This window comes from Tamandua tetradactyla, chromosome 7, assembly GCF_023851605.1.
Source record: "Tamandua tetradactyla isolate mTamTet1 chromosome 7, mTamTet1.pri, whole genome shotgun sequence".
Lineage (NCBI taxonomy): Eukaryota > Metazoa > Chordata > Mammalia > Pilosa > Myrmecophagidae > Tamandua > Tamandua tetradactyla.
This window is the reverse complement of record NC_135333.1, coordinates 117,849,413-117,921,501: the sequence shown is the minus strand read 5'-3', so window position 1 is coordinate 117,921,501 and position 72,089 is coordinate 117,849,413. Positions and strand designations below refer to the sequence as shown.

The following is a 72,089-nucleotide window of genomic DNA, read 5'->3' as shown; positions in this document are numbered from 1 at the left end:
CCAAATCTGTGCTTTCTTTAACTTTCACAACAAATGCTGTACTTCAACTCTTCTCCACAGCTCTGAGGGAGTGTATTATCTTTAGCTCTTTTCAGCCATTTTTTCCCCTCAGGGATAGAAGAGGTTGGAACAATGGGCACAGTAATTCAATGTTGCTAGTCAGAAGTCATGCTCTGCAATTGGCAAGGCATGAGGAAGTAGATTTTTATGTCCCTTTCTGGCATCCCCCACTGCTACCTGTTGTGAAAGTGGGGATTGGGTACATTTAACCCTGGCATGGAGAGAGCAATTTACTAGTATTTACAAATCTCTTCTTCCAGGGATGCTGTACAGTGATTTACTAAATTTGAGGTTTTGAAATAGCTGATTCAGTCTCAATTCTTGCCGGTTTAATAGTTGTTCTGGTGGAGGGACTGATTCCTCAATTTTCTTATTTGGTCATCTTCACATATCCCTTTGGAATACAATCTTTGAAGCTCTAAAATACAAATTCAAAATAAGAAATCCACCCCCAGAGAAAATATTACTCCAATATGTAGTCAAAACTAAGATGGTTTCAGACTCTTTTTCTTATATATCTCATATATATATACTCATATAATACTAAAGGGATTTCTCCATACAGAAGAAAAATTTAAAAGAAGGAAACAGAAGTTCAGGAATTAATGAAGAGACTTTAAAATTTAAACAATAGTAAATGAATATTTTTCTGTTCCCAATAATAATAATATATTGTAGAGGTTAATAGGTAAAACATTAAAAAGCAAATTAATATTTTTAAGAAAAGTGGGAGGTATAAATGGATTTGAAGTATATTATTCTGCCATTATATGGGTGTGGCAAAATATTTGTATCCAAGTTCAAAAAGTAAATAAAAGATATGTTTTGATCAGTAAGATATACAATATAAGGTTAGCAATAGAATGATAATTAATAATTTGAGAGAACATATAACTAATAAATACTTAATAAGTCTAAATTAAGTGTTAATAAAAGGGATATTTAAAAAATCAAAGAAAACTGTTGGTAAATTTACTGTAAGATTATTGATAAAAGTCCAAAAACATCTTAACTTTCATTACATGACCAAAAAAATTGAAGAAATCTTTTTTTTTTTTTTAATTTTTGCATAGGCAGGCACCAGGAATCAAAGCTGGGTCTGTGGCATGGCAGGTGAGAACTCAGCCTCTGAGCCACTGTGGCCTGTCCTAAAGAAACCATTTTAAAGACCCAAATTCTCAGAATGAATAAAGATACAAGCAAAATTTTATACTGCTGTCAAGTATCACATATTAAATATGACAACATGGAAAACTCTGAAAATCAATATAAAGAAAAATATATATCATGCCTAACTTAACCAAAGAGAAACGGGTGAGACTAGATTAACATTACACAAGGCAGAATAAGTAGGAAACATTGCTAAAGGTAAAATAAGAACCTTTAAATTGTAAATCTGGCAGGAAGATACCACATTTTCAAAATGTTTGTGAATATAATAATTTAGACTCAAGATATATAAAGCAAATACTGACAAAACCAAAACATGTAATTCTCAGTGGATTTGAGCAACTGTGAACAAAACTAAGGATATTGAAATTCTGAAAACATGATTAACAAAATGGATCTCTCTTTATGTATATACATTTAATATTATATTAATAAATACAAATTTTCTCCTCAAGATGCACAAATACACAATGTTTTGTTTGCAAGAATACATGCAATATTTACTAAAGTGACCATGTGCCAAGTCATTAACCAAAGGTCAAAAATTTCAAAGAACTGACATAATTCCTAACACAAACATATTAAGTTAAAAATGAATATTATGGGTGGGCAACAGTGGCTCAGTGGCAGAGTTCTTGCCTGCCATGCCAAAGACCCAGGTTCAGTTTCCACGCCTGCCCATACCAAAAAAAAAAAAAAAAAAATCAATATTAGTTCTAAATAGCAAAGAGTTCAAAAGAAATCCAGTGAAGTTCTAGGGACTGTAATGTTCTGCATATCTGATAAAAATCTATTTTTTGTACAGTTGGTTGCATGTGTTTTCATGCTACCTTTTCATAATCCAGGGAGTTACACACTTATTCTCTGTGTAGTTTTCTTGGAGAAGAACCAGCTATTTCAAATCCAAAGCAAGAAGAGCTCTGAAATAGAGGAGTTTTAATCCTTGAGAGAGTACCATACTGTTTTGCATCAGAGTTTTTATTATAATGAGTCTTTTGATATCTACAAAATAATATAACAGAAAACAGTTAATCAACATTGACCTTGCCAGCTATTTTGCTGAGTGCTCTATGCATTTTAGCTTATCAAATGCCCACAGCTCTGTAATGCCTGAGAAATTTTTCCTTCTTTAAGGCCACAGATTTTATCCTAACAGCCAAGGTCCTTACACAAAAATAACCCATCTTTCTGAGCTAAGACACACTTGATGAGAGTGAAATGAGCATAATATTCACCCCATCCATCTTGATTCATTATTGAGTAGTAAATTACTTTGGTCTGTATCCAAGTAAATAGAGGAAACAAATTGTTTCAGTATACATTCAATTAGCTCTGTGCATTCCTCACTGTAAAAATTATTTTATTCAAATATTCCTTGGTAACTTGAGCCAGGACTACTTACCAGGGAGTATCCATCTGCCTGTCCAGGAAGGCAGTTTTCCAAGGTCCTGAAACCAAATGAGACCATTGACTTGTGTCAAAACCTAAGCCTTTCATTCTATAGACTTATCTGGCATGTGTTTCTTTTAAATAACATTTATTATTTTAAAAAAGTATTTTCCTCATATTTTAAAAATTATACTTTTTTTTTAATGTGGGCAGACACTGGGAAATGAACACAGGTCTGCAGCATGGCAAGCAAGAATTCTGCCACTGAGCCACTGTCACACTGCCTTATACTTTGTTTTTAAAATGAGGAGATAAATGTTTCAAAAGTTAGCATGCCTACTTTTCTTATGTTATTATTGATGGGGAAATGAAGCTCAAGTATAAAAACTTAAAAATTCAATAAGGAGTTCTCTAATCATTTTACCAGAGAAAAGCATGAGATTAAGTACTTATAATTCCTTAAACAATTATAGATAGGAATCCACCAAAATGAATCTGAGTATTTAGTTAGACTCCAAAATATATATTGTATAGAATAAGTTTTATATTTTGGTTTTGGTTAGAATTGCCCAGGCAACTCCTTCACTTAAGAAAAAGATTTCCATTTACTGAGCTTGATCAGAATTGCATTTTTGTTCTGGCATGCTAGTACAGTTTATAAGTATGAAGTCTAGTAATGTTATCTGTGTGAAGGCATTGATCAAATCATTTAGCAAATGACAAAATTACTAGATATGTCATAGGAATTTTGAAAGAAACTATTAAGTATATATATTTAGTACCATGCCTGACATTTTTATATAATAACTGTTTGTTGTTAGTGATATCTACTAACATGATGCTTTTCATTATTGTGTTTTTTTCTTTATCTGTTATCTCTATCATGCCTGTAATATTGGTACAAGAAATAGAAATAGGAAATATCTTTCTTGTTGATATTCTGATTTGTTAATTATGAATCATTTGGGCAAGCCTAATGTTGCTTAGACTCTGAATATATTCACAATATATTCTTCATTGAGATAGTATAGCACTATTCTGTACTAAAACTTCACTGTGGTCTTCCTTTTATATTTTTCTCTCTCATTAAATATGCATGAAGGCAACAATCATTCTTTGTCATTTCTGAATCATCTCCTTAGTACTCTCTGAAATTTATGAATAATGGAAAGACATGTGTGAGAGGTCTTAGAAGTATTTAAATCACATTGTTAACCTTTAAGATATCACCAAGATCCCTACAGATTTTAAATTTCACAGAGCTATGTCACCATGTTAATTTCTTATATTGAAATGTATTGTTTTCCAGATCTTAGCAGAAGATAAATAGATATATAAAGACTAACTATTATTTAAAATATACTAGAAATCTATACACAGGATTTTTCATTATTTTACATGTATTTAGATTCATTTTTTTAAATTTCATTTTTTAAGTTAAAGCAGTAGTCTTCAAATTTAAAATGAAGTGTGTTAAAGTTTTTTAATCCATATAATTTGGGAGAACAATAAAAAACTACTTAAATTTGAAGTTTTTCCTTAGTTTAGTTGTTAGTCATATATCACAGGCCATGGTATTTATTATCACATTGGGTTCATTTCTTTAAAATAATCATAGCACATTCTAACTTGATGATTGCATTTTGCAATTAAGAGCTTCATTAATTTACTGAGAAAATAAAAGTGATGTATGTTTTAGTTTGAGTATATTTATTTGGAATGTTATAGAAAATATATAAACATTTTCTAAAAGGGGATATAGAACATGGAAAGGTATAAAAGTTACTTAAAATCATAGCCAATATTTATCCTGAACATAAGTACTAAATTACACACACTCAAAAAATCCAAATTTAAAGTGCAATGTGGTAGTAAATATTAGTACTTGGAACTGATTTTAATTATTAATGGCACAAATAATGGTAATTCTAGAGTGTGATTTAAAACATTACTAATATTCATCTTGAAAATACACAAGAAATTACACAAAGCTTAAAATCTGAAGTTTTATGGTCTGAATTAATAAATAGAATTAAAATCATTTTGTTTCATTTTAAGATTGAGCACACCTTAAAGAAACACAAACAATTTTCATAAAATTCTTTAAGAAAAAAAGTTTATTAAACTTTTAAAGAAATCAATATACACAACATTAGTGATGTGGGCCTGGAAGTAGAAGAAAGGGATTGGAAACAGATCAAATTGACTGTAGTGTTATAAAGAATGAAAACATACAAGATCAAGCCTAAGAGTACATATATTTAGGAATTTCAAGTTTTAGTGAATTGCTCTTTACAGTGAGCTTTATTTTTTCCCCCTAAATATTTCATTTACTTGCATAAAATACTACTTTATGGATCATGTCCTTGAATGCTTGTTTTACTTGCTGGTTCCTGAGAGTATAAATAAAGGGATTCAACATGGGGGCAACGGAGGTATTGAGAATAGCTACTCCTTTTGTCAACGATGCCTTTTCTTTGGCAGAAGGAGTAGCATACATGAATATACAGCTTCCATAAGAGATGGAAATGACAATCATGTGAGAGGAACATGTGGAGAAAGCCTTCTTTCTCTGACTGGCAGATGGAAGTCTCAAAATGGTCCTGACAATGTACATATAGGACAATATCACAAAGGCCAAAGTGAACAGCAAAGCAACCAAAGCAAAATAAAAACCAAGTACTTCTAAGAACCATGTATCAGAGCAAGACAGCTGTAAAAGTGGAAAATAATCACATGCAAAATGATCAATAATGTTGGAATTACAGTAATCCAGCTGAAGGAGAAGCATAAGGGGTGGGAAAATGGTCATAAACCCTCCCAGCCATGCACAGAGCACAAGCAGGATGCAGACCTTTTTGTTCATGATGGTTGTATAGTGAAGGGGCTTGCAAATGGCCACATAGCGGTCATAGGACATGGCTGTTAGAATGTAGAATTCAGTAACTCCCAGGAAGATAAAGAAAAAGAGTTGGGCTGCACAATTGTTGTAGGAAATGGTCTTATCTCTGGTGATAATTGTCCCCAGAAATCTAGGAATACATACAGTTGTAAATGAGATTTCTAAAAAGGAGAAGTTCCGGAGGAAGAAATACATTGGAGTCTGGAGATGGGAGTCCACCAAGGTTAGGATGATGATAGTCAGGTTCCCAGTGATGCTTAATACATATGTGATGAATAAAAAGAGGAAAAGCACAATCTGAAGGTCTGGATCATCAGAAAGGCCCAAAAGGACAAACTCTGTGATCACTGTATGGTTGTTCATTTTTCTCTCTCTTTTTCTTTCTTTTGTCTTCTTTAAAGTTATTTAAAATATTAAAGGGAGGACATGAAAGATATAATGTATTAAGATGGGCATCATCATCTTCAGCACAGTTCTAAAATATCTATGCCATCCATGTCAATTTTATTTTACTTTGAATATCTTGCTGACATTATATTTCAGTACATTTTGGCAAGTATTTCTTTTTTACTTCTCACTTAATATAGTGTAAAAAGTTAGGAAATCTTCACTCAATGAAACATATTTTGAAGTGGTGAATTGAATCAATAGCACTCTGTGTCCAATTTATGCAAAATATCATTACTTTTTAAAAAAGTCTTAAGAAATGCATATTTCTCTCTTTTCAGTCATGCATTTATTAAGTCATACTATCTCCTCAAAACACAAATGGATTATCTCAATTCCATCAAAATATAAACATGAAATTTAGAAGACTGAAATAACAACTCATTATTTCCATGGTAGAAGAACTGAAGGAATGATTTCCTTGGTAAACAATATAAATGTATTTTAGTTTTAGTATAAACATTTATGAGTATAATTACCAAGAAATGAGAACATTTTATATAATATATAATTACTATAAGAAGATAGTATAAGTAAACTATTTAACAAATAGGGATAATAGTCACTTGTGCATGGCTTTGTCTTATTAGTCTACCAAAATCTTTAACGTTCAACATTTTCTACAGATTGCTATAAATGCATATATAAATATATATTTTGAGCTGAGAAAGACAGGAGACATGAGGTATTATCTATGTCATTTTGCAGCACAGCACAAATTGGAAAAGTGACTACTTGCCTGAGATCTCAGGAACAACTCTTTGTCACCCAAATTGTAGCCCAGTACATTTTCCATGTGAATATCTACCTTCTTGTGTTATTAAACTTTTGGAAAAATGATTTATTCCCTTGTGATTTTGTCCCACATTTGTCTTTTACAGGAGGCCACACATCCATGAGAGTATTACAGAAATATAAAGAAATAACTTCTCTCATTTGTCTTAGCAGATTCAGTTAGTTCCTAGCTATTTAAACACTAAACTGAATCATTGTTTTCTTGAATCTGTCTGTTAAAGTCCTGACATATGATTCCAGATTTTAGATAGTCAAATTCCTTCTGTGAAGGACAGAATGCAAAATCATTTGTTCCTACCAAAACTAGCGAAGTTCACATTAATATAATTTGATTTTAATTTTTCTCTATTTTATGATGAACTAAGGGAAATTTTTCAAGAAATAAAAATGAATTATCCTAAAGTTTCAGAAGATGTGGAAGTATGCAACAATTTCATCCACTAATGTAGATTTAGAAGTTCAAGAACTAAACTAATATTTGAAGAGAGAACTAAGATATGACATTATATAATACATGTATGGATTTTTAAATTAGGATATGGCTTCCTTCTGGTAGTGTATTTATTGCATAAATATATATATATCTCAAATTTCCCAAGCTATGTTTGTGTTAATCTTGACAGAGACTATGCAGTGAACTCCTGGGAACAAGGCAAAATTCAGGCCACACCTCTGCTATACTTAGACCATGTGGGATTTCAGGAAGACATCCTTGGATTTCTCAGAAGCCTGCTAATTCTTATGTATAGTGGACCTCCCTTGAGAAGAGTTATGATCACCTCTTGTTATCCACAGAGAACCTAAAATGATGATTTCCACATATATATTCACATCCATTAATCATTATGATTAATAGATGATAAGTGATAATAAATGTATTTCATGCTTAATATTCCAGTCATAAAATATTTACAAAATATACTTTCTTACAAAAGTAGAACACATCATTTAATTTATATTTAATTATCTTTATTAGAAATATAAACATTTTTCTACATAGGCCTTTTTTGTTGTTTGATGATTCTTATGCTTTGTTGGGTGCTGTGCCATCAAAAGATAAGAAGTTACTTCATAATCTAAGCTAAATCACAATTATTATAATGAACATATTGCTCTCACAATTTTTTTTTTTTTTACTTTTTTTTTGTCATGAGCAGGCACTGGGAATTGAAACCAAGTCTCCGCATGGCAGGCAAGAAGTCTGCCTGCCGAGCCACTGTGGTCCGCCATTTAAGAAAATTCTATTACATAAGTTAATGTATTTAATACTCTTTATAATTAATAATATTTAATTGCAGTATCAATTTTCCAAAGTTTTGCCCTTTATCTTTGCCTTTTAATTTATTCATCTCTTTTGAAATTCCAATGAGAATTACCACCAAACATTAAGCATATACTTACTTGAAATTCTGCTTAGAGAGATTGTTGTTTCCATTTTCAAATAGTTGAGTAATAAGCATGGATATAATATACAATCAGATGATAACAGCGAATAGTATATATAAACTAACACATAATCAATAAATTGCTTAATGTGAATAAGGTATTATATTGTTAATCATATACAGATGAGTATTTCATATATAAAGTTATATCATGAACTTATCATGCAAATAAATCATGGCTGGGATGTAAGGTTTTTGGGGAATTACCAAATGAAAGAGAAGAATGAGAAGAAAGTGGAGGAACTCAAATAAAAAGATAGGCATAATTCAAATCTGTGACATTGTATTTACGATGCCTATTTAACACCCAGTAAAGGAATATTTGGCAGATGTGGTGTTATATCATAGGGTATATCATTACTATACCTTTGTGTACTTGATTTTGGAAGATAATTTTTGTAGCAGTAGTGAAAATTAATATTTTTCTTTACCACAAAATCCCAATTAATGAGCAACAAAACTACATCATTATTCATGGAAGGTAAATGTGCAGTAGTGCCTCACTAACTGTAAAAGTTCTCAAATTAAAACCATGCATCATCTTGCTTATTGTTTTAGCTACCTGTGGCTGAATAACAAATCCAAAGCTTAATGGCTTAAAACAACAGTGATTTATTGTTTCTCTTGATTTTGGGGGTTTGATTGAGAGTACATCTGGAAAGTCTTGGTTATCCTTCACCTAGCTTCTCTTTGCAAATGATTTCTCATTTTCCAGTGACTCCACACAATGGCCTCTTCTCCAGGTAGTTTGTATAGACAATCTTATAGCTGGGGTGGTGGGGGTGGGCAGCATTACAAAAGGAGTAGTTCCAAATAATTAAGCCTAAATAACCATATACTTATCAAGTTTCTGCTTGTATGACATCAGCTTATGACACTTTGCCCAAATAAATCACATGGTCAAGCTCAATGTTAATTAGAATGGGAACTAAACAAGAAAATGAATAAATATGAGATGTGTGGTCCATTGGAGAGCATCACAGTTTTCTCAGTTCTGATATTCAACTTTCTTCCCACATGTGACTTACAACCCCTCCTCCTGAAGACCACTCGTGTTGTATTACATTACGGAATCAAGCCCAATCTCATCAAAATCAGGTCCATTTGTATGTAGATCAAATTTTATAAGTGAGTTCTTCCAGTGAAAATTTTTAAACTAAAAGTACAAGTTTTCTTCCTCCCAATGTAACCAACAACTCCCAATATAATGGAGTGACATGAACAGTATACTCATAATGCATTTCCCATTCAAGAAAAGGGAAATGGGGCATAGACACACAGCAGTAACTGATCATAGCAATTATGAAATCCAGCCAGGCACATTTTGCTACCTTCCCATGTTTTGAACGTAGGGAATGTTCCGATATTTGGTAATAGTTTGCTTTTTGGTAATGGTTCCTAAACCATTCCATGTAAAGGCTCTTGGATCCACTTTCTGGATGACTGACTACCTTCTGAGTCTTTCTTCTTTTGCCATAGGAAAGAACACCCCTCCCCTTTTTTAACAACTGAGTATTTTCTCAGTTTCCTGACTGTAGAAATTCATACCTTCTTTTTATTTTGAACTCTATCTTCTTAATATCAAATTATTGTACATGAACATCATTTTATAATCCACTCAATTTACAAAAGCAACATTCACAAATCTGTTCACCATAGGTCTTTCTATACCTCAGGCTGTAGTCAGTCAGGGTGCTGTAAAATAATTCATCTAAAATTCTTGGGAAGCCTTTATTTCATTCAAAGTATCTATGAGTTACTTTTAAAAATCTTTCTGGAGCCTTAACATAAGGTTTTACAGATGAATTCTTATACTGCTCTTTACATTTATGCTACATTTTGCTGACTGTCCAGAATTTGATATTTCTCCTGAGATGACTCACTTTTTGGGGAAGATTTTTTGTCATCAGGTGTCATCAGGTGAGACTGGAATTGAGAAACAGTTTTATTTTCAAACTCAGTAAATATGTCAGTACTGTTGAAAATACTTCCTCTAAAAATCTTCTTCCAAATTGGGCAATTTCCTCTTCAGTTTATGGTTTTAACCATAATCATTTTTACTTTATTATATGCTCTTAAAAGAAAACAATGGGCACCTTCAATGTTCTGGCTCAAATCTTCTTTGCCAGAATCACAGTTTTGTTAGGCACATTTTTTTATCTTCCATGTTACTGCAGGTGACAATCTCACCACATTTTTGCCTAATACATAAAGTAGATCTTTCTTCCTCCAGCTTCTAATAGCTAATCTCCTACACTAACAGTCTCCTGGATGCCCTTTCAGCCACCATTTTCTGCCTATTTCCAAAGCAGGTGTTTTTGCTTTTAGATTTTTTTGTTTTAGGATTCTTTTTATGGCAACAGCCCACTTCGAAGTGCACCTCAATTTGTTACCTATTGTTCTGTAATAAAAGACTCCCAAAATAAATGGTTTAAAACAACAATAAAATATTTCTCCTAATACTGTACATGGACTGAGTTCAACTGTACTCCTCTTTGCAACTACATTCACCTGAGGCTAAGTGGGGGTGCCTTGGTTCTTTTCCACTTGGCCTTTCTAATCAGGCCTTTTTTAATCTTTCAGAACTTTGCTTCATGACCCCTCTTTCCAGAGGGTAGTTGGGACTTCTGGCATCTCAGCTGGAGTCCAAAAGAGAAGACTCCAAAATGACAATCTCCAACATGAAATTTGATTATGGATGCATTAAAATTAAAGATTATGAAGAATAATTCACAATTGTCATTCTGAATATCCCTGTGATGGTTAGGTTCTGGTGTCAGCTTGGCCAAATGATTATGCTAAATTTTCTTGTCAAGCAAGCACTGGCCTGACCATTGCTGCAAGGATATATCATGGGCTCATTGATTAAATCATCAGTCTGTTGATTACATCTGTAGCTTATTACATCTGCAATCAATTCAGGCATGTCTCTCACAATTAGATAATACAATCATTGGAAGGTATTTAAAGGAGAAAAACTCTTCAGTGTTTCTTCAGTAGCAAGTCTCCCCTGTGAAATCCAACTAGACCTTTCAGTGGAGCCATAGCTTCACAGACTGCCCTATGGGTTTTGGACTCTTTAATTCCCATGGTTATTACACACTTATTGTAAATGGTTACAAATATGAGACCATTTGTAAATCTCATATTTACAGATCTCCTCTGTTGGTTCTGTTTCTCTAGAGAACCCTGACTGAAATTGATATCTGAAATTGATATCTCTTTTTAAATTAAATGCTCTTTAAACCTTTTCAATTGTGTTTTGCAATGCTCTACATTAAAGTCTTTCAATAGCCAGTTTTATAGATGTAATCTAGTAGCATTCTTTGAAATTATTGGAAAAGGTAACTTTTAACCTGTCATGATGGACTGATTTTTTTTATCATTATGCCCTATAAATTAAAAGTTAGCTATACATATTCTTTTGGCTGTATTCCATATTTGTAATACTATATAAATTAAATATATTTCCACAAATATGGAATTAAATATTTTTAGATGTTATCTTTATCTGACTCCTAGATTGTGGAGTTCTGAGTATTGTTTTCTCCATAATATTTTTTCTGCAATTCCAAATCATATGAATATGTACTTATTAATTTTATAATCAGAAAATGGTATTTTAATGTATAAAATGTTTTCACTAATTTTTCCTTCATTTGTTTTCTTAGAAAAACCAAAAATGAATATCCTAGTTAGTTTAACCACAGGCTTATTTAAATAAAGTACCCATATAATCATTGTAAAACCTGTGTTTGCACAGTAAGTTTCATAAACCAATTTAAAATTAAGGCAACAAGGAAAAAACCTACAAATACAGATAGCAAAGTTTAAAATTCTAAAATCAAATAGTAGCTTAAATAGCACTTGGTCAGCTGTCAAAACTGAATGTTCTCAAAATATCAATAAGAAGTTCTTACAAATATCTGCATCGCTATAGTAATGACCTATGTACTAAATGTTTTCCTGATTTCAGGAAAATATGAAGATACAAATATTTTTACAATAGCATAGGAAAATCCTAACATCTAAAATGTATATCTTATTTAGCTTATCCATAGGCATATTAAAAAAATATCATAAATCCTGTTTATATAAATACGTTTCATAAACCAATTTAAAATTAAAGCAAGAAAGAAAAAAATCTAAAGATATAGATATCAGAGTTTCTTAAATTATAAATATTGAACACTATCTTAAATACCATTTGATTAACTATTAAAACTGTGCATTCTCAAAACATCAAGTAAAAAAGTTATTATAAGCATCAACCTTGCTAAGCTAGTAAGCTATGTTACTAAATATTTTCAAATTCCTGATTTCAGGAATTTATTTTATCTAATATTATCATTGCTGCCTATAGTTTTTTTTACCATTTTTGCTATAAAATATTATATATATTACAATATATGAACTGTAAAATATTATATATTATAATATATAGATTATAATATATTAGAAAGAAATGCTAACATATTATATATATAAAGAAAAAGAAATATATATGAAGAAATATATATATTTATATAAAAGAAATATATATATTTATATATTTATATAAAAGAAATATACATAAAGAAATATATAAATACAGAAATATATATAAATATATATATTCTTTTATATATATATAAAGAAAAGAAATTAAAAAATCAATAATTTTCAAGCATCCTTCAACAAGCAGCTACAGGACAGGTTCCAAAGTTTGTTATAGGCTACCATGTTCTCCTCTCAGATTTTTCCTTCTAGCTGCTCCAAAGGAGCTCTGGAGGATTTACCAGAGTCATAATAATGGAATCATACAGTATCTGTCTTTTGTGTCAGACTTATTTCACTCAGGATTATGTACTCAATGTTCATCCACATTGTCATGTTTCAGGACATCATTTTGTCTAAATGCTGCATAATAACCTTCATAGGTATTTATCACATTTTGTTTACCCACTCATCTGTTGATGAGCACCTAGACTGCTTCTATCTCTTGGCAATTGTGTATAGTGCTGTTATGAACATCGGTGTGCAAATGTCTGGTCATGTCACTGCCCTAAACTCTTCTAGGTATTTACTGAGTATTGGTTTTGCCAGGTCATAGGGCAAGTCATTATTGAGTTTTCTGAAGAATTGCCAAACTGACTTCAACAGTGGCTGAACCATTTTACATCCCCACCAACAGTGAATAAGTGTTCCAATTTCTCTGCATCCTCTCCAACATTTATAGTTTACTATTTAATAACAGCCATTCGTATAGAGTGAGGTGATATGTAGGAGCAAGGGTTAATGGAAGACCTGTGGAATTTATTGGGTGCAATTGGCCTCAGAGTGGCATTGGCAGTAAACTGTGTTCTGCTTAATAGAGAACAGTCTGGGTGGGAGAGAATTTTTGGTTTTTCTTAATCCCAAGTTCTTTATGGCTATCTTTAGTATGTAGGGAGTGAACACTGAAAAGTAAGCACTCTGCTTTCTCACAAAATGCATGCATGCTTTTTGTCACATAAACCCTGCAGTATATAAGCAGGAACTAACTAAGAATAAAGTTGTCAGTAGTCTGTTGTCACTAAACTTCAGACCCCTGATCCCGTCTGTCTTTCTCATCATTCCATAATATCCTTCACGCTCCTGTCTCCTGGGAAGTAACAGTGATATCTCATTGTTGTCTTAATTTGCATTTCCCTTATAGCCAACGAAGATGAGCAACCCTTCATCTACTTTGTAGCCATCTGCATTTGTTTTTCAGAAAAGTGTATATTCATTTCCTCTGGGACAACAACTATTGTGTTATATCATTTATATGAAATAATTAGAATATGCAAATTCATAGTCAGAAACTAGAATACAATACCACGACAGGGTCAGGATAGGGAATGGGAGTTTATGCTTAATTGATATAGAGTTTCTGTTTTGGGTGATAGAAAATTTGGTGATAGTATCACAGTTTTGTTAACCCCACTAAATTGCATATTTTAAAGCAGTTAAAATGAGAAATTTTAAGTTATATATATAACAGAATAACAATTTAAATATGCAGCCATATATTTGGCTAGATTCACTATTGAATTTAACATAAATAGTTACTCTAATGTAAATTATAGAATAAATAGTATAATTGAAATAATATGCCATCAATTTTAGTAAAGTTACTATGCTAAATAATAGGGAAACTTCACGTGAAGAGCACTATATGGGGACTCTACTTTTTGCATGATTTTTCTGTAAACCTACAACAGCTCTAATAAAAACAATGGAGAAAAAAATCTTATTCCAAATCCAAAGTTATGAAGAATGACCCTTGTGGTTTCTTCTATGAGTTTTACTGTGGATTTTTTCTTTTCTTAATTTAGGTCTTTGGTCCATTTTTAGTTATTTTTTGTATATGGTTTTATATAAGGGTCCAACTTCATTTTTTGGCCTATGGCTATCCAGTTATTTCAGTTATATTGTTGAAGACATTATTTCCTCATTGAACGGTTTTGGAATGTTAGCTGTGTTTTTTTGGTAGATATCCCTTATTAAGTTGAGGATGTTCCTTTCTATTCCTAATTTCCTGAATGTATTTATCATGAAAGAGTATTGGATTTTGTCAAAATGGTTTTCTGCTTTCTTTGAGGTGATATTTTTTATTCTGTTGATCTATGTATTGCATTAGCTGATTTTAAACCAACCTCCCATCCTTGGGATAAATCCCAATTTTTCATGGTGTATAACTCTTTCTAGGTGTTGCTGGACTTAGTTTGCTGGTATTTTGCTGAGTATATTGGTATCCATACTTAAAATCAAAGAGATTTTGGTCTCTGGGTGTATTTTTTTGTGTGATTTTTTGTCTGGTTTTGGTATAATGGTAATACTGGCCTCATAGAATATACCCCCTTCTATTATTTAGAAGGTTTTGTGAAGAATTGATATGAATTCTGCTATGAATATTTAGTAGAATTCAGTGATAAAGATCTCTGGTTTGGCTTTACATGGAAATAGTGTTTTTTTTTAAATTACTGATTCAATCTCTTCACTTTTTATTGGTTCTTTTCAAACTATTTCTTCTTGAGTAAGTTTCAAGAGTTTGCATCATGGAAATTAGTTCATTTCTCCTAAATTTTGTAAACTTGTGATGTCATAGTATTCCTTTACAATTCTTTTGCTTCAGTAAGGTCAATAGTCATGTCACTTCTTTCATTTCTGTTTCTGATAATTAGAGTCTTTTCTGTTTTTTTTCTAAAATTTTCAAATCATGCGCTATTTAAAAGAAAAAAATTGAAAATTTTGTTGATCTTTTCAAAGAAATAATGAAATTGGTTTCATTAATTTCATCCACTGTTTTTCTATTTTATATTAATTTCAATTGTAATGTTAATTATTTCCTGTTTTCTTCTTGCTCTACTTAGCTTGCTCTTCTTTTCAGATATTTTAGATAGTAAATTGGGTTACTGATTTGAGATATTTCTTCTTTGTTAATAAAAATATTTATAGATATAAATTTCCATCACATACAGCTTTAGCTTCATCCCATATGTTTTGATATGTTGTGTCTTTGTTTGCATTCACCTAAATGTATTTTCTGATTTCCTTTTTGTACCTTGAATTAGTTAGGAATCTCTAGAGGAACAGAATCAACAGGGAACACTCACAAATATAAAATATAAAATTTATAAAAGTACATGACTGCAGGAATGCAGGTTCCAAAATCTGCAAGGCAGGCTGTGAAGCCAATGATTTCAATGGAGGGTCTGGACTGACTCCACAGGACAGGCTCACCAACCGAAGCAGGAAGAGAACCTGTCTCTTCTGAATCCTCCTTAAAAGGCTTTCAGTGATTAGATTAAGCATCGTTCATTGCAGAAGACATCCCTTCTGGCTGATTACAAATGAAATCAGCTGTGGATGAAACTGACATGATCATGATTTAATTCTATGAAATGTCCTCATCACAACTGACAAGTCTGTACTTGCCCAACCAAACAAACAGGTACCACCACTTGGCCAAGTTGACACATGAACCTGACCATGACAATCCACCCTTTGCCAACTTGATAGCTATGTTGTGGGGCGCATCAAAAGAGAGACCACATAATTCAAAACTGCAGGCCAGTTTGGAGTCTTTATTAGCTGACTGGCGACTGTCTCAGAAACTTCCAAGAAGGAAGATTAGACCCAAATAGGCGATCTCCAAGACATTACTAGTTAGAATGTCAGAGGTCAAAGAGAAAGAGAGGATCTTGAAAGCAGCAAGAGAAAAACAATCCATCACATACAAGGGAAACCCAATAAGACTATGTGTAGATTTCTCAGCAGAAACCATGGAAGCTAGAAGACAGTGGGATGATATATTTAAATTACTAAAAGAGAAAAACTGCCAACGAAGACTTCTATATCCAGTAAAATTGTCCTTCAAAAAGGAGGGAGAAATTAAAACATTTTCAGACCAAAAGTCACTGAGAGAATTTGTGACCAAGAGACCAGCTCTGCAAGAAATACTAAAGGGAACACTAGAGTCAGATATGAAAAGACAGAATAGAGAGGTGTGGAGAAGAGTGTAGAAAGAAGGAAAATCAGATATGATGTACATAACAAAAGGCAAAATGGTAGAGGAAAATATTATCCAAACAGAAATAACACTAAATGTTAATGGACTGAATTCCCCAATCAAAAGACATAGACTGGCAGAATGGATTAAAAAACAGGATCCTTCTATATGCTGTCAACAGGAAACACATCTTAGACCCAAAGATAAACATAGGTTGAAAGTGAAAGGTTGGGAAAAGATATTTCATGCAAATAACAACCAGAAAATAGCAGGAATAGCTATACTAATATCCAACAAATTAGACTTCAAATGTAAAACAGTTAAAAGAAACAAAGAAGGACACTATCTACTAATAAAGGAACAACTAAGCAAGAAGACATAACAATCATAAATATTTATGCAGTGAACCAGAATGCCCCTAAATACATGAGGAATACACTGCAAACACTGAAAAGGGAAATAGACACACTTACAATAATAGTTGGAAACTTCAATTCACAACTCTCATCAATGGACAGAACATCTAGACAGAGGATCAATAAAAAAATAGAGAATCTGAATATTACTATAAATGAGCTAGACTCAACAGACATTTATAGGACATTACATCCCACAACAGCAGGATACACCTTTTTCTCAAGTGCTCATGGATCATTCTCAAAGATAGACCATATGCTGGGTCACAAAGCAAGTCTTAACAAATTTAAGAAGATTGAAATCATACACAACACTTTCTCGGATCATAAAGGAATGAAGTTGGAAATCAATAATAGGCCGAGTGCCAGAAAATTCACAAATATGTGGAGGCTCAACAACACACTCTTAAACAACAAGTGGGTCAAAGAAGAAATTGCAAGAGAAATTAGTAAATACCTCGAGGCGAATGAAAATGAAAACACAACATAACAAAACTTATGGGATGCAGTAAAGGCAGTGCTAAGAGGGAAATTTATTGCCCTAAATGCCTATATCAGAAAAGAAGAAAAGGCAAAAATTCAGGAATTAACTGTTCACTTGGAAAAACTGGAGAAAGAACAGCAAACTAATCCCAAAGCAAGCAAAAGGAAAGAAATAACAAATATTAGAGCAGAATTAAATGAAATTGAAAACATGAAAACAATAGAGAAAATCAATAAGACCAGAAGTTGGTTCTATGAGAAAATCAACAAGATTGATGGGCCCTTAGCAAGATTGACAAAAAGAAGAAGAGAGAGGATGCAAATAAATAAGACCAGAAATGGAAGAGGAGACATAACTACTGACCTCACAGAAATAAAGGAGGTAATAACAGGATACTATGAACAACTTTACGCTAATAAATACAACAATTTAGAAGAAATGGACAGGTTCCTGGGAAGACATGAACAACCAACTTTGACTCAAGAAGAAATAGATGACCTCAACAAACCAATCACAAGTAAAGAAACTGAATTAGTCATTCAAAAGCTTCCTAAAAAGAAAAGTCCAGGACCAGATGGCTTCACATGTGAATTCTATCAAACATTCCAGAAAGAATTAGTACCAACCCTGCTCAAACTTTTCAAAGAAATTGAAGTGGAGGGAAAGTTACCTAATTCATTCTATGAAGCCAACATCACCCTCATACCAAAACCAGGCAAAGATATTACAAAAAAAGAAAACTACAGACCAATCTCTCTAATGAATATAGATGCAAAAATTCTCAATAAAATTCTAGCAAATCGTTTCCAAAAACAAATTAAAAGAATTATGCATCATGACCAAGTAGGATTCATTCCAGGTATGCAAGGATGGTTCAACATATGAAAATCAATTAATGTAATACACCATATCAACAAATCAAAGCAGAAAAATCACATGATCATCTCAATTGATGCAGAGAAGGCATTTGACAAGATTCAACATCCTTTCCTGTTGAAAACACTTCAAAAGATAGGAATACAAGGGAACTTCCTTAAAATGATAGAGGGAATATATGAAAAACCCACAGCTAATATCATCCTCAATGGGGAAAAATTGAAAACTTTCCCCCTAAGATCAGGAACAAGACAAGGATGTCCACTATCACCACTATTATTCAACATTGTGTTGGAGGTTCTAGCCAGAGCAATTAGACAAGAAAAAGAAATACAAGGCATCAAAATTGGAAAGGAAGAAGTAAAACTATCACTGTTTGCAGACGATATGATACTATACATCGAAAACCCAGAAAAATCCACAACAAAACTACTAGAGCTAATAAATGAGTACAGCAAAGTAGCAGGTTACAAGATCAACATTCAAAAATCTGTAACATTTCTATACACTAGTAATGAACAAGCTGAGGGGGAAATCAAGAAATGAATTCCATTTACAATTGCAACTAAAAGAATAAAATACCTAGGAATAAATTTAACTAAAGAGACAAAAAAAAACCTATATAAAGAAAACTACCAAAAACTCCTAAAAGAAATCACAGAAGACCTAAATAGATGGAAAGGCATACCGTGTTCATGGATTGGAAGACTAAATATAGTTAAGATGTCAATCCTACCTAAATTGATTTACAGATTCAATGCAATACCAATCAAAATCCCAACAACTTATTTTTCAGAAATAGAAAAACCAATAAGCAAATTTATCTGGAAGGGCAGGGTGCTCCAAATTGCTAAAAACACCTTGAGGATAAGAAACGAAGCTGGTGGTCTTGCGCTGCTTGACTTTAAGGCATATTATGAAGCCACAGTGGTCAAAACAGCATGGTATTGGCATAAAGATAGATATATCGACCAATGGAATAGAATAGAGTGCTCAGATATAGACCCTCTCATTTATGGACATTTGATCTTTGATAAGGCAGTCAAGCCAACTCACCTGGGACAAAACAGTCTCTTCAATAAATGATGCCTGGAGAACTGGATAACCATATGCAAAAGAATGTAAGAAGACCCGTATCTCACCCCCTATACAAAAGTTAACTCAAAATCGATCAAATATCTAAACATTAGGTCTAAAACCATAAAACAGTTAGAGAAAAATGTAGGGAGATATCTTATGAAACTTACAATTGGAGGCAGTTTTATGGACCTTAAACATAAAGCAAGAGCACTGAAGAAGGAAATAAATAAATGGGAACTCCTCAAAATTAAACACTTTTGTGCATCAAAGAACTTCATCAAGAAAGTAGAAAGACAGCCTACACAATGGGAGACAATATTTGGAAATGACATATCAGATAAAGGTCTAGTATCCAGAATTTATAAAGAGATTGTCCAACTCAACAACAAAAAGACAGCCAACCCAATTACAAAATGGGAAAAAGACTTGAACAGACACCTCTCAGAAGAGGAAATACAAATGGCCAAAAGGCACATGAAGAGATGCTCAATGTCCCTGGTCATTAGAGAAATGCAAATCAAAACCACAATGAGATATCATCTCACACCCACCAAAATGGCCATTATCAACAAAACAGAAAATGACAAGTGCTGGAGAGGATGCAGAGAAAGAGGCACACTTATCCACTGTTGGTGGGAATGTCAAATGATGCAACCACTGTGGAAGGCAGTTTGGTGGTTCCTCAAAAAGCTGAATATAGAATTGCCATACGACCCACAATATCATTGCTAGGTATCTACTCAAAGGACTTAAGGGCAAAGACACAAACGGACATTTGCACACCAATGTTTATAGCAGCGTTATTTACAATTGCAAAGAGATGGAAACAGCGAAAATGTACATCAACAGACGAGTGGCTAAACAAACTGGTATATACATGCGATGGAATATTATGCAGGTTTAAGACTGAATCTAGAGAACATTATGCTGAGTGAGTCTAGCCAAAACTAAAGGACGAATACTGTATGGTCCCACTGATGTGAACCGATATTCGAGAATAAACTTGGAATATGTCATTGGTAACAGAGTCCAGCAGGAGTTAGAAACAGGGTAAGATAATGGGTAATTGAAACTGAAGGGATAGAGACTGAACAACAGGACCAGATACAAAAACTCAAAAATGGACAGCACAATAATACCTAATTGTAAAGTAATCATGTTAAAACACTGAATGAAGCTGCATCTGAGCTATAGGTTATTTTTTTTGTCTGTCTGTTTGTTTGTCTTTTTTTTTTCTTTTTCTTTTTCTTTTTTTTTTTTACTATTATTATTTTTTTTATTTTTTTCTCTATATTAACATTCTATATATTTTTCTGTTGTTTTACTAGTTCTTTTCCTAAATCGATGCAAATGTACTAAGAAATGATGATCATGCATCTATGTGATGATGTTAAGAATTACAGATTGCATATGTAGAATGGAATGATTTTAAATGTTGTGTTAATTTCTTTTTTTTCTTTAATCAATAAGAAAAAATTGTTCTTTGGAGTTTATAAACCACAGATAGATCTGTGGTTCCCTCAGGAGGCCACCCAGAACCAAAAATTGGCCACTCCCATGAGCAGAATCTTTTCAAGCTGAAGACATTGAAAGGGGCTCTGTATTCTCTACCCTTCCACTGAAATTCCTGGAACTTTTTCAAAAAACATTGAAGGGAAGTATAGACAGATAAGGTTGACTGACCAATGGCAATTATGACAAGAACAACACAGAATGTGTCAGAATAACGTAGAATGCAATGAGATCAACAGATGAGAGAAAGGACCACAAAAACCTTACCCTTCCTTGATTCCTAACCAGAAGCCCTGGGTAATATCTTGCTCTGGGACATAACCTTGGAAGTAATGCTGTGTCCAGTCTTCCAGAGGTCCCTGACCTGGATCCAGTAACAGATATGTACTCGCCGGTGAGGTTCCCAGAAACATATGGCTCCACCAGATTTTGTATAATTTCAAAGGGTCCTGTAGAACTGGCCCAGTTCCTGGTCCTTGCCTGGGGTGGAGGAACGTCTCCCTGAGATCTTCCCCTAGGCTGGACCTCAGTTCTGGGGACGGTTCCCAGGACCTGTGCTCACCAGATGTCCCATTAGGAACTATCTCACTGGGGCCTCGAAATGTTGTGGGGCACACCAAAAGACAGACCACATAATTTAAAACTGCAAACCAATTTGGAGTCTTTATTAGTCAGCTGGCAACTGTCTCAGAAACTTCCAAGATGGAAGATTCAGAGAGCAGTCCCTAGAGGTTTTCAAGGTGTGCTTATAAGGGCTAAAATCATGTTGTGGTTTTGCAGTTGCTAGCAAGCAAGTTCATCATAGAAGCAGAAAAATGTTGTTTGCTGTTGCCAAAACACATCCCGTTCTCTCAGTTTCCTAACATTGGTTATTGTTTAACTCTTGGGGACATCCCGCCCCAATGTTGTGGGGACTTTCCCTACTTGGGCCTGATTAATTGCTCCTGCTTGGGCCTGATTGATAGCTCCTGGCCCTCCACAGCTATACATACCACCTTAAACCATACTTAGTTTCTAAATAAAAAAATAATAAAACATTTTTTCTTTCACCTAACAATATTCAACTGTCTTGCATTTAACTGGAAACACATTAAATCTCTCCAGAAACTGGTGTAAATAGCTGGGTAATATTCATTCTTAAACTTGATATCTTACAACTTAAATAGCATAACATGAACAGAATAGCATTACAGTTCTCATTTCTGTAACTGATCATGTGGTTGAAGTTCATATTTATAACTACCTTCTTCTGCTACCCATTCCATGTTCCCTTTACCCTCAGAAGCACTTCAGCTGGCCATGGTTTTTTGCCTGGTGGGGCGACCCAAACCTTCATTCCTAAAGTTTCAGAGCAATTGGTAGTTCTGTCTGGATTGGGTTGTTGCAGTTTTCCATTGATTTTAATCACAGGACATGGTAGTACTAAAAGACGCCCTAGGGGATCTTCTATATTCCAAGAAAACTCTTCTTTACCTCCTTTATATAGTTGCAGTCCTACTTACCCATGATAGTCAGGGTCAGTCACCCCAGACAATAATGTCATTCCCTTCTTGGCTTGTTGATTGAGTGGCATAAGTAACCCAAAGTGACCAGGTGGCAGTTTTAGATTCCAGCTCAATGGAATCATTGTTGTTTCTCCTGGTGGAAGCACTCCCCATTTTGGAACTAAAAACTGTAGGCCAACAGAGCTCAGGGTCAGAGGGACAGGTTGCAAAAATTTTCCTAGTGGATCACTAGGGGTAATAATGAGTGCTGCCACTCCCATTCCCACCCCTTGTTTCCTGGGCCCATGGATCCTGGCTATGGGGGAAACAGCACCATACAGCAGACACTGATTCAGAGCACATACAGCTTCCTGGAGAACATTACCCCAGCCTTTCAAGGTATTGCCACCTAGTTGGAACCATAACTGTGTTTTCAAAAGGCCATTTCAATGTTCTATCAATCTGGCTGCTTCTGGATGATGGGGTACATGGTAAGACCAGAGAATTCCATGAGCATGTGCCCATTCCCGCACTTCATTTGCTGTGAAGTATATTCCTTGATCAGAAGCAACACTATGTGAAATACCATGATGACAGATAAGGCATTCTGTAAGCCCATGGACAGTAGTTTTGGCAGAAGCATTGCATGCAGGGAAAGCGAACCAATATCCAGAATATGTGTTTATTCCAGTTAGAACAAATTGCTGTCCCTTCCATGAAGGGAGTGTTCCAATGTAATCAGCCTGCCACCATGTAGCTGGCTGATCACTTGGGGAATGATGCCATATTGGGGGCTGAGTGTGGGTCTCTGCTGCTGGCAGATTGGGCACTCAGCAGTGGCTGTAGCCAAGTCAACCTTGGTGAGTGGAAGTTCATGTTGCTGAGCCCATGCATAACCTCCATCCCTACCACCATGATCACTTTCCTCATGAGCCCGTCAGGCAATGATGGAAGTTGCTGGGGAAGGAGGCTGACTGGTATCCACAGAAAGGGTCATCTCATCCATTTGATTATTAAAAGCTTCCCGTGCTGAAGTCAGCCTCCGATGTGCATTCACATGGGACATAAATATGTTCATATATTTAGCCCACTCAGAAAGGTCTATCCACATACTTCTTTCCCAGGCCACTTTGTCACCAATTTTCCAATTATGGACTTTCCAAGTCCCTAATCATCCAGCTAAACTATTAGCAACAGCCCACGAGTCAGCATGCAAATGCACCTATGGCCAGTTTTTCTTCCAAGCAAAATGAACAACCAGGTACACTGCTTGAAGTTCTGTCCACTCCGAGGATTTCCTCTCATCACTGTCCTTCAAGTAGACTGCAAAAAGGGGTTGAAGTGCTGCAGTTGTCTGCTTTCAGGTGGTAACTGCTTGTCATGCTGAACTATCTGTAAACCAGGCTTGAGTTTTCTCTTCCTAAGTCAATTCACTGTAAGGAATTCCCCAGGAGGCCATAGCTTTGGCCTGGGAAAGAAAATGTAATGTGGCAGGAGTGTAGAACATGGGCATTTAGGCCACTTCTTCATGTAACTTACTTGTGCCTTCAGGACCTGCTCTGGCCCTATGTTGTATATACCATTTCCATTTTACAATAGAGTGCTGCTATGCACACCCAACTTTATGGCTTGGTGGGTCAGACCATACCCAGCTCATGATAGGTAACTCAGATCTCATGGTAACTTGGTGGCCCATGGTTAAGTGTTCAGTCTCTACTAAGGCCCAGTAGCAGGCCAAAAGCTGTTTCTCAAAAGGAGTTATCTGAAGCAGATGGTAAGGCTTTGCTCCAAAATCCTAAGGCCCTGCATTGTGATTCTTCTATAGGGGCCTGCCAAAGGCTCTAACAGCATCTCTATTTGCCACTGACACTTCCAGCACCATTCGTTCTGCTGGATCATATGGCCCAAGTGGCAGAGCAGCTTGTACAGAAGCCTGGACCTTTGAGGTCCCCACTGAAAATTAGCAACTTTTCTGGTCAATTGATAAATGGGCTGGAGTACCACACCCAAATGAGGAAGAGATTGTTGTCAAAATCCAAAGAGACCTAAAAGGTATTGTGCCTCTTTTTTGGTTGTAGGAGGGGCCAGAAGCAGCAACATCTCCTTCACCTTAGAAGGGATATCTCAACATGCCCCACACGACTGGACACCTAGAAATTTCACTGAAGTGGAAGGCCCCTGTATTTTTGTTGGATTTATCTCCCATCCTCTGACACGCATGCCCTACCAGTAAATCTAGAGTAGTTGCTACTTCTTGCTCACTAGGTCCAATCAACATGATATCATCAATATAATGGACCAATGTGATGTCTTGTGAGATGGAGAAACAATCAAGGTCCTTGCAGACAAGATTATGACAGAGGGTCAGAGAGTTGATATACCCTGAGGTAGGACAGTGAAAGTATATTGCTGGCCTTGCCATCTGAAAGCAAACTGTTTCTGGTGGTCCTTAGTATAGCTATTGAGAAAAAAAAGCATTTGTCAGATCAATAGCTGCATACCAGGTACCAGGGGATGCATTGATTTACTCAAGCAATGATACCACATCGGGAGCAGCAGCTGCAATTGCAGTTACCACCTGGTTCAGTTTATGATAATCCACTGTCATCCTCCGAGACCAATCTGTTTTCCACACAGGCCAAATAGGAGAGTTGAATGGGGATGTCATGGGAATCACCACCCCTGCATCCTTTAAGACCTTAAGAGTGGCAGTAATCTCTGTAATCCCTCCAGGAATCCAGTATTGGTTCTGATTTACTATTTTACTAGGTAGAGGAAACTCTAGTGGCTTCCACTTGGCCTTTCCCACCATAATAACCCTCACTGACTGAGTTAGGGAGCCAATGTGATGATTCTGCAAGTTGCTCAGTATGTCTATATCAATTATACATTCTGGAACTGGAGAAATAAGTATATACTGGACCCACTGTGAGATGGACCTGAGCTAAAACTCCATTGATCAACTGGCCTCCATAAGCCCCTACTCTGACTGGTGGACCAGAGTGACTTTTTGGGTTCCCTGGAATTAATGTCACTTCTGAACCAGTGTCTAATAATCCCCCAAATATCTGATCATTTCCTTTTCCCCAATGCACGGTTACCCTGGTAAAAGGCCATCAGTCTCCCTGGGGAAGTCTTGGAGGAAGATTAACAGTATAAATTTGTGGCAGTGTAAAAGGGTTCTCCCCAAAAGGGACCTGGCCTCCCCTTCATTCAAGGGGCTCTGAGTCTGTAAAATCTCTCAAGTCTGGAAATTGATTAAGGGGCCGTGACTCTGTGTTTTTGTAAATCAGGTTACGCTTCTGTTCACTTGACCTAGAACTCTTTTGTTTATACAGCTCGAACAAGAATTTAGTAAACTGCCATTCTATGGTATTGCTATGTATCCCTTAATTTACTAGCCAATGCCATAAATCTCTGTGAGTCATACAATTCTGACTCCAGCTTTGAGATTGCTGTCTATTATAATAGACACATCTACCCTGTCTTTGGTGATTAACTGCTGCCACCTTACTTCTACCAACTTGGGATCCCATCATCCCCATTGTGTTTAAGGATTCAATCTCAGTGACAGCAGTTCCTACAGTAATATCTGACCCACAGAGAAGTGCAACCACAGAGCTCTTCAGGGATGATGGTGTTAGTCTCACAAGCTTATTTCTCACTGTTCTGGTAAAAGGTGTGTCCTCCGGACATTCCTGGGGTGTAAGAGCAGACTTTGCATGAAAAATCCACTCTAAGATTCCAATCTCTCTAAACCTCTGGATCCCCTCATCTACATTACACCAGGGCAGTTCTGGCATTTCAACCTCAGTTAATGTCGGCCACCTTTTGATCCGTGTTTCAACCAATCACCCAAACAAACGGTTAATACCTTTTCTAACCCCTTGAGCTATAACATTGAATACAGAATCTCTGCTTAGTGGGCCCATAAAATAAATTCAGCATGATCCAGCCTTATATTCCTCCCACCATTATCCCACACCCTTAAAATCCATTGTCACACATATTCCCCTGATTTCTGTCTATATAAATTGGGAAACTCACCCAGTCTTTTGGAGTATAACGTACCCCCTCATGTGTGATACTTTGAATCTCACCTTTAGGGGCCTGGTGGGACTTTAGTCTAGTTATAGGTCTGGAAGAAATGAGGGCTGATGGGGGTGGGTCATTAAAAGAATTAGAAGTATCTTCCAAGCCATTTGCTTCAGGGCCTTTATCTACAGTTTCATCTGGTGAGACAGGACTAATCACTCTAGTCCTAATCCCTTCAGGAAGAGGTTGGGTGGCCAATTCCTCAAGGTAAGCTGGAGGTGGGGCAATTATGTCCTCAGGGTAAACTATTTCAAGGTTATCTAGAGAAGACTCAGCATGACTTAGAGTTTCAACCTCACCCCTAACATCATTATTAATCCATATGTCACCATCCCATTTTTCTGGGTCCCACTCCTTTCCAATCAATGTCTTCACTTTAACAGCAGACACCATGTAACATTGAGATTTCAGTTTTTGTTGTAAAGTTGCTACTTTAACAATAAGATTCTAATCTGATTGTCAGAGATGTCAAGTCTATGGCTATAGGAAATAAGATTTTCCTTCAGGATACTTATAGAAACATCCACATTTGTCAGACAGCACTCAAGCTTCTCATTTGAAGTCTTAATCCCATCCCTTTCACTCCTTAATGCAGCCAGTGTACCTAATAACAGACAGCCAACATCTCTATACCTCTTATTTCCACAAAACTCTGTAAAGGTGTCAAAAATATTATCCCCTAGAGCTTGGCTTTGTACAAGCAAAGCATTAGAAGAATTGAATGGTGATATTTTGACTATCTCTTTTGCCAACTCACCCCATGGATTGGGAATGTCATTTTGATTATAGGAATCAGAATTCTTAGCACCTTTGAGTCCAGTCAGAGTTGGAAACCATTGATTAAAAAAAAACATTTTTAAGATTCTGTTTCTTAAGAACCACTTCTGGTACCAAGATGTATTAGTTACGGTTCTCTAGAGAAACAGAATCAACAGGGAACACTCATAAATATAAAATTTATAAAAGTGTCTCACATGACTGTGGGAACACAGTGTCCAGAATCTGCAGGGCAGGCTGTGAAGCTGATGATCCCAATGGAGGGTCTAGACCAACTCCACAGGAGAGACTCGCCAACTGAAACAGGAAGAGAGCCTGTCTCTTCTGAATCCTCCTTAAAAGGCTTTCAGTGATTAAATTAAGCATCACTCATTGCAGAAGACACTTCCCTTTGGCTGATTACAAATTGAATCAGCTGTGGATGCAGCTGACATGATCATGATTTAATTCTATGAAATGTCCTCATCGGAACAAACAAGCCTGCACTTGCCCAACCAGACAAACAGGTACCACCACTTGGGCAATTTGACACATGAACCTGACCATGACATCCTGTTTTGACCAACTAGAATACTAAAGAATACGTCGTTTGTGTTCTATATAGTCCAAATTATTTATTGTTATTATCCCTAATTTCATTCCATTGTAGGTGGAGAACATACTTTGTGTTGTTTCTATCCTTTAAATTGATAGGGTTTTGAATTTGGCCTTAGGATGTGGTATATCTGGGAGAATGTTCCACGTGCACCTGAGAAAAATGCATATTCTGTTCATGTTGGGTGGAATGTTTTGTAGACATCTGCTTGGGATAATTGTTTTAAAGGGTTGTTACATCTTCTATTAACTAATGGCTCTTTTTTTCCAGTTGTTCTTTTCATTTTTGAAAGGAAAATTGAAGTCTACAACTATTATTTCCAAATTGTTTCCTTCATTTATCAGCTTTTGGTTCATGTATTTTGGTGCTCTGTTGTTGCATGCATAGGTGTTTATAAGTATTATATCTTTCTGATGTTATATCTTTCTGATGTTATACCTTTCTGATGTTATATCTTTCTCATTTTAAGGTGTCTATCTTTTGCTCTAGTAACACTTTTTGTTTCAAAGAATTTGTCTGGTATTAGTATATTCACTTCAGTTTTCCTGTGATTGCTGTTTATGTGATATATCTCTCTGTCCATTTCCTTTCAATCTTTTAGATCCTTTGAATCTAAAATGTTCCTCCTGTAGACAGCCATAGTTGCATAATGCATTTTGTTGATGTTGTCGTTTCTTAAACCAGACTGACAATTTCTACTTTTTCAAGATTTTCTCATCCTCTTTTACTTTTAACATTTTTACTATGATGTCTCTGGTCATTTTTTTCATTTTTTCTACTTAGAATTCATGAGATTCTTGATGTGTAGGTTACTGTTTATCAATAAATTTGTGAAGTTTTCAGCTTTTATTTTCTCAAATGTTTTTTTCTCATCTTGTTTCTCTTTTCCATCTGGTACTCTAATTACATATGTGTTAGTGAACTTAATGATGTTCCACATTTCTCTCAGGCTCTCTTCATTTTTCTTCATTCTTATTTCTTTCTATTCTTTGTCTTACATAATCTCTATCAATCTGTATAAAAGTTTGCTAATTATTTCTTATATTAATTAAAATACACTGCTAATTCTTTAGTATTTTTTAGTGACTTTTCAAATCAAGAATTCTTTTCTAATAAATATTTATATTTCTTTGTTGATAGTCTCTATTTTGTTGGCATTAGTATGATATATTTCTTTACTCCTTCGATCAAGCTTTAATTACAATTCTGTCAACATATCATAACAACTACTTTGAAATATTTTTCCGCTGACAGGTAACAGCTGTCATAGTTGTGTCTTATGCTTTTCTTCCAGAGTATGGTTTATAATTTCTATTTTCTTTACACATTGATGAGGAAGTAAGGGACACATCTAGTAGCTATTTTTCTTCCTTCTCCTACCACAAACTCCCTTTCTCTTGTGTGCAGGTGGTTAGATAGCTCCCCTCTCCACCATTAACCTGAGTGAGGTAGTAGGTCTAATGAAAAATCCTGACCATGACTTAAACCCAGAAACAAAGAACAAGAAAGCCCAACCACTTATCAGAGAAAAATTCTCAATGAAAGGGCCCCCACCCCTGGGATGCATAAATACTCACAGGGTCTCTCCTCTTCAGTGCAGTGTAAGCTTTGTGGAGCTGCCATCCAACCACTTTGATGAGCAATTGGCCTCTCCAGGAGAATAGCCACAATTCCTATTCCTCTATTCTTTTGCAGCCTTAGTGCTGTGGAAGTAATAATTCAGTCATTTGTTGAAAATTTTTGTTGCTTCTGAGCCTGTTTTACCATGAAGAACCATGTAGCAAGTCACTCCACAGACTATGGATCAACAAACAGCATACACAGGGAAATCAGGAGTGGGTTGAATTTTTGGCCATTCTTTTTATTGCTTTTGTTTTCCTTTTGTCACAGAGGCACCTTAGGCAACACAGAATTCATGGATCTCTCAGACTAAAGTGAGGGGTCATTTATGCCCAACCAGCCTGGGTAGAGGTACTGACTTCTGGCTGAAGGGCCTAGGGTGTGTTTTTTTTTCTTTCTCTGGAGAAAGGGCTGCAATAAATGAGACTTTTAGTATTACAACATGAATGCTATAAAGTAAGATAAGCAGTTCCACATTGAGATAAATGAGGTTGGGGCTCCCACTGTCCTGCATATACCCACCTCACTCATGGCTTCTTATATTTCTTCTCATTCTGGAACTAGGCATACTCATACTCAGGCCACCCAGACTGATCTTGAGGTTAACTTGAGGCCAGTAGTAATCAGAAGATGATTAGGACTGAAGACGGGAGCCCAGAGGTAAAAAAAAAAAGCGGAAGTGGATGGTGCAATGGTGACAGATTTCTTTCCTGCCATGCCAGAGACCGGGTTTGACTCCTAGAGCCTGCCCATGCAAAAAAAATAACTTAACTTGCAATTTAGTAAATTCCCCCTTTTTAAAAACTATTCCATTTCTGGTATATTGAATTCTGGCAGCTAACTGGAACACTTGGCCTTGGAAATTCTCCAACTTGTCTGAAAGTACTTGTAACCCTTCAACACCTCATTGTAAATACTGAGTAAGTCACCTCCTGGACTTCTCTATAGAATATGACCTAAAATGTAAGAGTTTATAAGCATTTGCAACACAAGGTTATCTAGAAGGATTAATTATATTTATATTGTTGATTTATAATCATGTAAGATTTCCAGAGAAAGTGAATATACTTGAATTACTTTAAACCGTTAGCTTGATAATAAGATAGAGGCCTCTGTAATGGCTACATCTGGGATCATATCTACAACACTGTAAATGAATATTTGTCATATGGATTATGATTTCACTATCTCTAACTTTTCTCAGGAAGTACCTGACAAATGAAAGCCAGTCTCTTTATTGTAGGCAAGACAGGATTATAACCATAAGAATCTAAAAGCTGAATCATGATATACAATGAAAGACAAATACAAAGGCATATGCTGGAATATCAACCTCTATGTCCTATTCTTTAAAATTTTGTATTTATCCTTAGTGATTATATCGATTATTTCCTAAGGAGACATACTAAAGGCCATTTATGACAAACAGATAGCTAACATCATACTCATTGATGAAAGACAGAAAACTTCCACTTAAGCATCAGGAGCAAAAGAAGATGCCCACATTCTCCAGTAGTATTCAGTATTGCAGTAGAATACATCCAGAGAATCCAGGCAAAAAATAAATTAATTAAAATTGTAGGTGATGTACAGAAAGACAAAAATCATTACCTCAAGATTTGGGTCATCTCACAATCCCAGGAGAATAAACTTTGTTACTTCTGTGTAGTTTCTCATTATTCAGTTGTTTATTTGTGTTACTTTTCTGGGCCAATAGAAGAAAGCACAAAATAGCCTTGACAAGATGGGTGGATTCACAAAATATCTGAATTTAAAGCATTCTGTTAATAGCAAAGATCTTATAGTTTCCTCGTTTTTGAAGGTAAAAGCTCTTGGGCTAAGGCAGGTGTTTCATTCTGATAAACTGCCAAATGCAATATACCATAATTTTGTTGGCTTTTACAATAGGGATTTCTTAACTTACAATTTAAAGTTCTTAGGCAGTGAAAATGTCCAAATCAAGATATCAAAATGATTACATGTGCACTCTGAAGATGGGCTGCTGGCATCTGGGACAAATTTGTCACATGGTCACTGCTGCTGGTACTTTGCTCCAGGGTTTCATTGCTTTCAGCTTCTAACTCCAGTGGCTTCTTCTCTGAGCTTCTGTGGGTCCTCTTTTAGCTTCTCTGGTGCTTTTCTCTATAAACTTCCCTTAACTTCATCTCTTATAAAGGACTCCAGTAAAATGATGAAGACCCACCTTAGGGCAACTCCTCAAGTGAAATAATCAAATCCAAAGTTTCCACTTACAATAGGTCTATACTCACAAGGATGGATTAAAAAACCATGGTCTTTTCTGGGGTACATAAATTCAAACTAGCACAGCAGGCTAAAATAAAACAAATATATAAGTGTTTCAATATTGTAAATTTGACACAAGCTTTAACTTTCAAAAAGAGGTGTCCACCATTAGAGATGGCAGCATAAGTGAGATGTGGAATTTATTTCATCCTACAGAGCAGCTGGTAAATAGCAAGTGAGAGAAACAGGAGAAATGGCACCTTTACAGGAAACAAAATGGCTCATATCTGCTTGCTCAATCTCCCTGCAGTCCTGTTTGCTAAACCCCCCACATCTTGGTTTCTTGTTTAAGTCTTGACAAGTGCAAGTTAAGTTCTGCATTCCTCTAGGCTGGTCTATTTCCCCAAATCCATGTCAAAAAGGGAGCTGTAATCATAACCTCAGACATTCCTAAGGGAGGATTGTGTCTCTTCCTAATTAGATTAGCTTTCACATTCAGGACGGTAAGCTCACAACTCCCAGTCACTGGGGGATGGGTGAGCAGGGGGGGGCAATTACATCAAGGGACCTATATAATCTTTGTTACAGTGCAGAGATGGTGCACTCACCTGCTTCTGCTTATCTGGTGGGTGCCCTTTCTCATGAGAAAAATAAAACAGTGGTTGTCTCTGATTTACCTCTTGTCTTCAGAAATATTCTTTTGGGTAGGCAACTGTTGCCCCACTCAGTTGGAGGATTATCTGAGATCTGGGGGGCCAGGGAGAGTTCCTCAAACTCTCTCTTTGATCAGCAGGATGTTCCACCAAAGTTTTATGGTGGCTTTCAGTGTGGGAACACTCGGAGACCAATCCCGGCTATCAAACCTGAAGGAAGCAGAGGTTGAAACAGATGCAGAAAAGGTCCAGACCATAAAATTTGAGAAAGACTGAGATGAGAGTGTAAAGAAGGATTTTATAAAGCTTAACAGTAGCTAATTTTTCTTGCTTAATTTAGTTATTTACATATATTTTAGCTTCTGAATGATAGAAATATCCAGCAAAAGCATTTGTGTCATTTTATATTCACTGCTATGCATTTCGTGTGAGTTAAGAATTGTAAATAAAAGAGTTATGGGCCCCATCAGGCTAAGAAAAACAACCCGGAACTTCCCAGGGGCGGTTATCTGCTTCTTTGGTTATACAAGGTTATCTGCTGCCTTGGTTATGCAAGGTTGTAACTGTCGGAGGAAGTTTATCTAAGAATGCAACTGAGAAGGTTGAGTAAGGGAGTTTTGCACAATGAGACAGCTGCTTCTTGCATGAAGCAGCTCCCATGACTCATGCGTGAAAAATGTTTGTTATCTGCTTCTTGCAAAATGTTTGTTATCTGCTTCTTGAAAAATGTTTGTTATCTGCTTCTTGCAAAATGTTTGTTATCTGCTTCTTGCATGAAGCAGCACCTGTGACCCATGCTCGACCCTCACCCCCCTCCTCCTACCCCTTAAAAGCTTCCCCAAACCCAGGCTCTGGGCTCTCTGTTCCTGCGTGTTCAGTGAGCCCCACGCATGTGTGGTAAATAAACCCCTTGTGTGTTGCATAAGAGAACGTCTCTTGGAGTCCTCCTTTGCGTGGCAAAACTCTCAAATTCTTACAAGAGGAGTCACATAAGTCTGTGCACAGACCCACACAGGACCTGGGTGACTCGGGTGCAAAAGGGGGGACTTGATTCCAAAAGATCCTATTGAGTCTGCACGGTTGGCACACTGCAGACAAGATACAGGGTAGGAAGTAGGAGTCAAGGGCCAGTAGCCCCAAGGAAGTCTCAGGAGTAAAACTGGGAAAAGTCAATTCTAAAAATAGCCAGCAAGAAACTTTGCCAGAGGTACCAGACATTAGTCTGTTAGGGACAAAATTGAAAAATTGGGATGATCTTCCAAAATATAGGGGCAAAAGTAAAAACACCATGATAAAATAATGTTTAATTTGGGCTGGAATTCCCCTTAAGGGTGGAGCAGTTCATGGCCAAAGTTCAGCTCTGCAGAGGACTGGCTTTGCCAGGCTCTAAATTTATACATGAATGAATAACAACTCAAATGTGAAGAAGAATGTTCCTACACTGCCCTCTGGCTTCCTGAGTCAGGACAATATGTCTGGTCAGCCAAAGAAGAAGAAGCAAAACTAACAGGAGTAGAGGAACAAATTGAAACTCCGATAATGGCTTTAATACCCAGTCTGCCCATAGAAATTGGTAAATGCAGCTTTAATAACAAGGAACTAGAGGGAATAAAAGCAATGGGGGTAACCAACACTAAGGATAGGAAATGGGTTTTAAAGGCTGGAAGAGAAATTATAAATCAGGTCTTCACCTGGGGAATTCTAAACCACCTCCACCAAGGCAGCCACTGGGACATTCAGAATTTATATGACACTGTCCTAACTCATTTTTGCATGAGGTTGTACTCCATGGCCTGGCAAGTTGTGGATATATGTATAATCTGTAAAAAATTAAACAAACAAAGTCTAAGAAATAAGACTCTTGCAAGGGGGACATGACTTCTGGAACTCAGCCATTCTCAAAGTATTCAGGTGGACTTCATTGAGATAACACCAATGGGAAATTAGAATTCCTTCTGGTAATTGTCAATCACTTCACTTCCTGGGTGGAGACCTATCCTGTTCCACAGGTCACTATGCAAACTGTAGTTAAAATACTGTTAGAGCATGTTATTACAAGATATGGGCTTATTGAAATCATTGACTCAGATCACAGCTCAAGTCCTGCAAGGATTAATGAGCGCATTGGAGATTGAGTGGGACTTTCACATTCCTTGGCTCCCTTCTTCCTCAGGAAGAATAGAAAGAATGAACCAGGAATTCAAAAAGCAACTCACCAAATTAATGTTAGAAACTGGCTTGCCATACACCAAATGCCTGCTGCTAGTGTTACTGAGAGTTAGGGTAAAGCCTAGAAGAGATCTTGGCTTGTTCCCATATGAAACTTTATTTGAATACCTTTATCCAGCCAAAAATGGGGTCCCCTTTATAATAGGAAAGTAAAGACAAATTTTTAAGAAAATATGTGCACTTTCTTGCCTCAACATTCTTTCTCTTCATAACAGAAAGAGGGTGATTGTACCCAAACTCCTCCCCTGCGTTTCCTAGTCCACAAGTTCCAGCCTGAAGACTGGGTCCTCATCTGCAGCTGGAGAGATGGCAAGTTAATCCCTGCCTGGGAAGGTGTGTTCCAAGTCCTGCTAACCACAGACACTACAGTAAGAATGGCAGAGAAGGGCTGGAATTCACACTCATGTTAAGGGATCCATCTCCATTTCCACTCCTGGACCTGAAACTTTTCCCTCCTGGGCTATAACCACAAGTAAGAAAAATAAAAACTGCATTTTACCTTCAAAAAAGCATTCTCAAGGGCAGGCCACGGTGGCTCAGCAGGCAAGAATGCTCACCTGCCATGCCAGAGGACCCGGGTTTGATTCCCGGTGACTGCCCATGTAAAAAAACAAAAGCGTTCTCAAAAATAAGTGGTGCCCCTTCTCAACATGACCTCTTCCCCTAATTTCCTCTCAAGTCTTCTCCAAATTGGCTTACTATACAAAGCTTCTCTTTCCTATACCACTATAACAGTTAATGAAGGAAAAATTTCCCCTACTGGAAATCAATTGTGGAGGGGTGGAAAATCAAAGAGCACTGAGCCCTTATCGAAAATACTGATGTCCCCAAGCCAGGGGGTGGGGTTGATGAGAAGCCCCTGCTGGTCCTAGCAAGATATTTGGCAGACTACACAGTTCAGGGAGCAGACCTCCCCCTTCAACAATTGTGCCCCAGGGCACTAATGTTAAAGTATGTCAGTAGCCAGGGCATAACTAGGAGAAGCCTTCAAGGCAAACATGAAAATTGTAGCTCATTAAGATCCCTCACATTCTCTAGGGGGCATGTGAATGACGAATGTCACATAAACCAATGCAATCCCTTCACTATCATCTTTCCAGGGCCAGTAAACCAAAGGTATAACCATACCTTTGGATTTGGAATAGATGTAACTGGCACAGACCCAATAACTCAATTTAAAATTCTAGTGGTTCCACCTCAGGCTAACACTTCTACCTCTACCCTAAACCCCACAGAATCTCCCACTGAACTAGAACCCCCGTTCCCCACAAAAGCTCCAAGCATCAAAATCAAAATCATAACTATCAGAACTGCAAGGAATAGTCTAGAAATAGAAACAAGAAGCAGTGAAACAAATGCTTTGTGGAAATGGTAAAATATGCCATGGGAAGCCTGGGAAAAAGCAATTGTTATGTTTGCAAAACTGGCCATCCTGGCACTCAGGTGGCCCCCTTTCCCTTGGGAATGGATCAACACCATACAGAGTTTCATTATATGATCTCCTTCTTCTCTAGTTCTGTAAACCAGACCAACTGCAGCACCCTGTCAATCTTATTTCCTCCAACCAAGAGGAGTGAGAGTAAGGGAATTCCTCTGGCCAAAGGGGGCCACTGGAATCATACCACATGCATCTCACAGTATATGGCTGAAAGTATAAACCCTTGCCTCACCTGTGCCCAGATATGGAATGTCACTGAGGATCCCCACTACCACAACTTAATGGTGTCAAGGGCAGAACTCTTACAGATGTGCAGAGAAGCCACACTTAGACAGATTCTTGTCAAGTGGCATGGGATGTGTGCCCTAATACAACTTGCTATCCCCTATACCATGGCATATCTGAACCAAACCACTATTCAAGAACCAACTTTGGGAACTTGCTGTAAATGAGAGGTCCCTGGAGGCTCTTTTGATACAAATGTTTATATAAATGCAATAGGAGTTCCAAGAGGCATTCCTGATAGATATAAGGCCCCCAACCAAATTGCTTCAGGATTTGAGTCTTTCCTGTTTTGCTTGGTCACTATAAATAAAAATGTAAATTAGATTACTACATTTTACTAAATTTACTATAACCAACAAAGTTTCACAAATTATATAAGAGATGCTATATGGTTTCTTTCTCAACAATTGGATTCAAGTCAAATAGCTTGGGAAAATAGACTAGTGTTAAGCATGATGCTAACAGAAAAGGGAGGAGTCTGTGTCATGATAGGAGGAAGCTGTTGTATTTCATTCCAAATAACACAGTGCCTGATTGATCTGTCACCAGAGCATTACAGGAACTAACAGCACTTTGAAGAAATAGCTAAAAACTCTGGTGTGGATACTACCTCTTGGAGCAGTTGATTTGATTCTTTCTTCTCCAGACCCTGGACTAAAATTATAACTATGCTAGTTGGAGTTTTTGGCATGCCTTGCTTAATTCCTTGCTTTATCTCTCTAATTCAGTGAACTGCACAAAATATGTATGTGGTTCCCATAGGTAGAGGAGGAAAGCCTAAATCAATATGTTGCTCAAATGAGAATCCACCAAGCCTAACAAAGGTCAAAAGGAGGATTACCTATAACTACAAAAGATAGCTGAAGACACCTATGATAAGTGATGTGAGAAGAGCCCAATAAATGGTCAAGACCAGAAAGGGGACTGAGAGAAATAGGGAAAATGGCCTCTTCTCAGGAAATAAAATGGCTCAGATCTTCTTGCCTAACCATCCTGCAGTCCTGTTTGCTAAATTTCCCACACCCTACTTCTTTATTCAAGTCCTGAAAAGCACAGGCTGACTTTCACATTCCTCTAGGCCAGCCCATTTCCCCAAATCCTTGTCAACAACAGGGCTGGTAGTTGTAACTTCAGACCTTTCTAAGGGAGGGTCATGCCTCTTACTAATTGTATTAGCTTTCATGATCAAGATTGTAAGACCATAACTCCCAACCAATTGGGGATGGGTGAGCAGGGGAGGGGGCAATTGTGTCAGGGGACCTATATAATCTTTGTTATTGTGCAGAGATGAGGCACTCACCTGCTTCTGTTTATCTGGTGGGTGCCCTTTCTCATGAGAAAAAAATAAATAAAACATTGACTGTCTCTGATTCAACCTCTTATCTTCAGAAATCTTCTTTTGGTTCCCCACTCACTGGGGATGGTGTGGAACAACTGCTGGGGGAACATCAGTGACTGAAGGCACAGTTTACATCAATCTGGACCAGATGGAACAGCTGAGATCCAAATAGAACTGTAATTCCCCCAAGCCCCCATATATTTTGCTGGGGCAAAAAACCCTAGTTCCTTTATTAGTTATTCCAGGTTTATCTGTGCCAAGCCGTGGGGGCTTGGCACAACTACCCCATGGGCATGGGAGACTGGTTTACTGAAAGAAAATGAAACAAATTTTCTAGTAGCAAGGACTTAGCTCAACCAAGCTCCAATTAAGGAATTAATTAACTTATTTTGACTACTGAAAAAATAGGCCCTCAACACAGATAAACCTGGAATAACTACTAAAGGAACTAGGGTTTTTTGCCCCAGCAGAGAAGGGATGTCCTGCTAGTAAAAATTTGTTTTTTTGAGTTGGACAGCACAAAATACTGAAAGGGGCTGGACCCCAAGAAATGGGGGCACAGAGAGCCTGGCATTACACAGATGTATGTACCAAATCAAGCTGTTGATTGACAAACCTGAGGAGCAATGATCAAGCTCTGAAAAGAGTTTTTGCTATTTTCTTTTTTACTTCTTAAACAGCTCATTATGGCAGTGCAATGGTGGCTGAGTGGCAGAATACTTGCCTGTCATGCCAGAGACCCAGGTTCAATTCCTGAAGCCTACACATGCAAAAAAAGAAAAACAAAAGCATAATAAAATAGTTCATTAGGTAGAACTACAAGTACTCAGAGGTTCAAGCACTACCCAAGGCAAGGGTGGAACTAAAGATTGTATGAGAGACAATGTAGCTACTAAGGTGAAAGGGGTTAATTCCTTAAAATGCATATCTTCCCCAAGAAAACGTGGATGGGGCCTAAGTCAAGTGGAACCCTCCTTCAAGAAATTCAGGCCTCAGGGACTGGAAAAGAGAATCAATCAAAGCCATCCAACTACCTCACTTATTTCAGTCACACCCCTGGCAGAGAGAGTCTACTAAAATTAAAGGCACCACATCACTTTAAGGGGGGCAGAAGCCAAGAGCAGGCAAGTGCCACATGCTTGGTAAGATAGAAAATGCAGAGTCTAGAGGCCTCATAAGAAGGCCTGACAAGTGCTAAATCTTACCCTCAGGGAAAACTAATGCTGGCTATTCTTTCCTCCTGATATATGGGCCTGCCTGGACTAGGAAAATCTAACAAGGGTCTATATTATCTGAGGAGACCCTCCTCAAAAAAGAAGGCTACATATAGGCAGGGCAAGAAACAGAAAAACAAAAACTTAAAATTTTTGATCAGTTAAAAAAAACCTATGCTAGAGGTATAGAATAAGTTGAACGGAATGTCAAAGAACAGATACAGAACAAAATTATCCAGTAAGAAAACCCTAGGTAAAAGAGTGAAAACAACCTCCAGACAAAACTAATTAAGGACATTAAATTCCTAGATGCCAGCAAAAATATATGGGCCCAAAGAATTCAAATGAGATACAGGAGTTGAAATAACTAATTCAGGATGTTCAAACAGACATGGAAAATTTCATTAAAAAATCAAATCAACAAGTTGAGGGAGAATATAAATAAGACAATGGGCAAATAAAAAGAAGAATGTAAAAGCTTGAAAAAACAAATTGCAGAACTTATTGGAATGAAAGCACAATAGAAGAGATGGAAAAAAAAAGCAATGGAAACCTACAACAATGAATTGAAAAGGCAGAAGAAAGGATTAGTGAACTTGAGAACTGGAGATCTGAAATGTGACACAGAAAAGAAAATATCAGGAAAATAAGATAAAAATATGAGCAATTTCTCAGAGGATTGAATGACAACATGAAGCACATGAATATATGTGATGTGGGTGTCTCAAAAAGGGAAGAGAAGGGAAAAGGAGGAGGAAGGCTAATGGAGGAAATAATCAATGAAAATTTACCATCTCTTTTAAAAGACAAAATTACAGATCCAAGAAATGCAGCATACCCCAAACAAGGTAAAAAGAGAAAAAAATTAGATGTGACATACGAAATCCAAAAGACAAAATGCTAAAAGAAAATACTACCTTTACAATAATAACAAAAAATGGTAATGGATTAAATTCCCCAATCAAAAGACATAGACTTGCAGAATGGATTAAAAACAGGACTCATCTATATGCTGTCTATAGGGAAATCACTTTAGAACCAAGGACAAAAATAGACTGAAATTGAGAGGTTCAGAAAAGATATTTCATGCCAACAGCAATCAGAAAAAAGCAGAAGTAACTATGCTAATATATGACAAATTAGACTTTAAGTGTAAAACAATTAAAAGAGACAAAGAAGGACAGCATGTATTAATAAAAGGAAAAATTAAACAAGAAGACATAACTATCATAAATATTTATGCACTGATCCAGAATGCTCCAAAATACGTAGGGCAAACACTGACAACATTGAAGGGAGAAGTAGACATTTCTATGACAATAGTTGGAGACTTCAATTCCCCACACTCATCTCTGGGTAGAACTTCTAGACAAGAGGACCAATAAGGAAACAAGCATTTTGAATAATACAATAAATTAACTAGATTTAACAGACATTTTTTGTAATATTACACTCCACAACGGGAAGATGCACTTTTTTCTCATGCACTCATGGATCATTCTCAAGGATAGACCATATGCTGGGTCACACAGAAAGTCTCAATAAACTCACAAAGATCAAAATCATACAAAACAGTTTCTTCGATCATAATGGAATGAAGTTAGAAATCAATAACCTGCAAAGGGCCAGACAATTCACAAATATATGGAGGCTAAACAGTACATTTTTAAAATACCAGTGAGTCAAGGAAGATATTTCCAGAGAAATCAGCAAGTATTTTTAGGCAAATTAAAGTGAAAACACAGCATATCAAACTTTATGGGATGCAACAAAGGAAACACTGAGAGGGAAACTTATTGCCTTAAATGCCTATATTAAGAAAAGAAGAAAGAGCAAGAATTGAAGAATTGACTGTTCCTTGGAAGAACTAGAAAAAGAACAGCAAACTAAGCCCAAAGCAAACAAAAAGAAAGAAATAATGAAGGTTAGAGCAGAAATAAATGAAATTGAGGATATTGAGAAATAAATTGAAAACAATTGAGAAAATCCGCTAAAGCAGAAGTTGGTTCTTTCAGAAAACCAATAAAACCGATGGACCCTTAGTCAAGTTGAGAAGAAAACAAAATGAGAGAGAAGATGCAAATAAATTAAATTAGAAATGGAAAAGACATAGCCACTGACCCTACAGAAATAAAGAACGTAATGAGAGGATACTATAAACAACTATATGCTAATAAACAAGACAACATGGATATTTCCTAGAAAGGCATGAACCACCAACATTGACTTGAGAAGAAATAGATGACTTCAACAAACAAATAACAAGAAAAGAGATTGAACCAGTCAAAAAGAAGTTCCCAAAAAAGAAAAGTCCAGGACCCAATGGCTTCACATTTGAATTCTATCAAGCATTCAAGAAAGTATCTGTACCAACCCTGTTCAAACTCTTCAAAAAAATTGAAGAGGAGAGAAAGCTGCCTAATTCATTCTATGAAACCAACAATACTGAAGACAAAGATACTAGAAGACAAAGAAAAAAAATTACGAATCAATCTCTTTAATGAATATAGATGCAAAAATCCTCAATAAAATACTTGCAAATAGAATCCACAGCCCTTTAAAAGAATTACGCACCATGACCAAAAGGGATTTAATCCAGGTGTGCAAGGTTAGTTCAGCATAAGAAAATCAATTAATGTCATGCACCATATCAACAAATCAAAGCATGTTTCTGAGCCTTTATGTAATCATTTCAGTGCTTTATTTGAGTGTACATCCATGTTTTTTCCTGGCTTAACATGGCTACTGTTACGAAGCCTTATATTTTCTTACATCCCTTCATCAAAATGAATTTTTCCTTGCCTTCTAAGGATTTCTGAGACAGGTTGTGGTCTATTCAAAATGAAAATTAACAATAATACTGAACATTATTAAGTAGGATGGCCAGAAAGAATATTCAGGCATTTTATTCTCAAATCATTTATATATCTTGCCCTTAAAAATCCTTACCATTAAATAAATATTAACAATGACATTCTGCATAAACTATGTAGTGGCAATTTTTTTAATGTCCAAATGAAGAAAGGGATGTTCTCTTAAAGTCTATTTTAGGTTCACAGGGTAGAAGGATGACTCAAGAAGGCCGATGAAGTTCAGGGTTTGTCTCTCAAGTGAGAAGGGACACAGTGAACATAGTCAGGGCTTCTCTCTCAGCTGGAAGGGCACATAGTGAGCACATTATTTGCTAGCTTTGTCTCCTGCCTTCCTGCTTCATGAAGCTCCCTGAGAGGCATTTTCCTTCTTCATTTCCAAAGATTGCTGCTGATGGACTCTCTGCTTCATGATGCTGCAGCATTCTCTGCTCTCTCTGAATCTCTGGCTTTCTCTCTTGTCATTCTCTTTCATAGGATTCCAGTAAACTAATCAAGACCTGCCTGAATGGGTGGAGGCAAATCTCCACCTAATCCATTTTAACCACTATTGATCACTCAAGATCACATCAAGATCACATTAAGATGTGACTCCCTAAGTTACATCTCCAGGGAGATGATCTAATTACTGTTTCAAACATACAGTACTGAATAGGAATTAGAAGAAATGGTTGCCTCTAAAAAATAGAATTAGGATTAAAATATGGCTTTTCTAGGGTACATACATCTTTCAAACCAGCACAGTTTGTCAACAAAGTTGTGTTTTAGATAGAAGGTAAAGCTAGTTTTCTGCAACAGTATATGCATTGCAGAGCTCAGTTGGCTGAAGATTTTTCATTATAATCAGCTCCCTTATTGTAGCATAAGGCCTTCATTTGTTTGAAAACAAGATGAAGCCACATTGTCCTAAAGAGAAAATATACAAAATCTAAACAGTCATAGAGTCACCTTCAATTTAATGGTCAGTTGTAAACTATGAAAAGACATAAAGCAAGAGGACATTGACGTCACATTTCATTATCTCCTATTTTTGTTAGAATGCTGCTTCCATTGGTCCCAAGACAATACTTGAAATTCATTATCAACTTGCATCAGCAAGCAGCTAGATTGCCCTCACTCTGAACCAGTAATATAGTCGGTGGAGAGTCCTTGCCCACAGGGGAATCCAGATCTTTCATTTTCAAGGGATTTGTTACTTAGGTATTTTGCCTTTAACAGGGTGTTTTTTACTGAAATTGTTTACCATCATCATTGGGCACAGATGCTTCAGCAAATCTGAAAGGTTTCATATATACTTTTTGCTCCCTTATTTTGCAGCAAATATTCTGGTTCATGAAGATAATAGTGAATGAAATATCAACAGTAGTACAGTAAATTATTTTTCCCCTCTCGTCCTAGCAAAAGTGATCCCAAAGTGACAGTTACAGCTTCAAGATCAATGAAATTTTCTTATTTCTACTAGGGGAATCCTTTCTCTTAGAACAGGAACATCTAACCAGCAGATCCTTAAGTTGTATGGAGTGGCACATTTTCTGCATTTCACCTAAATTATGAAATTGTTCTTAAGTGTTCCCCTAATGTTCTCTATGGGAATGTGGGATATAGTTATACCTCCTCCCCCATTCCTGATATTGGAAGTTATTGTGATTTTGTTTTCTCTTGGTAAGTCTGGCTAAATATTTAGTGATTTTATTGATCTTTTTAAAAGAGCCAGCTTTTGGTTTCACTGGTATTCTCCATTGTTTTATTGTTTTCCTTTTCATTGATTTCTGCTATAATATTTATTTCCTTCCCTCTGCTTGCTTCACATTTAATTTGCTTTGATTTTGACATTTTAACTAAAAATGTTAATTTTTAGTTAATTCAAGATATTTTAAAATTCCCCTTGAAACTTCCTTTTTGACCCATGGCCAGTCATAATTTCTAATGGAATATTATTAGGAACTAGGCTGTTTAATTCCCGAATATTTGTAGATTTTCTAAATACATTTCTGTCATTGTTGTCTAGTTTAAATCCATTATAATGTGAGAATACATATTATATGATTTATATCCTTTAAGTTTTTTAATTATTTTATTATTGCCCTTTGGAAGTATTGATTGACTAAAGTGAGCTAGATATAAAGACAGAGAGAAACAACAACAAAAGCACTGTTTGCCATCTAAAACCTCAGTCTGGAAGAATTTTTAATGATTCTACAAATATATCAATAATCCATATAAAAGAGGAAAAGGGTAGGCTATTATAAATTCATATAACTTATAAAATAAGAATTGGATATGAAAATAAGAGATTTTTCACCATCTCTGCCATCAGACAGAATAAAGTTTTAACCTCAGTTTATTGACTGGCCATTCAGAATTCTAGATATTATAATCAAACACTTTGATAGAATTATAGGGTGTACACAATTATTTATATAGCTCAAAACAGAGTTTTATCCACGATGGAATTATGTGGAAAAATATCCCTATGTTTATAATTAATTATAATACAAAATGACACCTCACACACTCTTTTTGTGACTTCAATTTCACTATCATATCCTCTTTGACTTTCACTTTATTGTAAAGGACTCATAAGACCTCAGAAGAATTATACTGTTTTGACTTGGGTTTTTGTTCTGTTTCTTATTGATTTTTAATTTGGAAATTAATTATGCTTATTTATAAATTATAAGTAATAGACATATTCTTCTAGGTGCCAGAATGTAAGTTGGGTAATTGCAAGAAACTATAATCCTTGACTTCAATATTTTAGAGATTTCCTAGTTTTATAGAAACATAATATATAAACAATTAGAATTTAACTTTTATATACAAATGAATAAACATAAATACAATTTATTGACTGAATATATCAGGGAAGGATGTATTCACTGTCTGAGGGTTTCATAGGAGGCTTGATTATAAAAAATGGTTTTTGACTTTGTGTCTTGAAACAAGAATGTGTTTAACAGAGTAGGAATCTACAAAGTTGTATTCCTGGTTAAAAAAAAATCTTTACATGTTATTTTCAATAAAAGCAGAAATACATTGCTTGTATTTTTCCAAATACACAATTAATTATAGACAATGATTGACTCTTGGGGAAAAAGATAAGGATGCAAAACAAAATTTAAATTTCTATTTTTTTCATGAGAAAAGAGATTGTGAACAACATCTATTTTGATAAAGATAAATAGAAACATGAATTGCTAACATTTAGTGCCCACTCAAACAATGCCAGGCATTTTTAATAACAGCATTTATATTCCATATACAGTTTCTTAATATTTATATGTGCCAGGCACTCTTCGGTGTCACATGAATGAAACCACATGAACTACATAATTTTTTTCTCAGCAAGTAGGCAGAAAGTTTATTAAGTATACATGTAAGAGGAGCATGAGGGCACTGTCATAGGGGAGAGAGATGAAAGGCATATGACACTGTGGGAAAGGGTTTTTAAAATAGATTTTTTGTTACTTTTGTAATTTTCATAACTATTTTACTAATCTCCCTTATTCCTCCTTTATGTTGATGCTTGATCATAAATAACTCATTCAGTCAGGGTCAGTTGGCCCCAGGTGCTGTTTATTGCTGTTCTTCTCAGAGATATCTTTCTCCTTGCAGCCTGATTTCCTTTTAAAATTTGCTCTTTGCTCAGTCTAAGGTTGCCTCAAATGCTCAGTCTAAGCCTGCTTCAAATCCCAGCTACTCTCCTAATTGTAAACCTGCCTCAAATTCTAGCAACTTCCCTAATTCTAAGCCTGCCTCAAATTCCCCCTCAGAGAGTTTTAGCTCCATTTACTCTTAAGGGAATTTGGGCTAATGGTCTGTGTTCTGTAGCTGCTTCAAGCTGTCAGTGGGTCTTAGGTCCTATTTGGGGGGGGCATAGGATCTCTGGCTATGCTATTGAGGGTGGCTGGTTGAGCATGAGAAACAGCAGTGTAGCTTTTGATGAGGAGGAGATTGTTATGAAAAGCATCTAATCTGGAAGAAACAAACTGGGTAATAATTTTAGTGTACACAGAAGCAAGATAGAAATCATGGCACACTATGGTTTTCAAGAACACTGTTGGCTGGGCTTGGCATACTGTGGCAGTTTCCAGTATCTGGCTGAAATTTGCATAAGAATAACTTCCAGAATGAAAGTTAAAGTTCCAAAATGCAGATATATTTTACTCTGTATTCTAATTTACTTTTGTCTTGACTGTATCAGCTTTATTTACATCTGTAATCAAAGTCTGATCTGTTTTACTGTTTTTTTAAAATGGTTTCTAAATGGAGTAATGCTGACTTTCATAGCTGGAAAACTTTAACTCTGAGTCTCAGGTGAAACACAATTACTTAAAGTTTCAGGGAACTTCTAGGTTACACACAAAGAGGAAGCATCTCAGAATTTAGAAATGACAGCTAAAGCTCGGGAGTAAATGTGACTGTGATAAGAGCTTACAATCTGAGTCCTAGTTTTCTTGTTTTTTTTTCCTGTTTCACTTTTATACATTTACTACAATAATGTTAATTAACAGATATGTATTTGACAAGCTTCTCTTTTAAACCCTTTTTGGTTGAAGATGAGGTCCTGACTTATAGTTGACTTTTACAGGAGAATTAGAGCAAAGTAGTGTAACTGACAAGTAAATTTGGTTGTTTCTATGATCTGTAACTTTTCTCTGAAAATAACTAAAACTGTTGCTAAGAATATAATACTGTAATTTAACATCATACAGATAAGTAACAGGATATAACATGGACAGTGAAAACATTGTCAAGTCTTTAGGAACTTTGTATAATCTTTAAATATATGAATAACTTTTCACGTATACAAATTTAGCTTAACAGAAGGATAGAACATTCTTTTTAACTATTGTAATACTTCTGAAACACCTCTTACATAATATGTTAAACTATTTTAGCACTTCACTTTTGCAAGGTGAAATAAATGCTTTGTACAGCTTTCCTTTAAGAGTGAGAAGATGTCTCTTCTAGGATAAAGGATTATAAGGTCAATATAAACATCAATAGAATATAATCATGCATTGAGAGCAGACAAACAATCCACATTATTTTAACAGAAAGAAAATATATTCATTCAGTTCTTGCCTTACATTTTAAAATTAGTCATTTATTTTAAGACGAAAGACAAGCTTATCAAATTTTAGTCAGTATTGACTACAGTAAACAAAATTGGCTTCCACAAACTTTCTATAACTTTCCATATTCATTCAGGGCTTGTAGTCAGCAATGACTAGCAACAAAATTCACTTACAAAAATTTTCTATAACTTTGGAACCAGGTAATTTTATTAATAATTCATCTTACAAAGATAGATACTGAGGCAAAAATTTTATATAACATCTCATAATTACCAAGGGTTTTAACTAGCAAAGTACAGGTACTCCACAGATAATACTCTTAACCAATGTCTAAACTGTATAATTCCTCATCATTTAGTTCTGGTAGTTATTATACAGTAAAATAAAATGAAGAAAGATAATTTCTTTTGAGTCATCACTGAAGGAAATAGCTGAGAAGATCACAGGCTAATTCAACAGCTATACTAAGTGAGAATATGAACTGCAATGTTAAAATGATCAATGGCTACTACTAAAAGAAAGAGAACTGAGGTGAATGTTGTGGACTGCTAGAAACAAAAAAGATTTATATTGACAATTTATTTATGGCTCAACAGGCATCCTGAACTAGGCAAGAGCAATTTATGAAATTGCTTCATACGTATCTTTCTATCTTCCTCTCATGTCAAAATCCTGAGATATTTGCATCAAAAAAAGTATAATAAAGAGAAAGTTTCTGAAGACAAGAAGAAATAAAGCATTTAGTATCCTTTTGACAATTTTTATTAATTTAGATAAAATTCATGTGACACAAACTTCATCATTGTAACCATTTAAAAATATAAAAATGAGTCATTTCTATTATTTATTACAAAGTTTCCAAACATTACTGATGTCTAATTTCAGACCATTTCCATATCTCCAGAAAGAATCTCCATACCATTTAACAATCACCCTCCATTTGCCTTTCCTCTCAGTCTCTAGTAACCAATAATCTACTTCCTTTCTCTACGGATCTGCATTTTCTGAAATTTCATTTACATTAAGTCATCTGATACGTGACCTTTTGTATTTGGCTTTTGACTCAGAATATTGTTTTCCATCCATGTTGCAGCATGTGTCAGTAATTCATTCTTTTTGTGACTGAATAATATTCTATTGAATGGATATATTAAGTATTGTTTATGCATTCATCAATTCATGAACATTGGGGTTGTCTCAACTTTTTATCTGTTATAAATAATGTTGCTATGAACACTTTATACAAGTTTTTGCATTAACATATGTTGCAACTCTCTTTGACATATATGTAGAAGTGTTATGACTGGGTTATATGATAATTTAATACTCAGCTTTCTGAGGAACTGCCAAACTATTTCCATAGTGGCTGTATCATTTTTATTCCCAGTAGCAATGTGTGAGGGTTCCAAAAACTGCACTTCCTTGCCAACACTTACTATTTTCCTTTTAAAAAATAATAACCAGGTCCACGGGTGATTCAGTGGTACATGCAAGAGACCTGGGTTCAATTCCTGGACCGTGCACCTAAGATAATAATAATAATAATAATTAACCATTTTAGTGGGTATGAAGTGGTATCTCACAGTAGTTTTGATTTGAAATTCTCTAATCACATTTGATATTGAATATTTTATCTCTGTATATCTTCTTTGATGAAGTGTTTTTTCAGATCTTTTGTCCATGCTTAATGTAGGTTGTTTATTTTTTTGTCATTGTTGAGTTGAAATAATTCTTTATATATTTAACTAAGTAAATTTGAAATTCATGTATTAAAAATTACAAACATCATTGAAAGAGGTTGAAAAGATTTAAATAAATAATCAGGTCCTGTGTGAATGGACTGGCATATTTATTTTTATTAAGTTGGCTGTTCTCCCAAACTGGTGTAGAGATTCAATACAGTCCCTAATAAAATTTCAACTGCCTTTTTTGGAGAAATAGAAAAGCTAATCTTAAACTTCACATGGAATTTCAAGGGATCCTGAATACCCTAAATAAAGAAAAGAACAACAAATTTGGGGGACTCACATTCTCCAATTTGAAAACTTACTACAAAGTGACAATAATCAAAAAAAGGCATAAGGAGAGACATAGAGATCAGTGTAACATAACTGAGAGTCCAGAGATAAATCCATACGTTTAGAGTCAGTTGATTCTCAGCAAAGTTCTCAAAACCACTTACTGGGAAATAATGGTCTTTTCAACAAATGTTGCTGGGAAAAGTATAATAGCCATACAAAATTATGAATTTGGAGCCCTACCTGACACTCTATAAAAGCTAATTCAAATGCATCAAAATCTTAAATGAAAGAATTAAAACTATAAAACTCACAGAAGGAAATAGAGGTACAAATCTTCATAACTGGATAAAGCAATAGTTTCTTAAATATGATACCAAGAGCACAAAAACAAAAGAAAAGATAGATAAATTGTGCTTTTAAAAATTAAAACCTTGTTACATCAAAGTACACTGTCAGGGGTGGGCAACAGTGGTTCAGTGGCAGAATTCTTGCCTGCCAAGCCAGAGACCTGGGTTCAATTCCTGGAGCCTGCCCATGCAAAAAAAAAAGGAAAAGAAAAGAAAAAAACACTTTCAGAAAAATGAAAAGACAACCCATGGCAATGGCAAAAACAATTGCAAATCATATGTTTTAAGGGTTTCTTTAAAAAAAACATTTTGGAAAAGCAGGTGGTGTGGATGGAGGCTTTCAGGGCCTTGAATAAACAACTTGGGAATAACACAGTTTTCCTGGCCAAAGAGAAGCAGATGCTAACAAATGTTGGCCTGAAAATTGTAAAATGTATCAGAACACAGATCTGGTAGGAATTTATTTGTGGGTGTTTTGGGGGAGGGAGAGACTGACAAAACTGATTTGACAAAAGGCATTAAAGAAGATTGTGGGCAGATGATCCTATGTAGGAGTCATAAGCTCCAGGAAACAATCCCTCCAGCACAACTATTGAAATGGCAGGAGCTTTCTGAATTAATTACTTTGAAACTATAGAGTCTAAGGGAACAATGTGCAGCATGCAGGAGGACTGGGAAGAAGAGACTGGTAAATTGTGATAAATACCAGCGAGTTTCTCTCTTCCTGCAGCAGGTACCATCCTCCTTTCCCGAGTCTCATGGCAGACAGCAATAGGGGCTGGATCTCAGGCTCCTGGTGCAGCTTGTTGGTGTCAGAGTGGGGCATAAAGATCTTGTCCTTCAAATTCTGTTTTGTTTTGTTTCATATTGCAGACTTATATAGAATACTTCCCTTAATAGCAGCAGAATGTAATTTTTCCTTAGGACACATCAATCATTCTATGGGAGAAATCATATCTTAAATAAAAAAAACACATCTCAATTAAAATTCAAATAAATCATGCAATGCATCTCCTCTGACCTCACTGGAAAGGACCCAGAAATCAATAATAGAAAGAGAAATGAAAAATTTACAAACATGTTTTTATTGGTTTGATAAATGCTGCAGAAATGCAATATACCAGAAATGGAATGGCTTTTAAAAAGGGAATTTATTAAGTTACAAGTTTACAGTTCTATGCATAAAATATGTCCAAACTAAGGCATCCAAAGAAAGATGCCTTGACTCAAGAAGGGGCCAATGACATTCAGGGTTTCTCTGTCATCTGGGGAAGGCACATGGTGATATATGCTGGGTTTCTCTCCAGGTTTCTCTTTTTAAAATGTTTTACCAGGGGAATTTTCCTTCTGCATCTCCAAAGGTCTCTTGTCTGTGTCAGTTCAGAAGTTTTTCCAAAATAGCTCCCTCTTAAAGGACTCTAGTCAGCGACCCCACCTTGAATGAGTGGAGACACATCTCTATGGAAACTACCTAATTGTGGTACCACCCATAGTTGGGTGGGCCACATCTCCCTAAAAACAACTTAATAAAAAGATCTCCTTTATGGAAGCTAATCCATTTCTGGTATATTGCATTCTAGAAGATTTAGCAAACTGAAACAGATTTTAGTAACAAAGAAGTGGGACATGCTGGTATGTTTGCAGATACCAACATGTTGGAACGGCATTTTAAATAGATAAGGGGAGGATTCAGGAAGAATTGTGAAGAGCTTGATAGAGAAAGTCTAGAATGTTTTGAAGAGACTGTAGATATAAATATGGACTCTAAAGATACTTCCACTGAATGCTTAAGCAGAAATAAGGTATGTGGTGTTGCAAAATGGAAGGAAAGTGACCCTTCTTTAAGGTGATGGAGAATTTGGCAAAAGTGAGTCCTCATGATGGATGGAAGAGAGAATTTGAATGTGATGATCTGGGATACTTGCCGAGGAGATTTCCAGGTTAAATGAAAATGTAGCCTGGTTTCTCTTTGCAGCTTAGAGTAAAATGTGACACAAAAAGGATAAGATGAAAACTGAAATTTTGTGTACAAAGAAATCAGAAATTGATGGTCTTGAAAATTCTAGGCTTCCAGAAAGTGAGACTCTAGTGAATAGTGATCCAAATGAGGAATTAACCAAACATGGAACCAATCAGACATTACAGGACAAGACAAGATTGAAGATGGAGTTATCCAGAAAGGATTTGTGGAAAGTCCTACTGTCTGATGGCTTTGATCCCCATATGCAGCAAGATAAGTCAACAAATTTTATGTGAGAGTGTGTATAAATAGAACCACTGCTAGTGTGGACTAAAAGGGACAGATAGAAGGAAAAGTAACCTCAGAGGCAGAACCATGGAAGTTAAGGCCTGAAGCCAAGAAACCTCAAGCCAGAATAGCAGATTCATCCATGCATGTGGAGGAAATGAGCTTGCCCCAGAACCAGAGGGCAGGCCTTCTGTTTGATGTTCAGGAAGAGTTCTGATGTCCCAGACCTCAGAAAGGGTGGAGAACGTTCTTCAAGGATTAGGGGATGCTTGACAGCCATCCCATTTCCTGAAGGGATTGAGTGTGTGCCTTGGAGATGGCAGAGAATCTGGGTGCCATGCACATGTTTGGGAGGATGAAGCTGAGAAAAAGGTTTTCTCCCCAGTGACAAGTTGTGGACACTGTAGTGATTAGATTCACATGTCAATTTGGCTAGGTGATGGTGCCCAGTTGTTCTGTTACTATGGACTTAAATCATCAGCATGTGAAATTCATCTGTGGCTAATTACATCTGCAGTCAGCTAAGGGGCATGCCTTCCACAATGAGTGACATCTCAATTTGATCAACCGGATACTTAAAAGAGGAACTCAGAAGAGAGAGAATCAGCTTGTGCAGCCCAGCGTAGTCCAGCTGAGTGCTCAGAGCCTACATAGACCGAGGTATTTCCCCAGGGAAAGCAGTTTGAAACCAGAAGCTGGGAGAGAAGGCCAACACATGTTGCCCTGTGCTTTTCCATGTGACAGAGGAACCCAAATGAAAGATAACTGCCTTTCCTCCAAAGAATTATAAATGTGCAACTAAATGAATTCCCTTTATAAAAACTGATCCATTTCAGGCAGCTTTAGCAAACCAAAACAGGCTGTATCAATTGAGGATCTTCCCCTAGGTGGGTCTTAATCCTTTCACCTTTATAAGAGATGAAATTGAGAGAAGTTTACAGAGAAACCCCAGAGAAGCTGAGAGACAAGGATATACCTAGAGAATCTGAGAGAGGAAGCAACAGAATCCAGAAGCTGGAAGTAATGAGACCAAGGAAAGAAGGACCCACAGACATTGCCATGTGCCTGGCTATGTGACAAAGGAGCTCAGATTGCCAGAAGACTTTTTTCAGGAGGAAGGTGTCATCCTGTTGATGCCTTAATTTGGACATTTTCATGGCCTTAGAATTACAACTTGTAAGCTAATAAATCCCCATTGTTAAAAACTATCTTCGGCGGACCACGGTGGCTCAAAGGCAGAGTTCTCGCCTGCCATGCCGGAGACCTGGGTTCGATTCCCGGTGCCTGCCCATGCAAAAACAAACAAACAAAAAACAAACAAATAAAAACCCATCCCACTTATGGTGCAATGCATTTCATCAGCTTTAGCAAACCAAAACAGACTAAAATTAAATAATTATATCACAAATAAAAAGGGGAGCACTTCTATCAAACCCACGGAAACTCAGAGGCTTTTAAGGGAATGATATGAATAATTGTACACAAACAAATCAAGTAATCTAGCTGAAATGAGCAAAGTCCTAGAAAACTACAAATTACCTACACTGACTCAGAAGAAATAGAAGATCTCAGCACACTAATAACAATTAGAGAGAACGATGACTTTTCTGGTGAATTTACCAAACATTGGGAGGAGAATTAACACCAATACTGCTAAACCTCTTCTAAAATTATTGAAGAGGTAACAATCCTCAACTAATTCTATGAGGCCAGGCCAACATCATTCTCATTTTAAAGCTAAATAAAGATGCTACAAGAAAAGAAAACTACAGACTAATATAACTTATGAACATGAAAGCAAATATGCTTAGGAGAAATTAGCAAACTGAATCTAATAAGACATCAAAAGAATAATAAACCATGATCAAGTGGTCCCCCATAAGAAAATCAATAAACGTAATAATGATTTGCATTAACAGAACAAAGGGGAAAAAGCACACCCGATTATCTCAATTTATGCAGAAAAAGTATTTCACAATACTGCTTCTTGATAAAAATACTTAGAAAATTAGTGGTATAAGGAAACTTCTTTAACATGTTCTACAGTATAAATGAACAACACACATCTTACATCATACTCAATTGAGAAAGACTAAGAGATTCCTTTCTGTAGTAGGAACAAGATAAGGATTACCACTGTCACTACTGTTACTCAAAATTGTACTGGAGGTTCTAGCTAGTGCAATTAGGCAACAGAAATAAATAACAGTGAAACTTTCCCTGTTTGCAGATGACATGATCTTACATGCAGAAAATCCCTTGAAAACCTACAAAAAGCCTACTGGAACAAATAAATAAAATCAGCAAAGTGGTGGGATACAATATCAAGGCACAAAAATCAGTAGTTTTTAAACTCTACACAATCAGAAGAAGAAATCAAGAAATAGTTTCCATTTATAATGCAACTAAAAAAATCACATACCTGGGAATAAATCTAACCAAGAATGCTAAGGACTTCTACAGAGAAATCTACAAAACATTTTTAAAAGAACCAAGGAAGACCTAAACAAATGAAATGATATTTCTCTGTTTATGCCCTCAAGAGAAAATATTGTTAAGATGTCAATTTTTCTCAAAGTGCTTTACATATTGGCAATCCCAATCAATATTCCAATCCAATAGCCTTCTTTGTAGACATGGAAAAACAAATTGTCAAATTTATGTGGAAGTGTAAGGGAACACAATTAGCCAATGCCCTCTTGTAAAAAAAAGAGTGAAATTGGGGTTCTCAGTATTAAAACCTATTTCAAAACCACAGCAATAAAGTCAGCCTTAAACTGTCACAAGCACAAACATACAAACCCATGGAATTGATTTAAGAGTTCAGAAATCAACCCCTATATTTATGGCCTACTAATTTTTGGCAAGATTGCTGAATCTACTCAGGTGGGAATGAATTATCTCTTCAACAAATGATGCTGCAAAAACTAGATGTCCATATGTAAAATAATAAGAGTGGATCCCTACCCCATACTATATGCAAAAATAAACTTAAATGAATCAAATATAAGAACCAGAACTATAAAATTCTTAGAGAAAAACTGTGATAATTCTTCAGGAGTTTGTGTTAGACAGTGGTTTTTAAGCCTTACACACAGAACACAAGTAATAAAAGAAAAAATAGATAAATGGGAACTCATCATAATTTTTAAAATGTTGTGCAGTAAAGGACTTTATCACAAAAATAAAAACTCAAACTGCTCAATGGGAGAAAATATTTGGAAATCATGTATTTGTTCAGGGTTTAATATCCAGAATATATAAAGAAATATTACAGTTCAAGAAAAAGATGAAAGATTTGAACAGCCGTTTCTCCAAAGACATATACAAATGGCCAAAAAGTACATGAAAAGATGATCAATATCATTAGCTATTAGGAAAATGCAAATCAAAACAATAGTGTTTTTTTAAAAAAATATAGAAAATTACAATTGTTACAGAGTATACAGATAAATAAGAACGTGTTCAATGTTAGTGGGAATATAAAATGCTACAGCTGCTGTAGAAGATAGGTTGGCAGTTTCTCAGAAAGCTAAGTAGAGAATTACCATATGCTCAGGCAATCAATCTCACTTCTAGACATGTACACAGAGAATTGAAAACAGAAGCTCAAGCAGATGTCTGCACTCCAATATTTAATGTTGCAATATGCATATTTACCATAAGACAGAAGCAACCCAAGTGTCCAGCAAGCAATGAATGGATAAATAAAATGAGGTAAATACATGCAGTAAATATCTGATATATGCAGCAAAATGGGTGAATCTTGAAGATCTCATGCTGAGTGAAATAAGCCAGAAACAAAAGGACAAATATTGTATGATCTCACTGATAAGAAATAATTAAAATAAATAAAGTTTTAGAGTCAAAAACTAGAACATAACTCACCAGGGGTCAGAGTGAGGGTAAGGAATGGGGAGTAAATGCTTAAATTGTACAGCATTTCTATTTGGCTTGACGAAAAAGTTTTGGTTTAGATGACAGTAATGGGTAGTGGTAGCACAATGTTATGAAGGAAATTAACAATACTGAAATTCATATTAGAATGTGGTTAGTCAAAAATATTTTAGGTTGTATATACATTACTAGAGTGATTTTTTTTTTAGATAAAGCAAGAAACCTAGGACTATACAACACAAACCATTATACTGTAAATAATGGACTATAGTTTATAGCACAATGAAAAGATGTTCTTTAATGAATTGGAACAATGTTACCACAGTATTGCAAGGTGTTAATCAGGTTGATTGTAAGAACTGTATATTTTGTGCATGATTTTAATAATAAAAACATTTAAAAAGCATTAAATATGTGGGTGGATATATGCAAGATTGAAAGAAAGAAGGGCCCAAGAAGAGTCACTTCTTATTACCTCCTATCACTTATCTTCAGATATCTAAATATTCAACAGTTCTCCCCTGTTTGTTCCCCAAATGTCTTTGTAACAAACTTCCTGAATTCCAGATTGACTGCCACTATTGCATCTTTTATATTGAAATTTGAAAGCATTAGCCCTCTAACTTGTTTTCTGGCTCCAAACATATAAAAATCTATCCTCAAGACATTTGACAGTGTAATCATTTTAAAATAAAATTCTGATCACAGAATCAAATTTAAAAAGGAAAGACCATATGAACCATTTGCCACAGCATCACCAGCAATCAATATCTCTATACCTCATTACACTTAAATGAAATGATTTTTTAAGTGTGATTTCATGGACTTTGTATTTAAATAAGCTAAACAAGTTGGTGATTCTTACTTATATTAAATTCTCAGTACTATAAAACCTACCAGATTGCATTTCAGGACATGCAGTCTTATTTTGCCTGTTCTTCTTGCCTAGTTACATGTTATCACATCCTGAAGCAACTAAGAGGATCTGGGTGCTCTGGGCCATTAATTGACCAAGAATCACTTCATACATACTATTTCATTTCATTCTCTGAAAACTTCAACAATTAAGAACTATTATTATATTTACTTTATAAATGGGAAACATCACAGCAAAGAGTTTGAGAACATTAACCAGACTCACATATAAGTCTGGATGTAAAGCATGTCTGCCTGGCTCAAAAGTCTACATTCTTAATAATGAAACTAGTGATAAAAGTGAGTGACAGAAAAAAAGTGAGCTACAGTTGACCCACTTCCCAATGTCCCAGAGTTTGTGCATATACTCTTGCTTGTATCTATAATCCCTTTTTACCACTTCTTTCCTATATATCATAAACATCACAAGAATTATGTCATGTCTTTTGAACTGCATTCCTGACTCATCAAAATAATTTAATGCTCATTACGGTGCTCACAGAATCTGCTCACAGATTCTGTATATGTGACTCTATCCTAAGATGAATTACACTGGTAAATCTTTGTTGAATTCCTTATTTGACTCATCCACTATAAGCTTGATAATCTTAATGAGTGGAAATAACATCTCTACTGTACATCCTGGGTAAACCTATAATAATGGATGTTGAATTAAGTAATTAAATGATTACATTTAGTTATGCAAAATTTGAAAATTTCTATTGACATATAATTAATTTTTTTGTTTCTTTGCTGTTCTGCAGGGAGAGAATTGCTGCAGTTTGGAAAGTAAATGAACTTTAAAATTTTTACTGATGTGTCAAAGGAGTGCATGTATCATAACACTACAAGGAGTTATAATTATAAAAAGAAGTATACAAGAGATATGTGGAGAGATTTATACACAGTGTTATGAAAAAGCTAACTAATTGAAGGATAGATGAAGTAAATTTGAAAAACGTGGCATTTTAAAATATTTCTTCAAGGTTTTAAAATTTAATTTATTCCTCATCTTTTGTAAAAAGCATAAATCTTTTGGAGTATATCCTTGAAGGCTTGTTTCACTTGCTGGTTCCTTAGTGTATAAATGAAGGGGTTTAATGAAGGGGCAACAGAAGTATAGATAACTGCTACACCTTTGGATAAAGTCACTCTTTCCTTTGCTGATGGCTTCATGTAAATGAAGATACAGCTACCATAAGTAAGGGAGACCACAATCATGTGGGAAGAACAAGTGGAAAAAGCCTTTGTTCTTTTCTGAGCAGAAGGGATTTTAAGAATGGTTTTGATAATAAATGTGTAGGAAAGAATCACTAACAGCAATGTGACCACAAGTGTTACAACTGCTGAAACAAATGAAATCAATTCTAGCGAATGAGTGTCTGTGCAAGAAATCTGCAGGATGGGTGAAGTGTCACAGATGAAATGATCAATTACTTTGGAAGCACAGAATTCCAGTTGTAGTCCCATGACCAATGGTGGGAAGGTAATCAGAAAGCCAGCAGTCCATGAACTGAGGACAAGTTGGTAGCACATCTTCCTGCTCATGATGGTTGGGTAATGCAGGGGTTTGCAGATGGCTACATAACGGTCATAAGACATGGCAGCCAGAAGGTAAAATTCTGTGACTCCTAACAGGAGGAAAAAGAATAATTGAGATGCACAAGCATTGTAGGAAATGGTTTTGTTTTTAGTCACTATGGTTATTAGGAATCTTGGAATACAAACTGTTGTCAATGAGATTTCCAAGAAGGAGAAATTTTGGAGGAAGAAATACATTGGAGTCTTGAGGCGGGGAGCCATCAGGGTGAGGAGGAGAATGGATAAATTTCCCATTATGCTTAACATGTAGTTGACAAAGAAACATATAAAAATTATAATTTGCAATTCTGGGTCATCTGTCAGTCCCAGAAGAATGAATTCTATCTCTCTTGACTGGTTCTGCATTTCAGTTTTGGGTCCTATTAAATAAAAAATGACTTCAAAATCAGAAATGCCACGTCCTCTTTTTTCCTCCCCGGTTTGACAAGGTTCCCTGGAAGGAAGGGCGGTGGCAAGGCCTTCAACACCCCAAAAGAGGACGAGGCATAAAATGGTGTAATAGAAAAATACTGGGATTAATGACACTAATTGTGTGTTTCTTGTTGCTGGTTGTGCTCCAAGCATTATATCAAAACGAATCAGAAAGCAAAAACTTTGTATTAAGAACTGGAAAAAATGATACAAATTGTACAAATTGCAAAACTTTATTAATGACTGTTTGGGAAAAATTAGGTTGGGATACCCCCATTAAGCAAGTCATGCTGCAGATGCAGCAGGCAGAAGTGCTTTTAGAACAAGTCACAGAAAAGTACCCCATAGAGAGTAAACAATTACAATTAAAAAACCCTGCAATGAGCCATCCTAGAAATTTACTTCCCACCGTGCAAGGACCACCTAATGTGAAATATAAAATTGGAGACAGATAGTGGGAACCCCCTAAAGGAGCTAATGTTAATGGGAAAAGATTCCCTGACCCTCCATTACCATACACAGGAGTTTACAATGAAGATGGCCATAGAATTGTAACTGTCAACGGTAGGCACGTTAGATTTAACTCTTTATCATTTATAGAAAAACTTAGAAGAGCAAGCCCCCCTTGGTGTCTTTTGGGGCCTAAAACGAAACGAGATCTTTTACAACAGTTAGTGAAATCACAGTTAAAATGAAGTTTAACATGCTGCCCCTGGTTCAGGGAACCTGTCCAAAAACTTCAAGAGAAAATAAAAGAATAAGAAAAAACTGATACCTATCACCACCCAATCTCCCCCACCACAGCACCGGTCCATGCTAATGAAACAATAAAAAATCTAAGTAGACAGTATAACCTTTTAATCAAAACAAGCTAACCTTTAGCCAGATTAAAATAGGTCTTGACATATAGCCTCACCTGTAGAATAATAGGAACAGGAAGTCTAAACTCAGAAAACTGCAAACACAATGTCTGCGGTTTAAGCCAATATCTTACTGATATTGAAATCTTGTGTAAATGTTCCTACGAAAATCAGAACGTGTACTTTCGCTTTGCTTCCCTGAACCTGTAACTTTACCTAAAATGTAAGCCATGACCCAACCATGATTCTGTAATACCTGTTTTTTTGCCAAGAATAAGGATATAAAATCAGTTAAGCAAAAATAAATCTAAGCAACTCTTCTCAGAAGAAAATTCTCTAAGCTGTCTCTTGGTGTTCTTCTCGCGCCGATGACCCTCCACACCTTCAAGCCCGTTCCCTCTGCTGCGGCTGGACCACGGCACAGAAATAATAGGATCTTTTAATGCTAAAAATATAGAAAAAAGAACATATCCAGAAATGTAAACGTGTAAATAGTTTATCCAGTTTGACAAAACAGGTGATACCTTAAATTATAGCCCTGCTCAGCCTAGATATCTGCTGATTCACTGTTCCATTTTAGTCAAAGTTATCTTTGTAAACATTTTAAGTGCTTTCTTTCTTTTCCCCATTTTGACTTGAAAGGTAATTTAAATTATAGCTGATAATATCTAAATAAGATGAATTGTGCTTAAATGTTCTAAATAGAAGGAACATAAGTATTATTTGAAATTTTTTTCAATGTTTGTTTAATAAATTGTGAAATAAATTTTTTAACATATGAACAATTTGCAACTGCCAATTTACAATGTTTATTTAAAAATATTTACAGACTTTTAAAAGATTTAAAATACAGAAATATTGAGTTGCATTTCATAATAATGTAAATGATATTTATTCTCTAAGGTATGGCATTATTTTAATTCAGTGCAGTATTTCACGTTGATTTATCATATTTCCATTAATTATCATTTTTCCTGGTTTCAAATAAATCAATTGTCTCATAATCAGTTGCACTCAATCTTAGCATTAAAATCTCTTCAAAATGCAGTTAATTTTGTCCCAAGTCTAAATGAATCAGAAAAATAAATGTAGCTATAGGAAAAACAAAACATAGTACAATTTTTTCCAATTTAATCTTACCTTTGGTTTCAGATTTATAAAATCTAAAGTATTATTTCTTTCTGTTGTGCAGACCACATGAAATAATTCTGTCTTATTAATCTAAATATCTGGGTAAATCTGAAAATTAGAAGTATAAAAAATTAGTGAAATCCTTTTGTTAGTCAACTCATAGAGAAGTGATATTGAATAGTTATTTATGATCCTAATTATATTATTTTTGCACTCAAATTCAATATTCTTTAATCTGTAAGTAAGACATTTTTTCTGTACATGAACAGGTTCATTATGTTTTTGTTTTACCAAATTACTGATTGGATGCCTTATATATATATATACATTAGAATATTTTCTTATATATATGACTGTGGTGGGAGAGAGTGCTTTTCCTTTCCTTTAAGTGAACATGTTGAAGTGCTATACTGACATTCATTGGTTTATGTCAAAACTTTCAGTTCCCATATGATTTTCAAGTATAGGACATCTGTAAATTAATTGTTCATTTTTTTATTGTTCAACAGGTTATTAATATATGCATATCACATGAACACTAATAATATTGTTTTATATATTAATATTTCTCTAGCTCTGGAAAACACATAGATACAGATTTGAAATGTTGATTAGCATCAATTTCAATATCAGAAGCCAGGATATTTCTGTTCTTTTCCTTGACTATATAAATCATTTATTTGTCAAATATGTATATTGGCACTGTCATCTAGTCATCCACCAATGTTTCTCTATTCCCAATGGGAAAAAAATTCTCTAAGTGTCAAACAATTTTTGCTAACTTCATATATCTAAATGACAACTTTAGATGTTGGCTTCTCATGAATCTTCAGAATAGATACTCACTACCTTTAATTTTCGAACTTTCCTTAGGGAGTACAGTTGCATATAGCAAAAAATGTATGATATGGGTGCTAGTCTGCAGTCTGCTGGAATGCAGTATACCAGAAATGGAACAGCTTCCAAAAAGAGAATTTAGTAAGTTGCAAGTTTACAGTTCTAAGACCATGAAAATGCCCAAATTAAGACAAGACTATAAGTGTGTCCAAATTGATGCATCCAGGGAAAGATACCTTGGTTAAAGAAGGCCAATGATGTTCAGGGTCTCTCTCTCAACTCGAAAGACACAGGGAAAAGTTTGCTGGCATTCTCTCCAGGTTTCTCCAATGGCTTCCCTAGGGATGTTTTCTTTCTTCATCTCCAATGTTCTCTGTTGGACTCTGTTGGTTCTGGTGGCTCTGTAGCTTTTTCCAAAATGGTTCCCTCTTAAAAGACTCCAGTAAGCAACCCCACTTTGAATGTATGGAGACACATCTTCATGGAAACCATCAAATCAAAAATTACTACCCACATTTGGGTGGGTCACATCTCCATGGAAACAATCGGAGAGGTGTCATCCATCAATATTGAATGAGGATTAAGGACATGGCTTTTCTGGGGTACAAAATAGCATCCAATGGCACAATATGTTTTAAATTCTATCCAGTATAATCAGAAAGTGTTGAGAACTGCATCTCTATAAAGATAGAAAATATATGACAATTCAGATGTCAATGGTAATTATCTTACTTGAACCAAAAGAATTGCCTTCATTACAATCTAGATATTTATAAACAATAAATAACTTACCATATGCAGGGTATATTGATATCTTTCCTCTTTTAAGTGTATTTTGTTAAAACAAGAATCAAATAATAAATGATAAATATTACTTTTATAAACGATAAAAAATTTAATTATTTGAAAGCAAAATTTAATTTTAATGCTTTTCTTAAAAAAAATTAAAAATATAGAGACAATCTGGCAATTATGTTAAGCTAGTGTTAATATTTCTCATTTTCACTCATATACAGTAAATATCACAGGAACTAGATATTACAGATAATTCTATTAGAATGTCGTTTCATGCCAGATGTGGCTTCTTTTGCTTTTTGTCCTGAAATATTTATACTTAGAAAAATATTCTCATTTGTAAAAATTCGAAATGAACATTTTTGAGAACACTTTGGAAAAGTTATCAGATGAAAGGAACCCAAATTTTGTAAGAATTATTGTGTTTACAATTGTATAATAACAAAAGCTGCAGTTTTATTATTTTGCTCATAAGTGACTCAAGGGATTAATTGGGAAAAAAGGAAAAAGATTAAAAAAATCTCCAATGGAGCCTGGTGTTTGGAAGATCCAATTATATACAAAAGAAACAAGGGGAATAAAGCTACTGCAAATCACTTTAAATACAATTCTGAAGGGATAGTCTCCCAAGAGAGAAATAGAAATCATTTAAATGCTACTTGAGATCTAGTAAGAATTTCAGATATGTCATGACCCTAGTGATATTCAAGCAATCCCACTGATAAAGGAATTCACTCCAAACAGGAATATTTCTTTTAATTCCATTAGGGAATATATTGGAATTCCATTAATTTGATTGTTGTCCACCCACAAAACTCGGAGGCGGTACTTTTTTTTTTTTTAGGAAGGGGAGCACCGTTCCTGGAAGTACTGCAATACTAGGTCGATGCGTGGAGTGGACAGAGCAAGCTCCTATTTCATCTCCCTACTCCAATAATCCATTTAATATATTGTCCTCGGATAGAGGACGTATCAGATATTAAACTGATAAGAACAGATACTACACTTGATCTTAGCCAAAAGGCCGAGAAGCGATCGGAGGCGGTACTTATATGGCGCCTATTTAATTTTATTTTGAAACAATCATAGCTTGAAGAAAAGTTACATGTAGGGATCAAGGGACAATTTTACCTGAACCATATAATGCCCATTATCTTCCCCAATATAAGCAATGTGTAATGTCACAACAGAGCATTCACTACATAATCAGAATGCAATTATCAATATCAGAACATTAATGTTGATGCATTGCCAGGTTTTGCTAATTGTTCAAAGACTGTGGGGGAATGGGACTCCGGAATATCATAGAAAACATCTTGGTCATCATGGCTTTTGCAGTTTTAATGAGTCTGTTCATCAGTTTATTATTTTTGCTTCCATGTATCATGAGATAGAGTGAGATCACATCCTTCAGAAGTTTATGTGTGTGTATATTTGAGTACTAATAAGAGGATTGGCATTTGCAATCACTGAGTAATTGAGTTCTAATCATTGTGGCCCCTGTAAAATAAAGTTTGAACTGTTGACATTTAAATTACATGGAAAGTATGGGAAGTATCTACTTCCAAATATGTCTAATTATGAAGGCAGCAATAAAAATTCTAAGAAATTATTTTCTTTCCAGTCAATCCAAGGTAAAAGTAAACCAACATCCGCAATTTTTTCTCTTTGGTGGAGTTTTTCATTTCTTTATAATGCTTTTGAGGAATATAATTTTTCCCACTTCCAGCTTAATAGATCTTCAAGTTACACATCCAACCACTCATTTGGAACCAAATATTTTTTTTCATTTTGCCATTTTATGATTTCCAGTGAAGTCAAATACAAGCAAGACCTGTTTCATGTCACTTTGTTGCAGTAATCGGTGTCAGGACTAATTGACAGTTTGTATCTTTCTAGCTATTACAGATTTCTCCTTGCTTTCCACCTGCACAGCCATTCACCCAATTTTTTAAATTAAATTTCTCTCAACATTTTTAGTCTTTTTGTACATGAACACAGACATTTGACTACCATAGTTTAGGAAGTAATATACCCTTCTCTTTCCTTATTTTATTAAGGCTAGATAATACTAATATTATAAACATACATAAAAAGCCATTGCTTTCTTTGGTCTGTGCATTATTTTTTTCTGTGCCTATTGTAACAGATTATCACTAAATGGGTGACTTGAAATGGCAGAAATTAATTATCTTACAGTTCTGGAAGTGAGAAGTCTGAAATCACTCTCTCCAGGCCAAAACCAAGGTGTGTCAGCACACCTTCACTCCTTCCACAGACCTTAGAGAAGGGTCCATTATTTCACTCATCTAGCTTCTGGTGGATGCTGGCATGCCTTGGCTTTTGGTTGCATCATCTGATTTCTTCTGGCATAGTCACATTACCTTTGTCTATTGTGTCAGATTTCTCTTTGTCTCTCTTTTTTAAGGACACTTGTGATTGCATTTAGGGTCCATCTAGATAATCCAGGATAATAATTTCTTGTCAAACTCTTAATTTAATCACAACTGCATTTTTTTTTCCAAATAAGGTATCACTTACAGGACATGGATAGAGTCCTGATATCAGGAATGATTGCCTTGATGATTTGAAAGTACAAATTTCAAATATAGTAGCTCATCCCTAGCTTATCTTTAGTGACTCTGTTATCCTCAATATTCACATGACTTGTAGTAATTAATGTGTTAAAAGGGAATTGATTAATTGGTGATTAGGATTATGGGCAGATGTGAAATTTAAATTCTCATAACATAGCTGATGGAAATCTCAATTTTTTCAAGCAATGTATTCTTATATATAACGTCAAAATTATTTTACCTAATTCTCCAAGTTTATTTCCATATATTTGCATTCCATAGAAAACTGAGTAATAATTAAATTGAAAAATTAAAATGCACTATGTAATAACTACTACTAAATGCTAGGCACTATACAACTATTATCTCACAAAAAGCAATTCCAGAGTAGAACAATATTCTTACTATCTCCTTATAGCAAACTAGAAAATTAAGACTGAGATGAATAATTAAACTGGATGTAGCCTTACTTTTAAGTAGTACAGATTTGGGATTGGAAATAGGATTCTCAAGAAGGCTGTTCAATATTCTTTTTGAGAAGTAAATTATTTGATGTTATTTACTAGTTCTGATTTTTTCAAATATTTAATTGATTTTGATATTGAACAAATACCATGACTATGAAAAGTTAGAGAATAAAATTTCTTCTAAAAAATTATAGGAGATTTATTTTGGGTTATATCTGCTACCTAGATAGTTAGACATTAACGAGGCAAAGCTTACTTTTCAGCAAAGCAAACTGATATCTTAAGGAGGCAGATTTTCTTCCAAAGAGGAAAAGGTAAAAGAAAAACATGGAATGGTAGCTATTCACTTCAAAATTTAGTATATTTGAATTTTAATATATTATGTATAAAACTGATGATAGCTATAAAAATATTATCTGATACACTGGTTAATTTAGAAAATGTAGACCCTGTTTATTTTGAATATAAATTCATTCGAGTCAAATATTCTATTCATGTGGTGTTTACCTCTCACATAAAAACAACTAAGGAGCCAAGGTTTTCTAGTATCCAAAATGAACTACAATGACATAACATGGAAATAAAGAAACAAAAGGAGGTCCCAAATGACATGGTTATATTATTTAAAATTTATGTAAACATTTATAAGGAATTTCAAACCTGAGTATGTTCCATTTTCTTTGATAAATATGGGACATTTCAAATTTTCCATTTCTTCTACTCAATGTTTTTGTAAATTGTTCTATTCGCTATATTGGTTTCATTGAAAATTTTAAATTTATTTTCAAATATGTTACTTCTTTTTTCATAACTTAATATTATTTCAATATGTGGAAAATCTAGTTTTGCTCCACTTTGTTTTCTATTGTTAGTAACTAGCTTTATTTTCTTTTTCTTTGATCATTCTTCTTAATTTGTTATAAACTGTATTGGTCTTTCCAAAGATTCTATTTAAGCATCTATATTTGTAACTCTGACAAAAAGAAGCAAGAAGGAAGGATTCTGGGAAGTTGGAAGTCCTGGGAAATATTCCTTCCATGAAAACAACTATTGAATTCACAGGAATTGTCAGAAAAAAACTATTTTGAAGTTCTAGATTCTGCTGGAACACTGTGCAACATCCAGGGAAAAGCTGGGGAAAGAGGCTAATGAACTGCAGCAAATGTCAGTGAAATTCACCTTTTTTGCAGTGTATATTATTCTCCATCCCCCAACTCCATGCAGGTAGCAAGGGGTACTACAGCCCAGGTTTTTGTTGAGGCTTACTGGTGCCAGAGTAGGTTTTAAGGACCCAATTCTCTCCAAAATCCAGGAGAATCTGGTCAGATCACTGATGATTGCTTCTTTGCAGCTGCTTAAGATCACTAGAAGGCCAGCTTGGAAGGTGGATATTGTTCCAATCCACTCATGCAAAAATGGCAGAAGAGCCCAAAAGAGTACCTTCTTTTCATATTTTTCTTTCCATTCCCTATTAGAGAGGAAAAATAGATTGAAAGATTAAAAAATTAACACCAGATCTCAACAAGATCAACAAAAATCTAGCAACCTCAACGTATTGAGAAACTAGCAACTTCAAAGCATTCAGAATTGTAACAACATAATAATCAGAATGCCAAGTTGTTAACAAAAAAATTACAAAACATGCAAAAGCAGAGGGATGTATGGTCCACTCACAGGAAAAATGAATATATCAGAAATTATCCCTGAGGAAATGCATTCATTGGAACTATAAGTCAAACACTTTAAATCAATTGCCTTAAATATGCTGCAGATGAGCTAAAGGAATTAAGCAAAACTAGGAAAACATTTTCTAAACAAAATAAAAAAGATAGAAATTATAAAAAGTTACCAAATAAAAATTTTGGAGCTGTAGAGTACAGGAATTGAAATGAAAAACACATAATTCAGGTTCAACAGCAGATTTGAAGAGACAGAAAAAAGGATCAGTAGTCAAATTAGACTCTCTGGAGAATAAGATAGTTGAAATTAAGTGTGAAATACAGCAAAAAAAATGAAGAAAAATGAACAAAGCCTGAAGGATTCATGGGACATCATCAGGCATAGCAACATATGCTTCATTGGACTTCCAGAAGGAAAAGAGAGACAGAAAAGAGAAGAAAAACTATTTAAGGAAATAATGGCTGAAAACTTCCCAAATTTGATGAAAGACATAAATATATGCATCAGGAAGTTCAACTAACTCTAAGGAGGACAGACTCTAAGAGATCTACATCAGGACACATTATCATGAAACTGTCTAAGTCCAAAGACTAAGAGAGGATTTTGAAAGCAGGAAGAGAGAAGAGAGATACATGCAAGATATTCCCAATAAGATCAACAGCAGATTTCTCATCATAAACCCTGGAGTCCATAAGACTAAAGAATGAAATATTTAAAGTCTTTAAAGAAGAATGTCTGTCAACCTACAATTCTGCATCTGGAAAACTGATTTTTTTTTTCAAAAATGAAGAATAAATTGAGATACTTACAGATAAACAAAAGCTAAAAGAGTTCATTTTCAGAAGAACTTCCCTAGAAGAAATCCAAAAGGAGAACTTCAGACAGAAATAAAAAGTTAGTAGATTGTAACTTGAAACGAAGAGAAGCCATAAAGAACATTTGTAAAAATAACTGCATAGGTAAAAATAACTACATAGGTAAACAGAAAATCTTCCATTATTGCGTACTTGATATGTAATAGGTATTTCTCCTCAAGCAACTTGACAGGGAAATGCACAGAATAATATTGAAAACATGTTAATTTGCCTGCAAGCTAATTTAAACTAAGACAATAATAATATAAAATGGGAGGGATGGAAATATGAAGAAATAGAATTTGTATACCACTGAAACTACATTGGTACTGGTCAAACTAGATTGTTACTAGTTTAATATATTAATTAAAATTACAAAGGAAACCACTAAGAAAATAGAGATAAATGGAAATCAAATTAGTCCACGTTAAAAAAATCAACTAAATAAGCAAAGGCCAAGGAACTGAGGAACATAAAACATGAAAGACATACATAAAACAAATAGCTAAATGGCACAAGTAAATCTTTCCTTCTAAAATGAAAAGAAAACTTAAAGTATGAGAGAAAATAACTTCCAACTATATATCTGATAAGAGCTTAATATACAGAATATAAACACCTACAAGTCAAGTACAAAAAGAAAAACTACCCAAACAAAAATTGCACCAAGGGCTTGAATGTGTTGCTCCAAAGAAGATGCTCAAATGGCCAATAGCATATGAAAAACTTCTCAATGTAATTAGCCATTAGAGAATTGCAACTTAAAAGTAAAATGAGATATTATTCCATACCTACTAGGATGATTATTATTTTAAAAACTGAAAAAAAAAGTTTGGGGCAGGTTGCAGAAAAACAGGATCACTCATAAATTAAAGGTGGAAATGTACTATACTATAGTCACTGTGGAAAAGTTTGTGGTTCCTCGAAGAGTTAATTATAGAATTACCATATAACCCAGCAGTCCAACTCCTAGGTATAGATAGCCCCAAAGTAATAATCAAGCAGGAGCTCAGATGTTTGTGTTCATGGAAAATTTTCCACAATAGCCAAAGGAGGAAGCAACCCAAGTGTCCATCAAAAGATGAATGGATAAAGAAAATGTGATCTACCCATACAATAGAATATTATTCAGCCACCAAAAATAAGTGAAGTGCTAGCACATGATACAGCATGGATGAACCTTGAAAACAACATGCTGAGTGAAGTTAACGCAGACTCAAAAGTTTAAATATTGGGTGGGCCACAGTGGTTCAGCTGGCAGAGTTCTTGCCTGCCATACTGAAGACCTGGGTTCGATTTCTGGTGCCTGCCCATGCAAAAAAAAAAAAAAAAGATTAAATATCATATGATTTCTCTTATATGAAATACTTGGAATACATAAATTCTTAAATACAGATAGTAGAATGATGGTTATCAGAGTGGTGGTGGGGGACTGGGGAATCATTGCTAAATGAATATCAGTTTTGGTCTGGGATGATGAAAATAATCTAGACAAACATAATGGTGACAGCTACACAATATTCTCACTGCATTAATATAAAAGAAGTTCCCACTAAAGGTTAAAATGATTTTATGTTATGTATTATTTTATACATACTTTAATGAAATTAAAAATAAATTATTTAAAAAACAAGCAGAGGAACAAATTGACAGATTTGAAAATAAGTTTAACAAAATTGAAATCCTTAAAAAATGTAGAAGACTGCATCCACCAAGTTCCAAATGGCCATTAGTCTCAAGTTCACATGAAATATTTACAAAATTGACCATGAATTGAATATAAGTTAAGTTCAATCAAATTCCACAGGATAACATTTTTACTATGTTCTTTAACCATAATGGAGTTAAGCAAGAGGTAATAACAGCCAAATAAGTAGAAAGCTACTAAATGATTAGAAATTCAGCAATATATTTCTAAATAGACAATTGGCCAAATAAGGAATCGCATAACAAGTTAGAGAAAAAATAAACTATGTGGTAATAAAAATGTGGGATGTTGAAATTATGAAATTCTTGCCAATGCTGTGTTTAGAGAAGGTTTATATAATTAAGTGTATATATTAGGAATGGCAAAAGGTAAAATCAAGTCTCAGGTCAGTGCTGCCAATGGAACTTTTTGTAGAAATAAAAATGGCTGTCTGGTCCAAAAAAGTAGCCATTTTCCACATGAAGTTCTTGAGCACTTGAAGTGAAGCTAGTGCAATTAGGAACCGATTATTTATTTTTATTTACATTTAATTATGTTTAACTTTATATAGCCAGTTGTGGCTAGTGGCTAATGCATGGCTAACACAAATATAATCTTACCAACTGCTTGCTGTAAAGGGGAACATCACGTCCAAATAATTTTGATGGACAGATTATCGAGTTATAATTTATATACAATAAAATTTACACTTTAGGGGCATATAATTTATAAGCTTTGGCAAACAATCGAGATATTTAAAAAAGTTTCTACCACCCTAAAAGGTTTCATCCTCACTCTTTAGTCAACCCCTTCTCTTCATCTTCAACCCTTGGAATGGCTAATCAAATTTCAGTTACTGTAGTTCAGTTTTTTTCTAGAAATATATAAGTGGAATCAAACAATTAGTGATCTTTTGTATCGATATTCTTGCATTGGTCATAATGCTTTAGAGATTCATTTGTGTTTTTTATATCAGTAATTTATTCTGTTTTACTGTTGAATACTCTTCCATTATATGTATGTTCCATAAATTTGTTTATCTGTTCACTAACCAATGCAGTGGTGTGACTTATAATTGAGGACATTAATATAAAATTCTATTTAACAGATAAAACTCAGTGCACTTGAAGAATGAAACAGTTTTCACCAATAAACCACTCAAAGTCTCACTTTAAAATGGTTTTTAATAAAGTCTAAAATAGATTCTATTTCTCATTTGAAGCAAAGTAATGTTTCATGTTGGTACAAACCAGTTGGTACAAATTTGTGTTGCTCCCTGAATAGTAAAACTGTTAATGTTACAGCTACATAATTCTCTGACTTCTCTAAATCATTTATGTTATTCCTCTGAGATACTTTCATTTCAGTTTTTATTTAAACTGGATTTTAGTGATATAATCTTTTGCAAATGATGAGTACTTTTGAAGCAGTGTTCTCTGAAAAGATTTTTTCCTTGTTTTATTTTAATAGATTTCCTTGAGTATGTAGTAAGTAGAAAATGATAAATGTGAAGCATTTTGTAAGTGTACAATTGAAATTGCCATATTTCTTTACTTGGAAAAGTTGCTTACCTCTCATCAGATGATTTCTTTTGTTTCCAATATTTTGTTTTATTTTAAATTTACATATCTACATTTAGTTTGAATGAAAACTATCACAGTTGCAACTCATTTCACAGAGATTATTAAGAAAATTTCCCAAAATGAAACAAATATAGCATGGAAGGTGACTATCCATTAAAATTATTGACCTAAGTCCCAACTTCACGGTGAGTAAAGATTTGAGAGAAGTGGAAAATCTAAACAGAAGCCATATATGTACACCTCACCTCTTCCCATAAAAATCATTTCTACTAAATACCTCTATTGCGTTATAAGACCTGGTATTAAAAGTGAATAACACCATCAATTATTTTAATACACATCTATTCCATGTACAAAAAGGAGAAGAATAAATAAAATAGATACCAAGAAAATAAGTTAGCTACAATTTTACCATGACTTTAAAATCAGATTTTAAGGCAGATGACCTGTAATTCAAATCCAGAGAGTCTAATTTGACTACTGAGTTTCTGAGTTTTCATGCTCTTTAAATCTTTTTAATGGAGTATAATTTTTAGTGATGTATATAGTAGGTGCTACCTTGTATTTTATTTATAAGTATTGCCACATTTATCTTTCATTTTCTCTGACTTGCTTTATGAAGTGGGTGCTGCACTGGTCTAACTGATGTGGAAAAATATCTCCAGAATTGAGATAAAATAACTCTATAACAGAATGTTAGAACTACATGGTAACAGAAATTGGTTAATTAACTCCTAGAAAACTCCTTTTCAAATCAGGAGTAGAACAAAAATGGAAGTCTTGAGATAATATGTGTTGAAATATATGTTGATATATTTACACAATAAAAGCTTATGTGCACTGTATTTGACTCTTGTCAGTCTTTAGCAGTCATTGAAAATACTAAAACAATTCTCTAATATCTGCTTTATGAAATCACATTAAACAAACAAAATTTTAGTGTTTTTCTTTTTTTTTCTTTTTCTAAATGAGAAAAAAATAATGCAGGTAAAGGTTAGCAGAGTAACAAGGGAAAATGCAATGATCAAAGATAAAAGAACATTGGATTTTTTTTATCCGATTGTCTTTGATTGACTACTTCATTTTAAATTCCACAGATAACACGTACAGGAAATAAGACTGACATATCTACCATAACAGGGGGATAGGAAAATATGGGGAAA

The 72,089-nt window shown here is 35.1% G+C and overlaps 2 protein-coding genes and 1 non-coding gene across 3 annotated transcripts; all 3 read right to left on the bottom strand.

Moving 5' to 3' along the window:
• Window positions 1-4,945: 4,945 nt before the first annotated feature.
• Window positions 4,946-5,884, bottom strand: LOC143690026 (olfactory receptor 6C3). The gene has a single exon (XM_077168037.1). The coding sequence runs from the start codon at window positions 5,882-5,884 to the stop codon at window positions 4,946-4,948; it is 939 nt and encodes a 312-aa protein (XP_077024152.1).
• A 51,567-nt stretch (window positions 5,885-57,451) lies between these two features.
• Window positions 57,452-58,390, bottom strand: LOC143690025 (olfactory receptor 6C6-like). The gene has a single exon (XM_077168036.1). The coding sequence runs from the start codon at window positions 58,388-58,390 to the stop codon at window positions 57,452-57,454; it is 939 nt and encodes a 312-aa protein (XP_077024151.1).
• Window positions 58,391-62,924: 4,534 nt separating this feature from the next.
• Window positions 62,925-63,115, bottom strand: LOC143643026 (U2 spliceosomal RNA). The gene has a single exon (XR_013156075.1). It is a non-coding gene; the product is annotated as a U2 spliceosomal RNA (small nuclear RNA).
• Window positions 63,116-72,089: the final 8,974 nt, after the last annotated feature.

Bases quoted from the DNA above. Each gene is read 5' to 3' on its own strand.
- LOC143690025 (XM_077168036.1), bottom strand. From the start codon at position 58,390: ATGCAGAACCAGTCAAGAGAGATAGAATTCATTCTTCTGGGACTGACA.
- LOC143690026 (XM_077168037.1), bottom strand. From the start codon at position 5,884: ATGAACAACCATACAGTGATCACAGAGTTTGTCCTTTTGGGCCTTTCT.